General features: G+C 38.3%; 2 protein-coding genes and 1 non-coding gene across 3 annotated transcripts; 1 reads left to right on the top strand and 2 right to left on the bottom strand.

The window, feature by feature from the left end:
- Positions 1 to 6,302: 6,302 nt before the first annotated feature.
- On the bottom strand, positions 6,303 to 6,423 carry LOC131814224 (small nucleolar RNA SNORA1). Its single transcript, XR_009347215.1, has one exon. It is a non-coding gene; the product is annotated as a small nucleolar RNA SNORA1 (small nucleolar RNA).
- Positions 6,424 to 7,691: 1,268 nt separating this feature from the next.
- On the bottom strand, positions 7,692 to 34,872 carry PROSER1 (proline and serine rich 1). Its single transcript, XM_059144267.1, has 14 exons — positions 34,551 to 34,872; positions 34,005 to 34,429; positions 31,253 to 31,318; positions 29,059 to 29,127; positions 26,963 to 27,057; positions 25,732 to 25,825; positions 23,978 to 24,088; positions 22,396 to 22,479; positions 20,949 to 21,027; positions 20,261 to 20,356; positions 16,202 to 16,246; positions 10,469 to 12,254; positions 9,852 to 10,002; positions 7,692 to 9,058 (listed from the first exon to the last, which is right to left on the bottom strand). The coding sequence occupies exons 2-14, from the start codon at positions 34,047 to 34,049 to the stop codon at positions 8,936 to 8,938; spliced, it is 2,844 nt and encodes a 947-aa protein (XP_059000250.1). The 5' UTR covers positions 34,050 to 34,429; positions 34,551 to 34,872; the 3' UTR covers positions 7,692 to 8,935.
- Positions 34,873 to 35,176: 304 nt separating this feature from the next.
- NHLRC3 (NHL repeat containing 3) lies at positions 35,177 to 47,984 on the top strand. The gene is made up of 7 exons (XM_059144244.1): positions 35,177 to 35,492; positions 35,937 to 36,089; positions 36,397 to 36,544; positions 38,841 to 39,041; positions 41,236 to 41,327; positions 44,793 to 44,905; positions 45,641 to 47,984. The coding sequence occupies exons 1-7, from the start codon at positions 35,409 to 35,411 to the stop codon at positions 45,891 to 45,893; spliced, it is 1,044 nt and encodes a 347-aa protein (XP_059000227.1). The 5' UTR covers positions 35,177 to 35,408; the 3' UTR covers positions 45,894 to 47,984.
- Positions 47,985 to 63,483: the final 15,499 nt, after the last annotated feature.

Below are 63,483 nucleotides of genomic sequence, written 5' to 3'. Positions count from 1 at the left end.
AGTTCTTCCATTCTGTTCTGTTTCTTCCTACACAATCTCTGCTTGAGCACCAGGTCATCATAACTTTGGGACTAACCTCGCATGGAAAAGAGCAACAGGAAAACTTCCTATGTCCATCATTTCTTGGGACAAGGTCATAGACAATCCTTGCCTGGAACAGGAAGCCCCTTTGTCCTCTGAATCGGATGACCCTCCACAGTCATCCAGCAAAATGTTTGGAAGTACTGCTTTAGCTCATTTCTAGATACAAGTCCCCTTAATATTAGCTGGATACCACTTAGGCGCAAGGTTCAAAACAACAGAACAATAATTGTTCCCTGGTGGTGGCTGGCAAGAGCCTTCGGGGCACTTGCCACAAATGCCTCCCTGTGGAAGATGACTAAGCAACTGTTTTTCTTCTTCCTGCAAAATGTCCCGAGCATCTCAGCCTAGAAAGCAAGAATGCTTTCAACGAGGACAGAATGCCTGGGACAGCTGGGGGGTTCGGGAGATGAATGAAACACGGGATCATTCACAACCTTTCCTCCTCCTTAGTGTAAAATAGAAATCACTGTGAGCCACGTTAGTGGAAATTTCTCCCCTCTGTCATGGGGGAAATAAAGCAGATCACCAATTGTGGGAATGAGCTCCCAAGGAAGGTTTTTCTGTGTTTCTATAGTTTCATTTTATCAATGACTGAACTAGGGCAAGGTCCGGAAATGAGCACAGCTTGTTTGTTTGTTTTAGGACAATTGCGATTTTAGAAGTCCTAATTCTATTCCCACTCCTGACCTACAGGATGTTGTCCCCAAAGATGTATATTTGATTTGCCCTGAATGTTCATCTTAGGGCACCAGTGCCTTCCTGAAACAATTTGTTCTAGCCTCAGACCTTTCTCCTTCTCTAAGCTTCTGGTTTAAGGAAACCTCTCCCACCACATGTCATCCGCCATCATTTCATTTCTTGCTAAGACGCACACATACGTTCTAGGACATTTGCTGCTACCTTAGGAAAACGTTCCCTTCTCTTTAAATGATGATTTCATTAACTTTTCACCTATGTGTACCATCCATTCTATTCTATTCCTTCTCATTTATCCAATTCTTGAATTTCCACCTCCTTAAAAAACAATTTAAGTCCACAGATCTGTATGGATATTTATAGTGATAACTCCCTAAACTGCCAGTTCGACCTAGACTCCACTCCAGAATAATAAATATTTTCAACTATCAGCTGATGAAATCTCTCTACCTAAGTATATCCCCCATTAATGAAATAATCAGTCCATTAGAAAACATTCTATTAAACGGACATTTTTATTATGGAAATTTTGATGATGCATGTGAAATAATACATACAATGCATATAAGTATATAATGTGTATGCATTTATTGAATGAAATGAACAATGTATATACCATCCAACCTCAGAACTAGAATACAACCAACACCATTAAAGCTGTTCGAGTATCCTTCACAAGACTTATCGTACCTCCCCATAACCACAATCCATAATTGTGCCGATTATTCTCTGGTGTTTAAAACAGTTTTTTAATCTAAATGTATGTATCTCTTAAAATTTAGTTAATTATTTTAAAAGATTTTATATGTTTATTTGAGACAGAGACAGAGCATGAACAAGGGGGAAGAGGCAGGGGGAGAGGGAGAAGCAGACTCCCCACTGAACTGACAGCCCCACACAGGATTCCATCCCAGGACTCTGGGATCATGACCTGAGCCGAAGGCAGACACTTAACCAACTGAGCCACCCAGGCGCCCCTACAATGTATGTATAGATCTTGAAACAGTGTATCACTTAGCTTTATCTGCTTTGACCATGTAAAAATACACATGTATTCTCCTGTGATTACCTTTGTGGCTCCATATTGTTTTTAAGGTTTGTCTACCTTGCTGCTTGAGGCAACTGTTTGGTCATTTTGAGTGTACCTCACACATGACAAACAGGCCCCCATGCATTGACTTATCTAGGATATTTAAAAGTTTTTGCTATTATAAATCATGCTACTATGAATCTTTTTGTACATATGTCCTGGTGCATATATATATGCAAGAGTTCTTCAGTACCTAAAATCAACGTGTGCACATTCAGAAATGGAATTGTCAGAATTTATGTACAATTTTACAAGACTGTTGTAAACAGGATTTTGATTGTTTTCAAGTGGTTTGTTATCGACGGAATCTTCCACTAGCCCTGTACTGCTCTCAAGTATTGCCTGTGTTCCACATCCTTGAAGCGCTCGATAGTGTTGGAGCTTTTAATATTTGACAACTGAGTGGGTGTAAAATAGTATTTCATTATAATCTGAATTTATATTTTCCTGAAAAAAAATTTTTTTTAGATTTCTTATTTATTTGACAGAGAATATAAGTAGGCAGAGAGGCAGGCAGAGAGAGAGAGGGGAGGAAGCAGGCTCTCTGCTGAGCAGAGAGCCTGATGCCGGGCTCCATCCAGGACCCTGGGATCATGACCCGAGCTGAAGGCAGAGGCTTTAACCCACTGAGCCACCCAGGGACCCCAGATTTTCCTGAATTTTAATAAAGCTGAGCAATTTTCACAGGGCTGTTTACAATTCACGTTTTCTCCCTGTATTGCACTTAGTGTTTTGTGCTTTTTATTTTTTATACTGATCGTATATAGTCCTTATATACACACTTGCATCTATTTTTAAGATGTATATAATGTATACATATTAAATATATATTTATTTAATATACATAATAAATATATATATAATGTGTATATATATATGTGCTTGACAGTTACATGAAAAGCAAATATAATTCTCCCCATTGTAGCTTATCTTTTCACCTTTTCAATGATGCCTTTGATATCAAATATGGGAAGCTTCAATATACTTAGTGTCTGGTATGTCTTGTGTAAAAAGCTATTCTTTTCTATGGAAGACAGGATATCCTTAAGACAGGATATTCTGTATTTTCTTTGAAAGCTTTTAGAGTTCTTTTCTCTTTTAAGTGTTTAATCCACCTAGAGTGGCTTTTTGTGCATTGTGTAGTGCAGGGGTCCATTTTCATTTTCTTTCATATAAATAACCAGTTATCAGAGCACTTTGTAACAAACTGTCCAATACCTTAACTGATCTGCCATGCCAGCTGTTATAAACTGGTCCCATCGGAGTGAGTGCTCATGGTTTCCTTATTATACTCCACTATCAGTTTGCTTATCTCCAGTGAATACTACATTGTCTTCGTTTCTGTGCCTTCATTAGTCTTGGTATTTGGTAGAGCAGGTTCTTCATTTCTTTAGAAGAGTATCTATTCTTTGTAACCATGATAGTCCATGATAGTTGTGTATCCTCCATTTAAATAAGTTTTCTTTAATGATTGTCATAAAGTTAAAAAAAATTCTCCATGATGTTGTTACTCGTCTTTTGATGGATTTACTCAAAGTACTATGTCACTGTTTTCTTTTTATAGACTTAAATTTTTTTAGAGCACTTATATGTTCACAGCCAAATTGAGAGGAAGATAAAGACTTCCCATACACCTCTTGCTCCCACACATGCATAGTCTCCCCCATTATCAAAATCCTCTGCCAGCGAGGTACACTTGTTGCAGTGGATGAACCTACATCGACACATCATTATCACCCAGAGTCCATGGTTTGCATTAGGATTCACTCTTGGATTAATGTATTCCATGGGCTTGCACAAATACGTAATGTCATGATAATGTTTATGATGATGTCATCCATCCCTATAGTAGCACAGAAATACTCTACACTCCTGCTCTGAAAACCCTGTTCCCCACCTATTCATCCTTCTCTGCCCCTCCCCCCTCCAAGCCAGCAACCACCGATCGTCTGTGTCCAAGGTTCTACCTTTTCCAGAATGTCATTTAGTTGGAATCCTATGTAAACTCGTCCAGATTGGCTTCTTTCACTTAGTAATATGCATTTAGGGTTCCACCATGTCTTTTTATAGCTTCGTTGCTCCTCTTTTTAGTTCCGGATAGTATTCCATTGCCTGGTATTCCTTTTGTTGAATGAAGTTTTTTCCTGTTGCTCATATTTGAAAATGCAACTGACTTTTGAATATATTTGTAAATCTCACTAAGCTTTATATCTTCCTTTGTACCTTTTTGCCATTTACTTTTTTATACTTTGTCATATTAGCAAGTCTGTAGTACAATGCTGAACTACATTTCACTTGACCAGCCCTTTTTTTTTTTTTTTTTAGAGATTTTATTTATTCATTTGACAGAGAGAGATCACAAGTAGGCAGAGAGGCAGGCTGAGAGAGAGGAGGAAGCAGGCTCCCTGCTGAGCAGAGAGCCCGATGCGGGGCTCAATCCCAGAACCCTGGGATCACGACCTGGGCCGAAGGCAGAGGCTTTAACCCACTGAGCCACCCGATGCGGGGCTCAATCCCAGAACCCTGGGATCACGACCTGGGCCGAAGGCAGAGGCTTTAACCCACTGAGCCACCCAGGTGCCCTACTGACCAGCCCACTTTTAAAGGGCTATTTCTAAAATTCCATAATTAAGAATAATGTGTGCTATACTTTTATAGATTTCCTTTACCTACTAAAGCTTCATTCTTTTCATAGTTTGATAAATGTGTTTTTTAACCATTATGGTGATTTTTATCAACCATTTTTTATAGACTAAAAAAATGGGTTTTTCTCCATCTGATGATTGCAATTTTAGATTTAATTTTATCCTTGCTTTACTATTAATAAATCTATCCTTTACTCCTGACAGAAACCCAGCTTGGTTATGGTGTACCATTTCCTAAGAATAATTTTGTCTTGCTGATAATTTATGTTTCTCTATTTTCTTGGGTAAGGTTGACTTGGATTTTTTTCTCCTACTATGCTTGTCTGAGTTTTGGTATCAAGGTTAAATAGGTCTATAAGAATAAGTTGGTCTATTCTCTTGGAAGAGTGTGTGCAGTAGAATGAACCTGAAAAGCCTTCTGAGCCTACTGCTTCCTTTCCATTTACAAGTGCCGTGATAGCAACATACAGGCAAGTATGACATCTTACTGTGTGCTTATTTCTTCCACTTTTCTGGGCCTTCTCTGTTTTTTCTTACTCTATTTGCCCTCTCCACCATTTAGGAGTTCAAAAAGCTAATGACTTTGAAGATTTGTTCATCTGAGAGAGAGAGACAGAGTGCTTGTGAGAGTGGAGTGGGGAAAGGAACGAGGAAGAGAGAGAGAAAGAATCCTCAAGAAGACGTCCCACTGAGTATGGAGCGGGAGGCAAGGCTCGATCTCATGATCCTGAGATCATGACCTGAGCCAAGATCATGATTTGAGTGGAAATAAAGAGTTGGATGCTTAACTGACTGAGTCACCCAGGAGCCCTGAACACGAATGACTTTGAACTTAAGACTTCTACCAGAAATTAATTAAATTAAGAATTTAAAAATTTGGTCAGAATCAAAATGCCCCTCTTGAATACAAGGACCTGGATACTTTAATTTTGATCTCCCTTTCCAACTGACTTGCCAATGTTGCCCAATCTTTTATCACTTAACTGACCCAAATTATTTACTAGTGTTGTGTCACCTTTAGAACCAATAAAGGTTCACTAAATTTAATTTGGAATAAAGCCTTTTTTTGAAGTCAAGAAATTTATATTTAAGGAATTTCACATGTGATTTCTCCTACTACCAATCACCTTAGTTTCTCCCAGTCTGTCATAATGTTCCAGGTTTTTTAAAAAGAACTTTTGCTCAATCCACAGTTGTCACTGTCAGTTCCCAATGCTTCTTCTTCCTTCTTTTTGAATTCTTAAGCAGGATCCAAACCTATTGTGGAGCCCGACACATGGCTCCATCTCATGACCCTAAGATCACAATCAGCCGAAATCAAGAGTCTGAAGCTTAATCGACTGAGCCACCCAGGTGCCCCCCAGTTGGACTTTTTTAAATCACTTGGATATGGACATACTTCAAAAAAGTTCCCACTTGGGGCGCCTGGGTGGCTCAGTGGGTTTGGCCACTGCCTTCGGCTCGGGTCATGATCTCAGGGTCCTGGGATCGAGTCCCGCATCCAGCTCTCTGCTCAGCAGGGAGCCTGCTTCCCTCTCTCTCTCTCTGCCTGACTCTCTGCCTACTTGTGATCTCTGTCTGTCAAATAAATAAATAAAATCCTTAAAAAAAAAAGTTCCCACCTGTAATCTTTGGAATCCAATTTCTTCAAGCAATTGATTTAAGGGCCCTAGAAGTTAAAATTATAGAAAGTTAATCGATTACTATTTTGTCAAGTGATTTAAAAATATATTATTCCTTAATTGTTCCTAATTCTTGAAAGTCTTGTTCCATCCACTTTTAACAAGAAATGTTACAGGTCTCATTGTCACCCCGGCAATGTTGGAAGCATAACCTGTTTCTCAATATAGCCACATTAACTGTCTGTGGACAACACAAACCGTGCTCAGTTTCATCTAGAATGAGGCTTGGAGTAAATGAAGTCCTTTCTAAAATTGTGACACTAAGTATATTTTATAAATGCAGACAAAACTCTCCTAGCAAATCAAGTGGTAAAATTAAAGTGGCTTAAAATTAAGGATCATCAATTATATGATTAAGTGTTTGCAAATCCTGTGTGACTATGGGGCTTTATGGAAAGAGAATGCAAAGGTACATTCTAATCCTTTTCCATAATGTAGATCCTCACCATCTCCACTTTTGGATTTCTGCAAAAACCACCCAGTGTACTACCTCTAACTCAACTTCCATGCTGTAGCTTGCGTGACTTTTGCAAAGTGCTTTCTATTTCAAATTGCTGACTCAAAACAAATGCCCAAGTCCTCAGCATGGCTGTTACAAGGTCTTTTGCAGTATGTCCCTTGCTTTTGAGAATCCCCAAAACTACACCCTTCATTCAAACCCCACCCAGTTATGGGATTATTTTGCTGTGCTGGTCTGTCACACTTTGTGCCTCTATAAAGGATGTTATTTCTTATTCATCCCAAGACTTTAATGTCACTGAGGCTTTCTGGACTCCCTCAGGCAGAAAGGTACTCATGTTCTCTCTTGAGTATTTTCAAAGCACTTGGTAGTACAAGTAGTTTGGTTTTGGTATTGGTATTAAATGCTTAGTTCAAATTTACCACTTACTTTATTGTGGGACTTACTTTTTGAGTTATTTATCTGGTTAATTAAGTTGCTAGCTAGTACTTATCTCATAGGGTTATGAGATACATAAAACCAGTCCGCAGTAATTATTGCAAGTGCTCCAAAAATGTCCTCTTCATTTTTTTTAATAAACCGTTAAGTGCCTGATACACACAAGATGCCAGAAATACATCTAAAAGATGAACAGGACATAGTTCCTTTGCTATGATGACAGTGACTCACAGGACAGTAAAACTAAACCTTGTAGCAGCATCACTACAGAAAGATTACTTACTAATTTTTCTTGAGTGAATGGTCAACATATATATACACAATATAATCTTGAAAAGGTTTTATAAGTGTAGACTTTGAATAAATGACAACTTTCAGCAACTGGCATCTGATTAACTATGCAGTTACATTCTGTGTTTGCAGTTAATTAAAGGCATCAATCATCTGTTTCAAGTGTTGGCTATAACTTTCACATAAGATATTATGTAAAGGAATGATCAACTGAGTTTTGACTGAATTTGGACAAAAACGTTCTATGTATTAGCATATGTGAAAAATTAAAAAGCCTATGGAAGCACTTAATAAAACACAAGATATTTGTCATATCCATAAAGTTTATTTTAAAAAACTGTTAAAAACTAACCATACAGGAATATTTATTAATATACTTAAAAAGTTTGTTCCCCGTGTTGAAGGAAAATACATTAGCAACATCTTCCAGACACCATCTTTATAAAAGTAAAACTTCTAGATGCTGAAATGTACTACAGTAGATTCTATAGCTTACACTTTTAATCACAGGATTGAAAGTCATTCTCCCTACTCCCCATTCCCCCGAATGTGGCAGTTCTTAGACTTAATTAATGACATTCAATCATGTTATATATTACCACAGATCCTTAAATAGAGTACACACTGCATGGTTACTAACGGAGTGAGTCTTCTCTATTTGTTGTCACGTCATTCTTTCAGAGAAGCGTTGGACTTTAAGTACAAATAGAAATACTACATCCCATGATTGTAAACATTCACCAAGAGCTTCCAGAGTAGAATGAGTAATAGAGGTGGCCCAAGGGTCAGTCAAATGTTCCTCACTCATTTGGATACTGCTGAGATTAAGAAAGGAGTTTTGAAGGCAAATTATCACAAGCCTTACTTGCATTTCTGTAAGAAAGTAGTTCTGGGTATATTTTTAGTCGAAAACACCTGAAAGTCATTCTAAAGATTATATATTAAGCACCATTTTCACTTACCTGAAATATATTAAGTTAAATTCAGCAGTATATGTATGAGCATAAATGTGAGAAATTAGAAATAACCGTGGGTCTCAAGTTCCCTTCTGTGGATACATATGGACTATTGAGTTCCAAAGATGCTAACAGGAACCACTCGTGCATACCAAGGGCAGTCATGCCCCTAGGGCCAAATGCAACCCAGAAGTCTGAGGCACGACTATTACTTCTGTCAGTGGATGCTATACAAGCAGATTTAAGGCTGTATTCGGCTATAAAGAGTTCAACCTCCTCTTTAGTATTCTTCCTACACAGATCACATACATGACTCAAAATTTCATAGGGTGGGAGGTGAAAAGTCCCCAAACACCTTTTTAATACTATCCTCCGTACAATTCATTATCAGTTATTTACATAGGGGAGTGTTCATACTTAAAACCACTAAAAAAATGCAATCGTCATGTTTTAAACTCTTATCCTAATTTCCCCAGGATTATCCTTATTCTCATTCTCTGACTTTTCGCCAACTTGACATTAGTCAGATTGTTCACTGCAGTCCTTAGGCATTTCTGATGTTGCTCCAAAGGAGAATACAAATTAAAATTTATTCACTGCCACCCACTTTGGGACAAGCCTGGTTGCAAAGAAAACGGTGTTCCTGGTGTTGAAGGATAACTAGGAAACCCATCTGGCTGAGCTGAATAGCTTTCCAGAGCCGAAGCTGAGTGCACCTGATAAAAAGAAGAACATGCAGGTTAGCGGAGTACCAAATTTAATCGAGTTGGTACCTGCTTTTGCCTATATCACATTACAGATATTCAGAGTAGGAAAGAAAGAGAGAACATTGGGGCAAGATAACTCCTCTTAGTCTCCTGAAAAAAAAATTTTTTTTTAAGATTTTATTTATTTATTTTACAGACAGATCACAAGTAGGCAGAGAGGCAGGCAGAGAGAGAGGAGGAAGCAGGCTCCCTTCGGAGCAGAGAGCCCGACGTGGGGCTCGATCCCAGGACCAAGGGATCATGACCTGAGCCAAAGGCTTTAACCTACTGAGCCACCCAGGCGCCCCTCCTGAAATTTTTAAGGAACATTTAAAATTCTTCAGATGGTGGAGATCAAGAGAAATGCCATTAAAATACTTAATTATTCTTTAAAAAAGATTAATAAGTTTTCTAGAGAAAACATGTTTTAATGTCCATTATTTTAGCTTAAATTATTTTTAAAAAAGCTCAAATATAAATGTCTCATATAAAGATTCTATTTGTAAAATCTTCAAACTAAGATTTGAAAGTCTATTAAGTAGGAAAAACAATTCATATAGACAAATATATTCCATTACCTCTGTTTCCCTTCTGAAGATAACAATAATTTGCAGATTTGGGAAGATCAATCATAACATCTCCAGACATTCTTCTAAGAATTTTTGCCAATGTTGGGATATCATCATTGGCATTAAAGGGTTATCAGGAAAGAAGCTATGCACACATGCTACCATTTACTTTCTGCCCTACCGTTCTCACTTACCTGCTGTAACAAGGCCGACTGTGCAGCGGCATTATGCTGTAATTCTTGCAAGGAGGACTGTGAAGGGTTCTGGGAGAACCCTGGGATACCTGGGAGGGACAGAAGACCAGGAAACACAGAACTGCCTGCAGCTTGAAGTCCAGAGGATAAGCTAAAACAACAGACAGAACAGGTCAAAACGCAGATAAGACAAAACCTATTGCTTCTGTATTTGTCAAAAACTATCTTGAGATGTAAAACAAACTTTAAACTCCCTGGCTGGAAGGAACCATAAAAGTCAGCCACTCACTGAAGCAAAATTTACTTTCTATTCCGAAGTATACTGCTCTGCATTTAGTAAGTCTGTTGTGCCTGTAATACTTTCTGCTGTTCTATACAAAGATAAATTACTGAATACTGACATAATCTAAGCAGATATTAACATTATATATACTTAACATGGCTAAAGAGCTGTATGTGTTTTTTGAGTGTTTAAGTTTCAGCCCAGAAAAACTGCAAATTAGCACCGCCCGACAATCAGATTAGGCTCATTCAAACGACTTAAAAATAAGACTACGAACTACAGGGTAGATCAAAACGACCACAGCCCATACCCTCTCCCCAAAGCATCCACATACCCGGCTTGCGCAACGAGAGCAGAGTTGAAATTGGAGCTGAAAGCCGAAGCGAATCCCGGGAGCACGGGAGCCGGCGACGGGGTGGTGGCCGCGACGGGCAGCGGTGTGACGGCCGCCACCGTGGACGGCGCCTGCAGCCCCGGGAACGAGGGCAGGGCGGGGGCGACGCTGGGGGTGTTGGAGACAGAAAAGCCGGGGTAGGAGGGGTTGGAAGACGGCAGGGGTCCCTGCGTGACGGAGAAGAGGGAGGGGACGCCGGTGGACAGGTTGAGGGGGAAAGGCGCCGCCGACACCGGCGCCGAGGCGGAGAGCCCTGAGAGAACGGCCGCGCTGGAACTCGGCGGAGGGCCGGGTGCGGACGTGACAGCGGCGGACGAGGTGGCTATCAAGGAGCCTGGGAGAGACACCGACACGGACGGGTTGAGAGGCGGGTTGCCCGTTAAAGGGAAATTGTTGGTCAGAGAAGTAAACGGAGGGAGCGCAGTGAACACCGGCGTGATGGGAGCGGAGGAAGCGTGCGGCGGCAGGGAGATGGACAGGGGGTTGGACACGTTCAAGGGGGTCGTCAAGCCGGAGAGGCCCGACAGCGCAGGATTAAGGCAGGTGGACAAACTGATGGGCACCGATGCTGACGTGTAGGCGCGGCCCAGCGTCCCTGACAGACCTAGGGTGCCGGGGGCGGGGTTCCCAGAGTGGGCGGGGCCTTTGAAGGCCGAGGGGGTGGGGCTGGTGGGCTCCGTTTTGATCATGACCGGCAGGGTTGTGACAGCTGGGGCAGACGCCGCGTGCAGCTCTGAGTTACTCGCGTGGGGGCCCTGCAAGAGCGCCGCGGAGGAGCCACAGCTGGCCGGCGCCGAAGCCGAGCACGACGTGGGCGTCACCAGCGGAGAGGGTGCGGGCAAAGTCGACGGGGTGGGAGCGGAGTTGGCCGCGGTCGAGGGCAGGCTGGGGAACATGGCCAGCCCGGGCGTGGAGGACCTCGGCAGGGCGGGAACGGCCGAGGGGGCATAGCACTTGGAGCCTGAAGCCGGTGAATCGGAGTTCTGGTTAGTGAGAGAGGACAGGGAAGCCAGTCCGCTTGTAACAGCAGAGGACAGAGCGGAGGAGTTGATTAAGTTGGTATCATTCGACGTCAGAAAGCCTTTCAAAGCAGACAGAAGGGGATTATTTACACCAAGCGGACAGGCCACACTGGGAGCAGAGCCCCCGGCAATGACAGAGGGAGCAGGGTTGGACACCCCTTGGGATGTCGGCGTTAAGGGCAAGGGCAGACCTGCAAACACTGACGACAGTGAAGCAGAACTGGCATTGTTGGTAGAAGCAGCAGTAGAGGTGGCAGGAAAAGGGAGGCCAGTGAAAGCGGCAGAAGTCGAAGCAAATGTTTCATTGGAAGCAGGAGTGGCCCGAGGTGTGGACGTAGCCTGAGGGGCTGGGACAGGAGGAGCGGAAGGACCTGGCAGGGGCACCAGGCCAGAAAAAACCGACGGGACAGGAGCTGATGTTGTACTGTGGACAGAGGTAACAGGTGCCGCAGTCAGGGAAGGGGTTCTGATAACCGTTGGATTTGGCGTTGATGGCTGAGGCGTATGAATGGCCGAGGAGACCTGCCCTGGGAACACGGGAAGGACGGTATTCGCCATGTTCAGTCCGGACACGGTGGCAGTTACTGATGCTGATGGATGGTTTACTGCCTTCACTGGGGACGCTGTAGGGACGGGAGTCGCAGCAGGTGTTGAAGGATTGGAACCATGAGGAGAGAAGAGCTGACTTGCTGGGGTAGAAAACGCTATAGGGGGTGGGGAGCAGAAAGAGGCAAGAATATCACCATGCTGAAATATTACATTCTAACCCAAAAGAAATACGTCAACATTCTTGTAACATTTGACAAACATGAAGAAAATCAGCAACAGGTATGGTAGGCTACTGCAGTGGCCACCTTGCTAGATTCCATGATCTAGATTTTCCCTATATAGTCTCAGGTAAAGCCAGCTGTCTTCTAGACTGCCAGAAGAGCACTCCTATGCACAGTGAGGAAGTCTTGAAAAGTTCGCAAATAAACTTTCCTTTCGTATTTTGCCAATTTTTAAAAATTAAAAATTTAATTGTGATTAGCACTGGTGTACTGACTTTAGATTTCACTCTCTCAAACCACTTCTCCAGAGTAATAAAACAAGTCATTTCCCCCTCTGAAGAGCTTCCAGGACATCACTTTCCCTTTAGGTCTCAGCAGGCATCCCAGGATTCATGCCAACTTCTGCACTGGCCACTCTTATAAGTTGAACTTGATATTCCAGTTTATAATTTATATAGCTTTCTTCCCCAAGCATTTTCCCCATACTACCTCGTCTATACGATCTCAACCTTTAAGGCTATTTGCCTTGTCGGAGGAGCTCCCTTAGGGGCAAAAGCCATATCTAATCCTCTTTAGAGCCTCAGCACCTAGCACTGTGCATGGCACCTGTGTATTTAGTGTTTGCCACACTTGATATATTATCACCATGACCTTAACTATCGTTACCAAACCCATGCAAAAACCTACTCTCAAGAATTCCACTAGAGTTTGCTATAATATTTTTATTCTCATAAGCCCTATAAATAATTACTGTAATTACCAAATACTGTAAGTATTTGGGGGAATGATTTGTGTTTCCTCTCTGAATCAATTTAAGAACAGTGTTAGCCTTGTCGATGTCAAATGGAAAGCATGACTGAGGTAGCTAAAGTCATAATGACAACGGTCACCTGCTGCCATACTCATATCACAGTGCGTTTCACTTGTAAACAGAGAATATTCCCTTCCCAGTGATAGTCAACTGAAAATTATTTTCATGAGCTAAGACTTAAGTTTCTAAACTTATGCATAATAAAGACTTTTGCATAAGAAAGCTGACACAATCAATGAAGTAATGTACAATGTTAATCATGGTGGGGAAGGGACCACAGGAATAAAATGGAAGAAAACAGCAATATACATAATCCATTTGGACTAAGAGATGCCCAAAAGGTGCCACACTGGACTGAACAAATTTTATGGTAGTTTTGAAAAAAAAGATGGCAGAACTGACAAACAGTAATATAGAAATACATGAACTTCAAACCCAAAGGACCTAAAGTCTGATAATATTCATGTCATTAGCAATAATTTGGTTTCAAGAAAATAAGACTATAGATTTTAAATTTAGAGGACATATGAAAGTGGATTTGTACTTTTGTTTGCATTTGTTTAACAAAAAATAGAAACACAAGGACTATATACCTAGTTTTGTGTTTGTAAATAATGTACTAAAATTTTATTTAGGTCAACAGTGGTTGGGAAATAGTTGAGAAGTCACTATCTTATGTAACTACACACTGAAGACCATGCAGTAGAATGACAAATCACAAGGTCAGACCAAACTGTCCCAAAGCATTCTTTATAAGCAGTCTCTGTTGAAGATCTTATATAATAAAGCAAAAGCCATACACTGTTAACCATACACAGTGCCTGCAGTTAAAATGCAACAAAACAACAAATTGAAGAAACCCCAAAACATACCATGATAACTACGACTTTCCTGTCATGTAATTTGGTTGTTAACTGTAAAACATCTGTCAGATGCTGCACTGAGTACTTTATGCCTATCATTTCATTTGTCCCCACACAACCCTGAGATAGGTACAAACAACGCCGTTTTATAGATGGGCAGTGTGCCTCGGTGTGGTTAAAGCAAGTTGTTAGAAGATCATGCAACTACTCGGTGATGTTCAAAGGGAATCAAGTTTCAGTTACGAAAGGTAAGTAAGTTCCAGAGATCTGCTGTATGACACTGTATCTATGGTTAACAATTCTATATTGTGTACTTAAAAATTTAAGAGGGTGGATCTCATTAAGATCTTACCACAATAATGATTTTTACAAAGGTCATGCAATTATTAAGTAATAGAACCAAAATTTGAACCCTGTTCTGATGGACCCATATCCTTAACCAGTGTACTAGTTTATCTTTTTGTTTCTTGACATGGTTCAAAAGGAAAATAAAATCTTAATCATGCTAACATAACACAGCATAGGAAAACAAAGTATGCTATTCCTAACGATGGTTCTCAGGGCACTTAACCTGTTACTCCCTTCAGAAACAGATTAACGAAGCTGAGCATAAAGGCTCAAGCTTCCTCAACCTCCTTTTCATGGAAGTTAAATTACATGGTCACAAAATGATGTCCTGCCATTTCAGTTTTCTTTCCAGCCCATTATATTGCCTCCTTTAGAAACCACCAGCAAAAAAGCACTGTTCAGGCACCCTGCTCAGGGAATAGAATTCCCACTGAGACTCCTAACCGAGCACTCTAATGATGTGCTACTTTGCTACACAAGAACTGATCTCAGGTTTGTCTCCTATCCAAAAGCTGGACCACAGAGAGCCTCAACTAGAAGAAAAATAAAATGTTGCAGTACTGCTGCCATCTGCAGGCATTACGGACACCACCTCTCATCTTCCTTTTTTTCTTTCTTTTTTGTTTTTAAAGTAGGTTTTTTTAAAGGAGTGTTTTGACAGGTTCCTCTGTTAGAGTAGATTTGAAGAGAACACTGTCACCTGCTTAGACTCAACTTCATTTTTCTTGAAAAAGGAAAAGCACATTTTTCCTAAGGATTTTTGCTTTTATTCAGTTTTACAACAAAGTTCAAAATTGCCAAACTAGACATTGTGCAGTAAAACAGAATCTGATATTGAAGTGAGCTGACTTCCAAAATAAAATTTGATAACATGTATGACACTAGTATGATGATGTGGTTAAAGAATTTTGCTGTCTTTGTCCTTATATACAATGTTAATGATAATCTCACATGTCGGTGTTTTCTTTTGTCTGTTTTGAATATAGCTGATGCAGTGTTATGTTAGTTTCAGGTTACACATTAACCTGAAAGCACACACATTAATGTGTAGTGCTTAAAAACAATTTTGTGACACTGTCTTTCCAAAGTTTGTTAAATGTGCTACTGAATGTGAAGACCTTAATGAAAAATCAGTTATTATGCTATTAAAGTATATATTAATTTATTTTATAATTCCAATGATAGTAACTATGGGAAATTTTGTTTCTCTGTCCTAATAAATACTTTCAATTCTTTTATGCCAAAAATAAATAAATAAATAAATAAAATAAACAAAAGAAAATAAAGTAGGCTCCACGCCCAGAATGGAGCCCAGCATGGGGCTTGAACACAAGATCCTAATATCAAGCCCGGAGCTGAAATCAAGAGTCAGGTGCCTCTCATCTTCCTTTTTCAATTTTACTTTTGCTTTGACACCCTTTGTATTTTTTTTTCCTACATTAAGCTATGCTACCCCCAACACTTATGAAAATAATTAAATCTAAATCTAGTATTTGAAATAGCATTTAGGAAAAAGGATTTAATATGTTTATATTAAAAAAGAGATGAGGCTGATAATATCACATAATGTAAAGTGAAAGTGGCTGTAATGCCACAGACCACTCAGATTATATTGCAAGTTTTTCATACAAGACACAAAGGCATATCATTAATTTTAAATCCAGTTAATATGTGCATTTCATGCTGTGTGTATATAATGTACCATTATCAAGTCACTTCTAGCAAGTATTGATTAAATTCTTTAGGAACTTTCTTCAAAGCATAGATTCCAAATACATTCAATTCAGACTGTTCTCAGTGAATAACAGAGCAGACAACCAGGGTACTTCAGCTATATCTGGAGCAAAGCTGATACTTACTTTGATTCTGTGTAGATTTTGACTGATTGGAAAGGTCTTCATTTTCTATATGAAAATAAATAAAAGTTTGATTTCAAGTTTTATTCAAATTAATCACCACCATAATAATCAAAAGATTGGCATAAAAAAAAAAACTCAGGATACATATGCATGCTATGTCAGGAAAAATACAGTGTATGCTTATGGAAAGAGGAAGGAAATAAAAGTAGTAACTATACAAAGATTACAGCATTATGAGCAACTGATCCCCACCCTGCCTTTTCTTTAACTTATCAGGTTTAATTTTATTTATTTATTTATTATTTTATTTATTATTATTTATTTTTAATTTTACTTTTAAAAGGTTTTATTTATTTTAGAGAGAAAGCATGCAATGAGGGGGAAGAGGCAGAGGAAAAGGAGGAAAAAGAAGACAGACACTAGCCCTACATGGGGTTCAATCTCATGAGCCATGAGATTATGACCTGAGCCAAAACCCAGAGGTGGAAGCTCAATCAACTAAGCCACAACTTACTAGGTTTTAAATGAGCATTGTTATTTTACAGATATATTTAGAAACAGTTTCTGGAAAGGACAGCCTGAGTGTGCCGCCTAGGACGAAGTATAGTCTATAGCTGGAATGCAGAGGATCACCATTACTGGCTAACCTGACAGTCACTTCAACAGCAGGGAGACTTGAAGGTGGGAGGCAGATGCTGAGTGGAGAACCCACTACCACCTACAGGACCCACTTCGCAGTCCACGCAATGAACCAAGCAAAAAGAAAGGGGCCCAGCCTTCCTGTCGCAGTTGTTTCTGGAAAAGACCCTATGCTAGGAGCTGCTGAGAACCACCCCAGGTGAGTCTGATTTGAAGTTTGTGACACTGACACCAAAAGCACACTCCTCCCCACCCTCCACAGAAGGCACCTAACTAGACCATTAGGCAAAGATACAATGGGAAAAAAATTACCTCTCATGGCTTGACAGTAACTGCCCAAGAAACCAACAAGGGTAGGTATAAGGTACAGAAAGAACCTAGAAGCCCTGACATAGCGAGAGATCATAGCTTGTCTAAGGAACTTGGTGCAAATAAACAAGAAGAACATATGTTGTCTATCAACAAAGATTCAATGAAAAAAAAAGTTTCAAAACCTGTAATGCAAATTAATAACATATAAACACATAACACACAAGAAAATACAAGCAAAGAAGATGAAGACTTTAGATATAAAAACCTGACTCCAAATTAATAAATGCAAAGAATGGTAAAGATTAGTGGTAACATTAAGAAAGCTAAGTTACTTAGCTAGAAATAAGAAACAACAAAATCACAATGAAAATGGCAAAAATGCATAGGTAAGAGACTTAGAAGGCAAATGTAGAGCAAAATAGGAGTACAAGAAGTAGAAAAAAGACCACATAAAAAGCAATAACTGAGGGAATAATAAAAAAATTTTCCTGAGCTTTAAAGACTTAAGTTTTCATATCCAAAGGGCTTACAGAGTTTCGTGAAAGATTAATGCTAATATCCACAACTGGACATCCTGGTAAAATAGCCAAACTCCAGGATTAAAGACATTTCTAAATTCTAGAGAGATATTTTCTTTGTAAGCTTATAGGAAGAGACCAAGGTTCTAATAAAAGAAAATTAAGTGGAATTGGGTTTCTCATCTATAACTCTGCATATGTGCTCGTCTAAAAAACTACTTATAGAAATTTTTTTCTCAAAGAAAAGGAGAATGAGCATATCAGAACAGGGTATCAAAGAACAGAGGAAAATGTAAGAAGCTGGAAGTTGAAAGGCACAGAATAAAACATGAATGGTATTCCAACAAAACACACAAATCGACAAAAAGATGAGTGAGAATGGAAGTCACTGGAGGACAGAGCAGTACTTTTTAGTTTTTGTGTAACAACAACCATTAAGAATATGATGGTTTAAAAAAAAAAAGAATATGAAGGCAATCCTTAGCAATATTAAAGATAACATTTCTAAGTTGGGATGGGACAAGGAGAGAAGAGTTGTTAAAAATAAAATAGCGATTTGACTAATACAAATAAAAGTAAGGGAAATGAAAAACTGGGATGAGAGAATAGTGATGAATACAAAAATAAAACGGAAGCACTAAGAACAAATATGCAATTTTTATGATGACTCAAAATTCCTATTAAGTCTCTCCCCCAGTACTCCCCATCCCATTTAAAACTCAAAATCCAGCTATATATTATCTATAAATCCAACTAACCTACCAAATAAATAAAACTCTAAAATAAAAACTGAAAGTAAAGATAAAAGCAATATACTTACAAAAAGGTTAGGACAATATTAATACCCAATAAGGCCAGGCAAAAAAGAAATAAAGTATAATTCAGCTGACTTTTTTTATACTTAGAAAACTTGAGACTTTCAAGAAAAAGAAAGTAGAATAACTACCTAGGAACGAGCACCTAGAAATGAAATGTTCCATTTATAATTTTGATGAAAAATACCTCTAAAGTCTTAGAGACAATCCGAAGGCAAAGAACCTACATAAAGAAAACTATAAAATCTTCTTAAAAGAGATAAAACAAGCCCTGGAGGAAAAACACTACCGCCTGACATAATATAAAGCAGACGTAGGACTGAAGAGTTAAGACTTAGTATCATAAGAACATCACATCTCCCCAAATTAATATACGTAACTACATAAAATTATTATATGTTGTTATAATTATAAAATATTAGAGTAATAATGTTATATAATTATATAACATGTATATATTTTGTATGTTATATACATGCACACATAAATTCAACTGTTTTAACTACATAAAATAATCTTGAAGTTCAGATAGAAAAAAAAAATTCTCCAAATATAGTAAGAAAAATAAAAACCATAGTAAGAGGAAAAAGCTAACCTTACTAGGTATCAGAACATAGAATAAATCTGCTAGTCAAATCAATATATCATCATAACATGAAATAAGTAGACTGCATAGAATAAAGAACCCAGAATTATAACCATGTGTATATATGAAAACTTAAATGCGGCCTTTCAGATCAGTGGGAAAAGTAGATGAGTTAATAAGTGGTGCTGGCATGACAGGCTACCATCTGGAAAAAAATGAGGATGAACCTCTATTTCACCCTGTATGAAAATAAATTCCAGACGCAGTAAGGTCTTTTAAGACCCAAGTCACCAGGACTCCCTAGGGTTAAGGGCTAATACCTGAAACAAGACAAAATAGTTCCAGCTTTTCTTTCATAGCTTCTCTTTCTCTATGAAAAATGTAAAACTCTAAGGGCTAAAGATACCATAAACAAGGGTCAAGAAATAAAACGATAATTTTGGGGCAAACTGTTTAGCAGTGCTCATCGGAGTACCCAGCTGCAAACAACAGAACCACTCTGGCTAGTAAAAAAGAATTTGTGAATAATGCTATCAAGTAACTCCGAGTCTGTGGGAAGGGCAGAAAAAAAAAATTAAGTTCTATCCTTACCCTGCACATATCTGGAAATAGATAAAAGTTACACATTAGAAAAGAAATCCTATAAAAGTAATTAGAGGATACAGATGACATTTTCGTCCTGCCAGGATGGGTGGGGAAGGGTTTCCTAGGGAAAACTTAAACTCAGAAGGGTCAAACAAACAATACCTAACTGAAATAAAAATTAAATTTTTGTAAGACACACAAATGAAAATGTAAGCTAATCCCATGTTCCCAATAGACTCAAAGGAAAATGCTGAACTGAAAAGTGCAGGGGAAAGGGTAAGCCCCTTTGAGCACCTTCTTACAGGCCTTTCCTCCCCACAGGAGTAATGCCCCCTAATGGTAATACTCATCAAGTCAGCCATACTCTTCCATAGCCTGCCAGAGTTTCTAGCTCATGAGAAATGGTTCTTTTGTCTACAGCCTGCTCATGTTCACACAGGTGCGCCAAGGCCGTTCCAGTGGAGCCTGTATATCCCACTCAAATCCATTATCACGCTTGTGAGCTCCTTCCCCCGCCAGCACACACCATGTCAAACAACTGGCCCCTCCACGTATAGTCTGTGTTTAAGTGTGTATTTAGCACCCCATAACAACATGATTTTACCTGTTCCTACTGGATTAGGAGTATATGGAGGTGGAGGGGGTACACCCGGAGCTATGACGTTGGCTAACGGGACGAGACCTGCATTGTTATAAGCACCTAAAATGAAATCATAGTAAAAAAAAATTTAGTATCGTTCTGTGGCCAAGAGGTCAAAGCATATCTAATTTTTAAAACTGCTCTTATAATGTGAGTTGCATTTCACACAGAGGTTTGGGTCTGGGGTAAGGACAATGCTGAGATCAAACGAGACAGCTGGAGATTCTGACTTTCCACTGCTGCTCATGCCAGACATAAGCTCGCTGAATGGCCGGGCAGGAAGATCCTGCCATACTTCAATTACCTGACTTTTCTGTCAAGCACATACAGTTGACCTTTTTAAAGTCAGATGTACTGAGGATACCTCCGAACACAACTACTGAAAAGGGATTCATGATGATTTACCAAAGTGAAAATCCATAATAATGATTAAAAAGAATCTATAATGAACTTAACAAAAGGCAAATGTCCTGAACTCTGTCTGCTGCACTGCTGTAGACCAAGAATCTGTGTAGCCCACCATGGACAGAATTAAATTCAGCATAGCATATTTCACAAATGTTCCAATTTTCCCAAGTAGATATACCAACATTAACCTTCACTTAATAAAAGGCAAAAAGAAACAAAGTAAAGCACAAATGGAACTGCTTACTTGGTGCAATGGTTGCGTGCGGCCGGCATGGAGGTATTGGATAAGGAACAGGCTTATGTGGATTGTACGTTGAAGGAGGCTAGATGAGGGGCAAGTAGAGCGGTTAGAAGAAAACTAAATCAGCGGGCTTCCTGCAAACAAAATACAATTGTCTTTCAAATATTTAGTTGTAAGAGACTAATAAAGCTCCAGCATATGAAATGCTACTGGCCTAATACACAGCACAAGTGACGGAAATTTCTTTGCTTTGCCAAATGTAGTTCTTATAAATTTCAAAGGCAGAGCCTGCCAAAGACTGCTGTGGATGGGTTTATTTATTTATTTTTTTTTCAGGATTAAATCATCTCCATTGAAGGGTCAGACCTTATCCTAAACAGCAAATTCCTCTGACCGAGCCGAACTTAATCCAAGAATGTTTATCTCTTCCTCTGTAACACAAGAAATCCACTAGGTTTAGGAACCTTGGCTACCCAAGAATTTCCAACATCCTCCGAAATTCATCAGAGATTCCTCTTACCATTCTTACCCTCTTTTCTCCTTGGAAGAACAAAGTCCTATACTCTTCAGCATTCTGCACTTTGACAACTTGAGTAGAAAGTAAACTGGGATTATGAATTCAGTATTTTAGTCTTTTTGCCTTTGAAATCCATGGATCTTTTATTTTGTAGTTGATAGAACTATGTAACAAAAGCATCCCAGGAATTGGTCTCTAGAGAACCAGAGGTATCCAGAGCTAAGCTTGCTATACTTCTAACACCGAGAGAGAGAGAGAGAGAGAGAGAGAGACCCTGCTCTGGGGAGCTGGCCCTCCTGCATAGGGGATCCAGTGGCAGTAAAGGACCTAGGTTCTCCGTAGGTCTCATACATGGTGGCCTGGGAGATGCACTAGCCTTGTGCAAGGGCTAGGATCTGTGGCTGTTATGCTATGAACAGCTGTCACTGGAGCTCCTGTCAGGCAAACAGGCAGGATGCAAGACAGCTGTAAAAAGGTCTCTCCCACTTCAGCTGGAGCAATCCCTTCAATCTACAGGGCTGTCTTTAGGTTCAGTTGATACCCTAAGCAATCACGATCGCTCCCTTAAAAACACTCTCAACCTCCGGGCTCTTGATTCACTACTATTAATATCAATTTGGACAAACCACAACCTCAAAGCATACTGCACACTCCATTTCCTTCAAGGGAGCAGCTGAATAGGGATGGGGAAAACAAAACAAAACAAAACAACTGGACTGGTTTTACTTTAAAATAAAACAAGAAACTTCAGAAGGGCCCTGAACACTGTTCATTAATTATGCTATAGTTCCCTAGACCACTCACTTTCCTTGCGTTTCTAGTACACTGTGAATTTCATAACACAAAAGCAGAACTGATGCCGTGTGCTGTGAACAGACAGAAAACTACATGTAGGAGTTAAGGCCCGTGTCATCATTTATTCTCTAAACATACCGGTTTGGACGGTCCAAGAATCCGTGCAGCTATTCCTTTGCCTTCATTAGTACATTCTTCACCATCTTTTTTCAAGGAGGTTCCCTATTTAAATAAATAAAAAAAATACAAAGAAAGATAATTGAGACTTAAAAAAAACACCAAAAAACCAAAGGAGAAACAAAACAAAACCCTCATTGTATTACACTAAAGAGAGGGACTTAATTTGGTATGAGTTTAAGGACCTGGATTCCTGCCTTGGCTATAAGACCGTGCTAAGGTCCTCAAACTTCCTCTGCCAGAGAAGCTTCACGACATGTATAGAGACACTCAGAAACAAGCATACCACTCACAAGGGGACGACAGAAGAGCAGGATAATGTAGGTTTTAATTTTTCCCCTGCAGAATAGGAGTGACCACTTCCAATGTGCCAGTATGTATAATGGTCAAAGAATCAAAAAGAGTACCTGTATTACAGTTAAAAATAGATGACAAAAAGTGATGGTCTCTATAAGCATTAAGTGATGAAACCTCATTCAAGACTGCTGTTGTTAACAGATCAGAATAAGCTGACAGACTGCCACAATGTGTCGTCCTAAGAGCATGTGCCTAAATAGCACATACAAGCAGGGAACCTAACTTCCAAGATGGCCCCCAGATGTCCTCGCCTCCTACATGCCCTTGTGAAGTCCCCTTCCAGAGTGAACAGGACTGGCCTACATAATAAAGAGGATATTCCAGAAATGGTGGCATTTGACTTCCAAGACTAAGTCACAAGAGACAACACAGCTTGCACTTGCCTTCCCCTGGACCATTTGCTCCTGTGGAAGTCAGCTGCCATGTCATGAGGTATTCAAGCAGCACTACGGGCAGGGCCTAATGGTGAGGAATGAAGACCCCTTTCCAACCACTGACACCAACTTGCCTGACATGTACCTGAGCCCCTTCAGAGCATAGTCTCAAGCTCTACTCAAGCTCCCAGAAGACTGCAGTCTTGTGAGAAACCCTGAGCCAAAACCAATGTAAGCCACTCCCAAGTTCCAGATTCATAGAAACTGTATAACATAATCTTTAGTTATAAACCACTGAGTTTCAGGGTTACTTGTTACACTGCAATCAAAATATAGCACTCTTTGTAAAGATTATTTTACAAAGACATCTGAAGAACACTGGATGGTATAAAGACAGGTTTCCTTCTTATTGGACTTCTCAGAGCCTTTATCATGCAGTGTGACTGTCCAAGAAGGAAACATTGCAAACAATTTCTCAAACATACTCAACTGTAAAACTGTCTGAGGAACATTGAGAATTTGAGTAATGCTCCTTTACTAAATGCAAAGCAGTGCTTCTAAAATACTTGGAAAAGCAAAACAAAATCATCCTTTTTATGTTTGTCTTATTCTTCTGTACATTTCACATAAATACTTTAATGGAGTAATACATGAACTTTTGATCAGTGGTGAATCCATGAATTGAGCTGCTGACCGAATAAAATTCCTTTCCTTCGTGGAAGGACCATCAACTAGCATTTTCTTTAAATATCATAATTATGCTAAACTTGATAGCTACAACAAGTTTCTCATACCCACAAATATATGCTTACTGGGAAAATTCCATTTATGCGGCTAGGTTTTCCTTTGGGATATGGATTTCCTGGGATGGTTCCACAAGAAGATATCATAGCATGAGGAGCTTTGCAGCCCCCCTTAAAAGCCTGTAACAAAAAACAAGATAGTGGTGATAAATAAGTAAATAAATAACCAAATTTACTCATAGGTTAAGTATTCTGGATATTTGGAGGCCCTGTTAAAAATACGAATTAAGAACAGTATCACATTAATCTGTTCGTGCATTCATCAGCAATTATAGTAGTGAACATGACCAAAATTCACAAGTAAAATCACTTTATTTAAATGGTATTATTATAGAGGTAACATAATATTTTTAATTAGTTTTCTATTAGCCACAACTAACAGACTCCTATACAAAGATATCTCCATAGCAGATGTTGCAAATTGGGTGCAAACAAGTTCATTTACTATTTAGTATGTCCCGTTTCTTCAAACCAAGAAATAACGTCCAACCGTACAAACACCAAACTCACGTTACACCAAGAAAAGGAGAGCAGCAGATGAAAGAGACATGGACTCTGCTCTGAAGAAGTTTAGAACTTAGTGGAGAAAAACACAAACAAATACCATGGGACACTGGGTATCCAAAGAACTGTACTGTTGAAAAAGCAAGAGTTATTTACATAAATTATATTCAACATAGCATTACATAATCATGAAACATGTTAAGGGATGTTCTAGCTTATTTATTATTGTATTCTCAGCTTTTACACTAACAAATACTGAATTCATATTTAACAAATATTAAATGATGAAAAACACTACACTGTGACATATATTTTAATAGATATATATTATGCTATAAGGATTTGAAGCTATATATCATTTTACAAGTATGTAGGATGCCACATATTTTATTGTAGGGATATACTGGTTTTATAAATTCATTCACATTTGTTATAGAGAGATACTGGTTTCATAAATTCATTCAAAACACACATAATTAGCTATATAATCCAGTCACCTATTAAACCCCCAACCCTAAAAATTATCTCAATCTCTGGTTATTATAAATAATACCAAAGTAAATACCCTTACATACAGATTACTTTTTTCTTTCCTTAGAATAAATCCTAGAAATAGAATTTTTTGGGTCAAAAGGCATGAACATTTTAAGGCTCTTCAAGTTTAGCTTCCAGAAAAGTTGTACTAAGTTATACTGACCAGAGAGTCTATTCCACAGAATACTCAGGACTACATTATTTCTGAGAAGGAAAATACTCAGGACCACATTATTTCCGACACGATCAGAACGCTTTATAAGGAAGAAAACAACAGCAGTAAATGCATGGTGCCTTAAAAAATTTAGTCAAGAAAAACTAATGGAGAATTTATTAAAGAAATGCGGCTCAGATCTTGCTTCTGCTACAAAAAAGCTCATGAGTAGGCCAAGTACTCTGCTACCCCTGAGTTTAGCAGAGGGTGCAAGGATTAAAAAGCTTGGAGCCGTGGCAAAGCTACGAAGGGACCAAGAATAAACACCTGCTGAAGCTAAAGCTTAGGAGCCAACTGGCGTCTCACTCTCAAGCCCTTTCCTCATCCCCTTGAACCTCCTTCACCCAGCTCCTGTCCTACACTGACCGAAGGGATGCCATCTTGACCCATTCTAAAGGGCCGTCAGGTTATTCATCACAGTTCATACAGGAATGAGACTGGTACTTTTTTCCTCCATCAAAATTCAGAAAAACCCAGTGTTGTATTTATATAGCAATCTTGAGAAAATTACCTGTTCCAGTACTCTCTTGCATCGTTTCTTCTCAGACATATTTATCCTGAATAAATCTTCGATGGGACGAGAATTCTGTGCATCAACGATGTTTCTACCAAGGAAATGCAATTGAGCTTTTCATTTAAGAACCTGGACATACATATCAACACCAACAACCTTTACCAAACAACTATATCTGAGTAACCTTTCCCCCCAGGACATATGGAGGAAAGTGATTTATTTTTAATTGGTGAATGTAAACCACATTTTTATAAAAATGATAAATATAAATGAACTGAGGTTCATCTGGTTACCTAAAAGCAATGAAGTAATTCTATGAACAAAATCATGGGATTTTTGAAAACATACCCTCTCAATGAGTGGAAATCTACGGCAATAGAAAAAAATCCATGTACCAAATGCATAAAAATATTGGTTGATCTAAAACTGAAGTTTTACCTTCTGCTTTAATTTTGTATTTTTGTGGACATCTATCAACACACAAGGAACTTAAAAATGCAAGTGCTCTAAATGGACAGCAATCTGCAGAGTCTTCCATCATGCAGAAGAGCACGGTGGAGCTCACATTCATTATGATCATTATTAAATGCTATGCTTAGTGTCTGCACAGATCTTCCAGGATTTAAAGTTCGCATATGCTACTAAGTAGGTGAGATCCTTGACTTTACAACTGAGGAAAATAAGGTCCGGAAAGAATAAGTACATGTAATAGAACCTAACTATAAAACCTATGGCCTTCTCAATGAGCCTTTCAAACTACTCAGAGTCGGAAGGCAATGGAAGTCCTGAAATAAAGACAAACCAAATCTTAATCTCAGTATGCCCCCATTATTTTTACGTTGTAACAAGCACGCTAGATATTTAATTATTTATTTTTCCCTTAGAAAGAACATGTGCAAGTGAGGGGAGGGAGAAGGGGAGGGGAAGAGGGAGAGAGAAAATCTTTAAGCAAGCTCTACACTTGGAGTGGCGCTCCAGGCGCGGCTCGATCTCAACCCTAATGTCATGACCTGAGCTGAAATCAAGAGCTGGATGCCCAACCAACTAAGCCGCCCAGGCGCCCCTAGATATTTAGATATAAAAATTCAGTCTACCGTTTCACAGATTTCATTGGAGTCCCATTTACTAATATAATCCTGAGACATTAATACACACTAATGAGTTAAAAGACATTTCAAAAGTCTTCCAAATCCTCTCCAATAAAGTAAAAAGAAAAAGAAATACTCACGAAGCTAACAGCTCAAGAGCAACTAGCTTGTCTTTACTGAAGGTGAAACAATTGAGTATATTGACCACTTCTGCTGGGTGAACAGCCACCATTTTCTGTTAATATAAAAAAATAATTTAATTTTCAACATGAGAAATTTTCATGCCAGACATTGCCATTTTGAGGAAAATATAGTTAAATGTTCTTAATATTTAAGTATTTGAGGTGAAACTACCTATTCAAAAGTAAGCCCTAACAACTATGTGAATTAGACTTTTCAATTTAACTATTTCAGTTGAAGATCTAAGTCCCCCTATGTGCTTTTTCCATTCACATCTCTCAACATATTTATTTATAGAAAAAAAAATTTACAGGTAGTAATTTCCTCAGAAAGGTTCTAAAAAAGGGGGTATTTATAATTTGGGAGATATAATGCTTGAGAAGTTAGGAAAAATTACATTCCTTAGTTAAAGGGCTAAGTATTCTGTAGTCAGGACTTCCTAAAGTGAGGTCCATGGTGCTGAATAGTGTTACTAAAAAAGGATACTACAGTTAACTCAGGTAGGGAAAAGATGGGTTAAACAGGATTCTTTACTGCAGAATTTTCTTAAGAGTCCTATATTAATATTAACTGTGACACTAGAAGATGGTGTGCAATGTTACATAATTTGACTAGGATACTTGTGCTTTTGAAGATAAGGTTCCATCAATTTACAGATTTATGTTAACAGTGGAGGAAATTCAAAAGCAAAGTCAATGCACGAAGATCATTTAGAATCAACACCCAGTTGATTCCTAAAACTTAGGGCAATTCTGTTCAGATAATTTCATTCAGGTAGCACCAAAAGAATTGGTAAAACTATATACCCCTTTGCAAGTTTTTAAAATGACATCTAAAAACTATACCACAAGATTAAATATTTACCAAAAATTGATTTATATTATTTATTATATATTTGTAAAAACTTTGGAACTATTCATTTATCTCACTTATGAAAATGTCTATTGTATAACCTAATTGTAGAGGTTAGTCTTCAGCGTGAAAACAACCAAATCAGACTTAGTTTGTCAGCAAAGGCTACTTGTAAGTTGTGCCCGTGCTAGCCTTCTCACCTCTGAATTTTAATTCTAAAGCAGGTGGAAAAGCAAGCAGGCCTCAGAGATTTGTCGTGAGTTTGTTGTCTAGATAAAGTAAGGAGAGGTCCCCATCAGTCTTATAGAAGCTCTCTGCTTTGCTTCCCTCTTAGGGGATGACATGGTCTCTTTGGTCCTTGGGAAAAGATTTTTACCGTCAGGTGATGGGTGGATGGGTAAGATAACCTTTTTTTTTTTTTTTTTTTTTTTGGAGAGTCGATAAAAATTAATTGCTGAAGAGGAGAAGTACTAACAGATCCGGCCACTTTTTTTCAGCAAATTAATTAGTTTAGGAAGCTAAGGATCTGTAGATTCCCTTAAAACTAGCCATCACTTATAATCCAAAGAAAATCTTCCTACCTAGCCAGATACTGTTTGACTTTAATGCCTCTGTTAATTTAGGCTCTAGAGCTGTGCTGTCTGTACAGTAGCCACTAGGCACTGTTTAAATTAAAATTAAATAAAATTAAAAATACAGTTCCACAGGCAGACTAGACACATTTAAATGCTCAAAAGCCAAGTGTAGCTAGTGGTTACCATACTGGATAGAAGAGATATAAAACATTTTTATCATTGCTAAAAGTCCATTTGGATAGTGCTGGTCTAAAGAATATAAACTCATTTGACTATTGTTCTAAGACTAAATACAAGAGGATAAAGATACCAAAAAATAGAAAAGGAAGTGCATAAAAACATTTAAGAATTCAAATTCTATGCTTTGCTTGCCTATAAATATTTCCTCTTCCAATATGCCAATTAGGATCCTATGGTGTACAATTTAATACATACAATTTAAATTCAGTTTGGGAACTCTTAATTTTTTAGTGATTATTTGATTACTATAAAAATATAATAAAGTTTAATAAAATTTAGGGTCAGTTTTCCTAATGCAAACAAATTACAACTTGAGGTCAATTAGAGAAAACAAGGGGAGAATTCAAAATACTTAAACTCTACATTCTAAAGAAAAATAAGTTACTTACATGCTGTAATGCTTTCATTGCCTTTAACTGAGGCTCAGCCCAGGAGAAGTATCTCAGTAAATCAACCACCTGAAAGCAAAGAATTTCTTTAGCTCTAATGAAATGCGTTTGCAAATATTTCTACAAGATTTGTTTCAGTACTTTGAAATACTACTCAGTTCCTTACTGGCACAAACCACAGTTTAAGTGCTCAACAGCTGTAAGAAGTGGGTAGCTACCACAATGGACAGTGCAGAAAGAGAACACTTCCATCATCACAGAGTCTGGGGCAGCACTGGTAGAGAAATAAACGAAAGTATAAAGGACAGGAAAAAGTACCTAAAGAAAAGGAAGATCGAAAAAGTATTAGACGGAGACAAAATGTCAGGTTAGAAATATAAAGCTATATTACAAATGGAAAACTTTAAAAATATAGCGGGGTGACATTCATGATCAGTCACAAAAGGGTGTTTAGGGGTGTGGTTAGTGTAGGTCCGCCATGTCCTGCTCTTTCCCTGGAGTCGGAGGGGCTCAGTACTTGTATTTACACTACAGATCTCCTCCCTAAAAATGTAAGAATTACCATGACTTACTCTAGCAGCTTCTAAACACTAAGTAGGTCACTTTGAGAGCAGAGTTAGCCAGGCTCTCCCATCACTACCACCAAACTTCACATGAAAGAGGGAGATAATGTTAGATAGCCAGTAGGAGGTGAGGAGGGCCTCAAGGTCACAGCAGTGAAGTCCCTGCGTAGTCACCACCACCCTGTTCACTGATTCCAAGGGAACTCCAAAAGTAAAAAAAAGGAATGATTCAAAGAAGAGAGGGTAATGAAATCTGGGTTAATGAATTCTTTTACCATAACTTCCTGAAAATGTGTTAAGGTTTCAATTATTCTACAAAAATAATTCTGCAAAATTAATGCTAGAGGCTGGAGTAGTATATGAAGAAGAGTAAAAATACTTTTTACTCCTTATAATGTGATGCCTAAATCACAAATGGGTATTATGTATACTTTCCTCGCTTTCACGGGAATAATGGTTTTCCTTACAGTAAATGCTACCTGCCACTTAATCAACCAAAAAAAAGTTGCCAACTATCATATGCCTGATATAGAAGAAAAACCTTCAATACAGTAAGTAGGCTTAGCAGGTCATACTTAGCAAGTAGCTTTTAGTTTTTGAAAGTTTCCAGTGACTTTAGCAAAGTGGAATAACCACTAAGGGAAGTTTTCTACAAAATTTCGCACATACAAACACAGTCAAGAGAAGGAAAGAAAAGTTACCTATGAGACGTTATAAACTTTTCCAAAACATTTAAATACAGCATAAGGTGATTTTTAAAAAATTAATGGGACAGCTGAAAAACACCCATTAAATAGGCAGCAAGACATGCAAATCATAGAACAGTTTTTAAGGATTTAGCAACCAGAAATTCAACAGGCTTAAAGTTATTCAAAGTTCAAGTTTTGAAAGTCTTGAGAAACAGATGAAAAGTTGGAGTATTTACTAACTCCAAAACAGACTGATCCACTGTCTATCCTCTCCACATTCTGACCCTCTCCCAGAACTCTTTTCCAAATGCACATTTCTCTTTCTGTCCTATTTTTGTATCAAATATTTCCTATGTATTCCTCAGCAATCTGGTTTCTCTATGTATGTGTGTACATGTGTACACACATACATATTTTTCTTAAATTATCAAACTCCCCCTGAAGCTGGGTGAGTTTTCAACTAAACTTTAAAAACATTACTCTGCTGGCAGTGACAGAAACTACTTATTAGACCCTGTATTTTCTTTTCTTATGGCTAAAATTTTTATGTAGTGACTTCATATAAGAACTATAATTCACCATTTGTTCTAGTTTTCTTTTTAATGTGTAGTGAATTTTGTTATTACTGATTTATAAATTCTGTACAAATTTGGGTATGCTTACCATTAGTTTATAAATTTATGATATTGTGCCCAGAATGATAAATATGCTTTTCTTGGACACCACATTTTAAAATCAGTGCAAATAGCTATGTTTATAAAATAAACTATAAATTCTGCAAAGTTGCCTATCATTTTGAAAGCTTCTAACGTTTCTAAATAAATACAGCAACAAAGTAAAAGCAATTCGAACCTGACTAGCAGGTAAATAGACTTTAAACAGAATTATCAGAGTAAAGAAAAAAACAAAAAACACTTTTGCTTAAACAAATACAAGAAATACCTGTTCACTAGAGAAATATCCATGCACATATTCAATTGCTTTTAATTTGTACTCTGTCAGAACAGCCTAAAAAAAAAAAAACCACAGAAAAACAGCATTAATATATGTAAGCAAAACAGTAATATGCATATTATCAAAACTACCTAAGCAACTCAAACATGGCAGACCTTCTTCAGCCCCAGCACAAAGAGGCAGCTAAAGTCACTATGGTGACATGACATTCTACCTTTCCAGGTTCCATGCTGTTAAGGGATACACTGAGACAGCAGGAAAACCTCCGGGCCTCCCTACTCACTCCTACAATGAAAAGGAACAGAACTGTAATAGACAAGATCTGACATTACTACAAATAACAAACAGAATTCCTGTAAATGTAATTTACATCCCAATTTCAACCAAATTGTCATTTTTAAGAAGACTATTACATCAGGCATTATTCATTCAACAGTTACTGAGCAGCTGTTACGTGCTAATAGAGAAATGTGAATGACAAATATTTCCTTGGGGATATAAGAACCCAAGGAGCAAAAGAGGGCCTTCAATTCAATCTGTGTGCAAGCAGTGTGGCCTCTGAAAGGCATTTTAAGTACCCTGAGAATCTTTTTACCCACAAAAGGGGAACACCATTCACTACCCACCTTAAGATTAAAATAGTCAAGAAGAGACATATCAATAGTATTGCTATTGCTCAGTAAATTATGTTCCGTATTGCTCAGTAAATGATGGTTCCTTTCCTTTCAAGGCCCCTATCAATGGGAATTTCAGAGAGAAGTACATAGGCCTTGACCCAGCACTATCTAGAACCCGCTGAAATCATATATGCTTTCCTGGCAACTGTCTGCAGAGCTTAGAGATGGAAACAATCATAATTTGGCAACTACTAATCATTAAAAAACCAACTGATCCCTTTGCTTTTACTACAAAACAGTATTTGTACTTGGCATATACCTCAATTTGCTAGGAGAAACTATCATGACCAGTTAACTGAAAGAAACATCCAGGTTGCCCAATAGTTTAATAGTTTAATTTTCACTGAAAAGGGAGGTGAGGGGGAGAGAATAGCATTTCTGATAACGTGCTCTAGAGAATGTACTGTTGAGATGTAACGTCAGGAAGTGATTACTTGGTTTAAATCAACTGATATTTACAAAGTCTGAGAGCAATTTTTTAAAAAAAACCACTACTAATTCTCACTTATATACGTCTATATTTTAATCCCATTTTAATACACTAAGACAATGGTGACGAATCTAATTATTTGGCACAGACAGCAAAGGGTATTTTGCCTGCAGACCAGAAATAAGGACTTAAATAAGAATGTATATTGCTCTCTCATATATGATTTTCATCTCTGGAAAATATCCTACATCCCTCACTAGTATTTACTACGTGATCTTCTCACAAGAAGAAGGGAGAACATACGCAAATTGCATCCTATAGCTTCCAAAAGTAGAAATCTACTGGTCTACTTCCTCATAAACAATAGTTAAGTATCAGCTCATGAACAAATTGTTACAAATTTTAAACATATATTTGGCAAGCTGACATTTTAGTACAAATCTTAATTACACAAACTGGACTTGCAAAAGCAGTTTTGTTCAAAAACAACATTCAACATCGTCAAATGTGTAAATTTAACATGAATTTGAAAAAAAATCTTATGAAGGATAAGAAAAACATTTTGCTTTATAGACAATGAAGAAAAACAGCAAGTACAAATGCAATTATTTTGAAGTTGGTTTTTTAAAAGATTTTATTTGAAAGAAAGAGTGAGAGAGCTCACAAGCAGGGGGGAAGCTTATAGGGAGAAGCAGGCTTCCTGTGGAGCAGGGAGCCGGATGTGGGACCCAATCCCAGGAACATGGAGATGAAGACAGACGCTGAAGCTGAAACGACTGAGCCAAGGAGGGGACCCCACAGGCAATTTTATTAATAATTTCATAAGCTGAAGCATAAAGTAACAAATCCTTCCCAGTCAGTCAAGGGTCTTAAAGGTACGGAAACAGAAAGATATTCACTCTGAAATTCTAAGCAACATACCCTGTATTAGCATAAGAATGGTATAGAAAGTCCTTTCACTTTTAATTAGGCAAACTTCTTACTTTTGTGCTTTAGGTATTTTTAGGCTAAAGGCTACATTCCAATTTTTTTTTTTTTCCTAATCTGGCTCGTTCTGGAAGGTAGGTTACATACAACAGTCCCGAAACAAAGCAAAAACTTGGAAAGCAGGAAGAAAAAGTTTCGAAATTCAAGTTAGTGAAGCCCACTCCTAAAGATGACTTTAAACCCAAGGCCTTTTGGACATCAATTTTGTCCGTCCAGGCAACGCATAGTCTGCCTATCTTCAGATCTGAAAAACTTGCCATAATAACTACCATTAGAGAAATTTTATACGTATTAACTCCAGTTTTCAGTCTTTAGGTCACTGAAAGATGAGGTGATCAGGTCAGAAATAATAAACCACTCCACAAGCACAGAGCTTGTAATGATTGGCCGTCTTGGTATGCGAACTTTTGATATAATTTCCACAACACCGCACTTGACTGGAGAGTCAAGTTTACCATTCACATAATTTAATCTCTATTTGCATAGTGAAATGGATCAAGCTACAAGCTCCCATACTGTACGTTAAAATTCCATCTATTTCGCAGTCCTAAGCCGTATCTTGCAAAAACTGCCCGCCGTCCCTCAAAAAGGATGAACTAGAGAATTCGTAGCTCACAGACTGGTTTAAGAAATTAAGTGAAATTACCTTTCTAATTTCATCCAACACCGTTTCAAAGGACTTTTTGTCCATCTTGACTACAGTCTCGACGTGGTTTTAAGTTACACTTTCAATTACAAAATGTTCATCCCTGGTCTGCTCCAATAGTAGAAATGTTTACAGCTGAGGAGGAAAGACTCCAGGAGCAAGAAAAAGGGTGCGAAGAGGTAGCGAGTACTTCAAACTCTGCAAAATTCTCTAAAAATGCACACTTATAAAAAGTTTTTATTAAAAGCAAAAACCGTCGGGTTTCCTCAGCTTCTTCACACAAAGCTTCAGGACACCTCGGGTAAGAACCCGGTGCTCTCCGAGTCCTGCAGAGAAATCCAGGGTTTGGCAGCCGGGGCCGAGCTTCGATCTCCTGCAGTTGAAGGCCAGGCGCCGCTCCAGGGAAAGGTCGTGAAGCCGCTCTCCTGTGTGGGAGATGAGAGGCACCTGCAGCCCGGCTCCCGCGGGCGGCGAGTAAGGAGGCACCCGCCTCTCGGCCCGCACCAGCGCCTCGGCCGCCGGCCGCCGCCCCTCACCGCCGCGAACCTGGACTCATGGCCCGACTTGCGCTCAACCCCAGCAGTTGCGCCGGCTCCTGGGTCCCGCAGCCCGGGCAGCGGCGGCCTGGCGGGCTCTTTGTTACCAGCTGCACGGCTTCCGGGAGCGGGCCGGCAGCCGGAGAAAACCAGGAGCCGGGCGAAAGGGGGCACGCTCTCCGGCAGGGGGACTCCTGAGTGCCGCGGCGCCCACAGCGTCTAGAGTCTTGCCTGGTTACCCCTACAGCTCCCACCGGCTCCTGGGGGCCTTTAACGAAACCCGTCGCGCCCCAGTAAACTCAACTCTGCGCCGACAGCTTAGGCCTCTCTTTCCCGAAAGCCAACGGAGGGGGTCCTGGTGTGGGAACGTAGGTGTTCATGGCGAATGCCTAGATGGCTCTGTATCTGATGCAGCTGAAATCTTTCTCAGAGCTTAAAAGTCACTTTTTCAGCATCACATCTCTATGTCTTGGGTTTGATTATGCTTGACTCTGTTTTCTCAATCTGAATTTTTTTAAAAAAACGAACTCCGAGTGGCTAAGGCATATCTACGGATGCCCTTATTTTTGGCGGACCGGAGAAGTCCGCCGCATGGACCGCCCCAAGGGGAGAAAAGGGGTGGTCAGTGGGGCAGCGCGAGCCACGTGACCCGGGGGCGTAGACCGCGGAACGCTCCCGGAAACCGCTATGCGAGTTCTGACTTTCTTTCGCCCGGGTCTGGTTCTCAAGCCCCGCACATCCAGGGAGGCGGAGTTGGAGCTAGGCCCCTTCGGCTCGGAGGTGGGCGGACGCCGTGTACAGCGAAGAGCCGAGTGGATCTGAGGCAATCTGGTAGCCCCCGGCCGCCTGCGGACCCTGCAGTGCCGTCATGGCGAGATTCTGGGTCTGCCTGGCCGGCGCGGGCTTCTTTCTTGGATTTCTGGTTTTGCATTCGCGTTTGTGTGGCTCCCCGGTGAGTTGAGCAGTGAAGAAATAGCTGTCGGGTGTGTGGATAGCACCATTGAGAGGCGACGCCGCTGTCGTGGGACGGAGGTGGCGGGCCCTGGCTCCCGCACTAGCTTGTCTTTTCCGAAAGCTGCCCCGGAGGCGGAACTGCCGATGTCTTGTTTTGTCTCTTAGTCTTAAAAAGTTTGTATATGCGATCTCGCCATTTCCCCGTTTTCTTTCTTTCCCTAGATCCCACTACATCTTCCAGTAACTTGCGGATTTGTATTGTGATCGCTTTGGTCTTTAGACTTATAAACCCATTTCTTCCGAATCATTTCTGTCCAGCAGTGTCAACGGCTCTGTGCCAGCTGTCAAGGCATGCTTAAAAATAAGACTTTTTTTTTTTTCCTTTCTTTTCTTAACGTAGGGGGTAAACTGAATCTTAATGTTCTGAATTTTTTTTTTTAAGGTGTTAAGGAAATTTGCTTTTCAAATTTCCTGGAGAACCAAGGAAATTCCTTACCGGCTGGATGTGGGTTGGCCTAAGCATTCAGAGTATTTTACTGGAGCAACATTTTGTGTTGCAATTGACTCCCTCAGCGGATTGGTTTACATAGCTCAGGTTAGTAAAATTGGAATTTAGAAGAAAAAAATATGAACACAAACGAAGCAGTTTTTTCTTGTTTTGCTGTACTAAGTAGCCATATGTTTTTATATTATGTTAATTGTGAAGTTTGTTTTTTTGAGTTGGTTTTAAGTAAATACTTAGATTTTGAATGTAGTAGATATTAATATTGTTAGGTTTTGAAGCTCTTTTTTTAAGCATTAAATTTCTTGATTAACCTTCAATTTTTGTTTCTGTCTACCAAAATAAAGATTACTTTCTAAAAACTGATCCTATCTAAGCAGTTATTTTTATATGCCTTCAGAGAGGGGATAACATCCCAAAGGTATTAGTGTTCACAGAGGATGGATATTTCCTACGATCCTGGAATTACACAGTTGACACACCTCATGGTATATTTGCAGCCAGTACACTACATGAACAGTCTGTCTGGATCACGGATGTAGGAAGTGGTATGTGTAGTAATATCTATTAAATTCTCTTGCTAGAAATCATATTTTTGCCCATGTTCTTGCTTGTACGCTTTAAAATCAAGAGTTGCTACATCTAATTGTAATCTCTTTAATGATTTATCAAATCACTTGTTTCTAAAAACCTCTATGTTACACTTCTGTAGAGTCAAGATATTTAACAGGGAGGTTATAATTATTACGGTTTTTACTTTTACTTGTCAAGGGACTTTTCCTCTTTAAATCATCAGTTGTGACACCATACTGGCAGGGATCATTTTTATAATTTGTTAAAGCATCAGTTGCTTTTCCCAGGTTAAAATTCTCAATCTCTTCTCTGAAGTCCCCAAATAGCAATCTCTGAAGGTTAATGAATGGAGTCCTTGTCTTATTTTCCTTTACCCTTTATCTTTCAAAAGAAATTCTGCTAAGAAACCAGAACTACTTTGTTGCCCAAAATGCAAGATTTGCAGAAACTGCGGATGTTAATGTTTCTGAAATCCTACCTACTGCAGCATGTCTGCAATCTTCTTCCACCGAATACTTTTTATTTATTTATTTATTTATTTATTTGACAGAGAGAGCAAGAGAGCACAAGCAGGCAGAGCAGCAGAGGGAGAGAGAGAAGCAGGCTCCCCATGGAGCAGGGAACCCGATGCGGGGCTCAATCCCAGGACCCTGGGATCATGACCTGAGCCGAAGGCAGTTGCTTAACCAACTGAGCCACCCAGGCACCCCCCACCGAATACTTTTAATAGAATGTGTTGCAAATCAAAGTAGGGACAGCTGGGTTTATAGCTCTGGGTATTTTCAGAGATAGCTGTTTGCATATTCTTGTGGCTTAAGACAGTATCAGAGATAACCTGGCATTATTATCACAGGATCTCAGGAATGATTGGGATCATAAAGACAGTCTTCCTAGTATTCTTTGGCCCACTTACATTCAGGGCTTGAAGGACATTCTGTTTCTTCATTTCTGGCTAATTCAGATAACATTTTGGAGTTAATGAACTCTCAGTTTTTGTTAGAAGTGCCATTACCAGTTCTTCTCAGAACCCAAGAGCCTCACCCGATTCATTACTTTCCAGATGTATTTTGGATGATAAAATTCCAGTTAAACAAAAAATTGAGATTACCTCCGAGATCCTTGTAATGTTATAATGAAATGTGACTATTTTGACTTCTTTTTTCCCCAGGACTCACTGTTAAAGGCCTTTACTTTTTAATTTATTCCGTTCATGTGATCGTTTTTTTCATGACTTATTCATTCTTTCCGTTAAAGGGTTTCTCATGAACAGATCTATATTTATATTCCTTCCCAGTTTTTGAAGAAATACATTCCCTTTACTAAAAATATGGCTGTAAATGAGCCTTGAAAACATAACAGAGCAATGTTACATACTGGTCTTCCGGTTTTTGCCAACTCTTTAGAAATTTTGAAGGTTGCTTTCGTTAACAATATTTTGTTCTCTTATTGCTACAAATTATCTCAAGCATTCAAATCAGGTATAACTATAAATCTTTTTTAAGATGGAGCTGTAATTCGGGTTGATTCACTTTATTTCCAGTGAGTTCAGTGTATCCAGTATATCTTCTGCATGCCTATTTGTTAGTTTGGTCTTGGTATGACTTCAGGTTGATTTCTGTTAACCACATTATGGTTTTTTCTTAATTATTAATATTGTACTTTATATTTTTGCTTGTGAGATAATTTTAATTCAAGTCTTGATATAAGTGAGAAAATACATTAGTGATTTGGAAAGATTTCATCTCTTAGGAAAAAAAGTTAATGGGTCGAGTTTTGAATTTGTTTCTACTATGAGAAAGTATAGTTTTAAAAAACATGTGTTGTAGTGAACTTTTTTGTTGACCTACTAAAATTTGAGATCTGCACATGATTGACTAAAATAATGATTTCCAAACATAAATTCCTTTTCTAGTTCCTTCTTCCTTTCTTTTTATAAGGTCATACTGTTGTTATGATTACAAAAGAAAATTTGCAAAAGAATACAAAAGAATAATTTAACATCATGAGCTTTCTGTATAAGGAGTCAGGTGTTTTGGTTTTATTTGAATTTAGAATGTACTTATTTTGGAGTACTTGAATTTTAATCATGACAGATTTGGTTGTAACTAATGAAGACGCTTTATTGCTTGTGAAATACAGCATTTAATTATATGAGCCTATTAACTTTTTATTATTGTCTAATTCACTAAATTCTTGCTCTGTGCTTACTTGAAAAATGTGAATAGTTGGACAGTGGTTATATTTGTGACATGTGCATGTTTTTCTTTAAAGGATCTTACGGTCATACTATTAAAAAATACAATTCCTTTGGTGATCTTGTTCAAGTCTTGGGTACCCCAGGCAAAAAAGGCACCAGTTTGAATCCCCTGCAATTTGATAATCCTGCAGAATTATATGTAGACGACACAGGAGATATTTACATTGTGGATGGAGATGGAGGATTGAATAACAGATTGATCAAATTGTCCCAAGGTACATGGCTTCCATGGTATCATAAGAATGTTATTTAATAAGTTGGATGTGTTTAATTTGTTCAGTACTTGGTATAATATTGTAACATATCTGTGTGTGTATTTTTTAAGAGAGAGAGAGTATAATCGGGGAATTGGGGAGGGCAGGGGGAGAGGGAGAGAGAGAATCTTCAGTAGGCTCCATGCCCAGCAAGGAGCCTGACACAGGTCTCCATCTCACGACCCTTGAGATAATGACCTGAGCCAAAATGTAGCTGGACATTTAACTGACTGAGCCCACTCAGATGCCCCTACAACTATTCTGTATTGTATTGTATATGAAGCTGTGTGTAACGGGCTTGAGTTGGATGTGTGGGATGGCTAATAATAAATGATTCTGATAATAAGCTTGCTTATTTTTCAAAAGCTAGGTGTTTCCTTTGAATTAAACTGGAGGCAGTTTGGGAATTTATAGTGGGCTGAAGAAGTAAGTGTTTATTCTATCCAGTTAAGAAAGACAAGTTTAGGAACCCGGCATCCCAGAGCTGAGATACCCTTCGTTTGATTGATCAGCTAAAGTTTCATTGTATTTATTGCTCTGTGTTCTCAGTAGTATTCTAGGTGCAGGTCTATTTCAGTTGAAACCACTAAATGCTAACCTATGGTATTGATTGTTAAAGTAAAATAAGATTAGGAGAAGGAGGAAAGTGTTCATAAAGCAAGTGGTTCTTGAACTAAACTGGTTTTGGTGGGAAAAGAAGAGGTGGGGGAGAGGCATTTACAAGGCTCTATCACACAAGGTCTCCAGGTAATTAACAAGTCGTCTAGGAGGGGAGATTAGGATGTAATTTTGGAAGAGTAAAAAATAAGATTTGGAATGTTCTTGGAGGTTTACCTAAGAATTTTAAAGCCATAATTTTGCTTTTAAAATGTCTTGAGGTTTTTTTAGGAAAGTGATATTATAGAAGCAGGGTTTTTATAAGACTCCGTACTGTATCAGGATATATTTGCAGTAAGCTTTGTCATTTGGAAAGAGCATAGATTCATACATGGAGGTTATGTAGTCAACTTATTACCCAGTAACTAAGTTTGGTTGGTGATAGTTAAAGGAAGGTGAAGTGCAGATAAAGCAAGAATCAGAAAAATGATTAAAGAAACAACCAAACTCAGGAGACAGATTGAACACAGGTATATTGGTTTCTTATGGCTGCTATAAAAAATTGCCACAAACTGGATAGCTTAAATATAAATTTATTCTCTCACATTTTTGGAATTCAGAAGTCTGAAATCTTTTTTTTTTTTTTTAAGATTTTATTTATTTATTTGACACAGAGAGATCATAAGCAGGCAGAGCAGCAGGCAGAGAGGGGTGGGAGAAAGCAGGCACCCTGCTGAGCAGAGAGCCCAATGTGGGGCTCAATCCCAGGACCCTGAGATCATGACCTGAGCTGAAGGCAGAGGCTTAACCCACTGAGCCACCAGGCACCTCTAGAAATCTGATTTCTATAGGCCTGGCCCTACTCCCTCTAATGGCACTAGGGGAGAATCCCTCTTTGCCTCTTGCAGCTTCTCATGGTTCTAGACATTGCTTGGTTTGTGGCAGCATATCTAGTCTCTGCCCCAACTTCAGATGGCAGCCTTCTGTGCGTCTCTGTGTCTCAAAACTCCCTCTCCCTTCTCTTACAAGAACACTAGACATTGGACTGAGGGTCCATCTAAATTTAGGATTTGTCTCATCACAAGATCCATAACTTAATACATCTGCAAAAGTCAGTGACCAATAAAGTCAAATTCACAGGTACAGGAGTATCTATGAGTTGGATATATCTTTTGGGGTAGACATACAATTCAGCCTACAACAGGGATAAATGAGGGAGACAGACTATAAAAATGTAATGAGGATTTTTAAGCTCACAGGAATTGTAATACGAAGTAACAGAATAGTTGGGAAGGGAGACACTGACGTGAATCACACACAGTGGTTTTGAGTGATGAAACACTCAAGTGAAGATAGTAAAGAAGTCGATTGAAATGGAATTTTGGCAGGGGGCATAAAGCATAAGAATTAGGCAAACTGCTCAATACACAGCCAAAAAAGCATAATCATTTGGGGGTATGATTGAATAATTATTTGCAACTTGAGACATAAGCTATATCACGCAAATGTACAAGGTAGTGTATATGTTACTCTGACCAACTGTATTTGCCATTGTCAGATTTTATGATGCTTTGGCTACATGGAGAACGTGGGACGGGGCCTGCTAAGTTCAACATCCCTCACAGTGTTACTCTTGATTCATCTGGTCGGGTAAAAATACACTGTCATTGTGTATGGAACTGTGTGTCTGAGAGTGTGAGAGTGTGTGTGTGTGTATGTGTGTGTGTGTACACACCTCTCTGTTTATGGATCTTGGTGCACATGTGTGTCTGGTCATCTGACTATGAATGTTTGTGGTTTTCTATACCTGGGTGGGTCTGGGCGTTTCTTCTGGGGCTGGGTATACCCACATACTCTTAAAAAATGTCTAGTCCTATAATAAAGAGAGTTCCCAAATTATTTAGAAATGAACAAAATAGGGGCGCCTGGGTGGCTCAGTGGGTTAAGCCGCTGCCTTCGGCTCAGGTCATGATCTCAGGGTCCTGGGATCGAGTCCCGCGTGGGGCTCTCTGCTCAGCAGGGAGCCTGCTTTCTTCTCTCTCTCTCTCTCTGCCTGCCTCTCAGTGTACTTGTAATTTCTCTCTGTCAAATAAATAAATAAAATCTTTAAAAAAAATAAAAAAAGAAATGAACAAAATAGATTTCCTGAGTCACTTTAAGGTAGAAGGAACAAATAATGGAGTAGAACATAAGTTACCTGAAAAAGGAAAGAGTTGCCTTTCTACTAAAAAACTACTAGGATGGGCACCTGGGTGGCTCAGTGGGTTAAGCCTCTGCCTTCGGCTGAGGTCATGGTCTCAGGGTCCTGGGATCAAGCCCCACATCGGGCTCTCTACTCAGCAGGGAGCCCACTTTCCCCTCTCCCTCTGTCTGCCTCTCTGCCTGCTTCTTGTGATCTCTCTCTCTGTTAAATAAATAAATAAAATCTTCAAAAAAAAAGAAAACTAGGAGTGTTTGAATGTGTTTTTAATTTTAGAATTAAAATAATTCTAGAATATGTTGATCAAAAGGGAGATGGGAGAGATTAATCTTGGAGGCTTGAAAATGAGAGCTACCCAGGTAACTTTGACTGGCTCCACTCTGGGGAACAGAAAGCTGTAACTGACACATTTCAACCCATTTATTTTTTCCCCCTCCTATCCACTACTACCTCCTTTGCTTTTATACACCTTTAAGCATATATACCACTTCTTTGGGGTTACTTTCCTATGACCAAACCCCTACCCCAAATGTTTTATATTAATTTCTCCTTCTGTTTTCCTATAGTATCCTATACTTCCCCATTACAGTAATAATCACACTATAATATAATCAATCATTGTCTCCCTTAACAGAATGTAGGCTGTAGGAGGGCGTATAATGAATCTCTTTTGCTTTATATCTCGGTGCCTGGCACATAGTAGTCTTCTTATGAGTAACTGTTAGGTGACTAAATGTCTTGTTGTAGGATGGATGCATCAGACTATCTTGGCTTCATACCATTAGAAATTTAATCCATTTCTACTTCTGATTCTGTGTTGAGCACACAACCTTTTTTTTTTTTTTTTTAAGATTTTATTTATTTGACAAACAGAGATCACAAGTAGGCAGAGAGAGAGGGGGAAGCAGACTCCTCGCTGAGTAGAGAGTGTGTGGGGCTTGATCCCAGGACGCTGGGATCATGACCTGAGCCGAACGCAGAGGCTTTAATCCACTGAGCCACCCAGGGGCCCCGAGCACACAACCTTTTGATTGTGATTGGCTTACATGTAAACAAAGTGAGATTGTTTTGATCATAAAATCTTCAGGTATTTCCCATTGTAGATAGGAAGATAGCTGAACCTGTGAATTTTGTCTCTGAATGGGGAGGTAAAAAGTTGGAATTCTGGTTTAAACACATTACCCTCCTGTGCCTGGTTAAATACTTCCTTCTTAAAGTAAGAATATGATCAAGTTTCTGAGCAGACAGGACCTAGACCCAGGTGAATTCTCCACGGTAGTAAGTGCCCTTTGAGAAAGCTTGGAGAACATTTGATGGGGCTACTCTGGCATTACTGAATGATGGATAACGATGGTGTTCACTTCTGCACACTGTGTTTTAACAACAGTCATTGCCATTCAGAGCATTTTACATGATCAACTCATTTAATCATCACCCCAGTCCTATATGAAATGTTAATTAGCTCCAGAGCTGAACTTGCTGCTGGTTTTTGTTTTCTTTTGTTTTTTAAAGATTTATTTATTTATTTATTTGAGCAACCAAAAGTGTGTGCATGTGCCAGTTGGGGTAGGGACAGAGGGAGAGGGAGAAAGAAAATCTCAAGCAGACTCCCTGCTGAGTGTGGAGCCCAGTACAGGGTTTGATCTCACAGTCCTGTGGATCATGACCTGACCTTGGGGGCTTAACTACGTGAGCCACCCAGGTGTTCCTGCTATTGTTTCTTAAACAAGATTTCTCATAATCAAAATCTGTTCAGTAGGAAAGATAATGCTAACCGTCTAAAATATTCAATCCTAGGGTCGAAACTGTATTTCTTTGGTTACCCGTCTAAGGCATAATCCCAAAATCTTTAAGAAAATCCATCCTTATTAAAGAATCTTGAATCAGGGAATGATCTTGAAAATTACCTTACTTAGGGATCAACACTCTTTCTGAAGTAATACAGTGAGTCTTTATTTGTTTCTTGTTGTAGATGAATTTAGTGGCTACTAAAACTCATAGGCATTGACAGATAGTCAGGGTTACCCTGAAGAAATAGTCCCTGAATCCATGAACCCTAGAAATCCAAAAATCCTCAAAGGAGGACTTGGAGTTAAGCAGGGCTGGCCCACCCTTCCAGTCCATTCTTACATACCCTTCTACAATCCTAGCCTCATGTCAGAAAATCATTTTGCTGTATGTATGCTGTAGGTTGCATATGTCAAATATGGTGCATGAAATGTCATTTAGGGTGTATCTACTTTCCTGTCTCATAACAACAGTTTGCTTAATAACTTGTTCCAGCCTACAGCAAAACGAAATTAAACCTGTTGTTAGCTTCCTGGCATTCTTGGATACTACTAAAATCTTCTAAGCACCCTCTTTCGGTGGGTGGTTTGGCACTTCGGACATTCCTTGGTAGATAGCAGGTAGACATTCAGTGATACTGCTGTAGGAATGAATACCTACCACCCCCCCCCCCCCCCCCCCAGGAACTAGGCTGCGTTGCTTTGTCTTTGTCTTCTAATGAATGGGATGGCAGAACTCAGTGGGACAGAGAATTCCTGTTGGAGTAATGAGTAAATTCTCTTGCTTCTCAATACTGTGCTAATCCTCTGCATCACAAGAGAAGACTCCAGTTTTTTTTAGTTATTCAGATGTTTGGTAGAGCAAACAGAGCATTAAGTGTGGGCTTTGGGTTAAGACAGGTGGCTGAAAGTGGCTCTCCTACTTACTATAAACTCACTTCCAACTACAATTTCCTGTCTAAAGACAGGGCTTTCAGTACCTTCTCTTTTAGGTTCTCTGACAACTAAATGAGATGATGTATGTGAAACTAATGGAAATAAACATCCTTCCCATACCTCTCCCCTTCTGTTTTCTTTCTCATTTATGATATGGATCTTTTCCAAGAAATACTTTTTTTGGGTTCTCAGGTGTGGGTTGCTGACCGAGGAAATAAAAGAATTCAAGTATTTGATAAAGACACCGGGGAGTGGTTAGGAGCATGGGATAATTGTTTCACAGAAGAGGGACCTTCTTCAGTCAGGTAAATTTTTTTTTCCTTTAAAGACGCTCCTTTTATTAGGTGGGTGGGGGATGGGCGGAATGAGGGATGGGCCTGAAGGAGGACACTTGTGATGAGCACTGGGTGTTCTATGCAAGTGATGGATCACTAAATTCTCCCCCAGAAACTAATACTACACTTTATGTTAACTAACTACAATTTAAATAAAATGTTGAAAGGAAAAAAAAAAGCTTGTTTTATTTGGTGTATGTTCATTTCTTTGAAGAGCTAGCTGAAAGGTCAAAATACTATTAATTTTCGACAGGTGAAAAGGGGGCAGAACCAAGTATGCAGAGAACATGTAATGGTATTTTAAATCCCAAGCAGAGTGAAAGAGGTTCAGCTCCCCATGCACTGCAGGACCCAGGTCTCAGAGATAACATATGCTGGACCTCCTACAGCCTTCACCCTTGAGATACGTGTGATGATTTTTTTAAACGTAGAATGAAAATAGAAATCTTGAGTCTGTAGTGTCAGCCCAGCACAGACTCTCCGTTGATTTCATTTTGTGTGGTTCTCATGTATTGTTTTTGTTTGTTGAAACTGCTCTTTGGCTGTGTTTACTATCACAAATCTGTAAGTTCTCCTTGAAAGCATCTTTCAGCAAGTAGAGGAGTCTAGTGTTGTTTAGCGCCACAGGGGATAAAAATGTTTGAGAAAGTCAACATTTTAATTGATTCTGCATACATTTATTCTGTAAAATGTCTTTTTCCTTAGATTTACTCCTGATGGAAAGTACGTGATTGTAGCCCAGCTGAACCTTAGCAGGCTCTTACTGGCAGCGGCGCCTCCAGTGGGAAGCATTGGCAACTGTTCTGTGATCAGCACAATCCAACTAGCAGATCAGGTTCTACCGCATCTCTTAGATGTCAGTGGAAAGACAGGAGCAATCTATGTAGCAGAAATTGGAGCAAAGCAAGTACAAAAATACGTCCCTATGAACAGCTACTTTCCTTCATTCGGTTCATAATGTTTCCTTTCGTGGAGAGTTCAGATTCTCAAATTCATTGTGAAATTCTTACAAATAATGTTCAAGCATAAGAATGTGTTTCTTTATTTTTCTGTGATCTGGCGAGAAAAATTTGTTTTTATATCATGTTGCTCTTTTTGTGACTTGGTTTTACTTGTAAGTGCATAAGGATGTTTTAACGAAGGAAACGTAACACTAAAAAAATGAGGTAGAAAAGAAGGACTAAGATTGTAACCTGGGTATTTGCCCTGGGAGACTTATTTTCCCTGAGGGGAAGAGGGAAAGGAATAAAAATGGGTTTTGTAGGATACATTGAATTTCATGTGAAGAACTGCAGACCTCAAATTTGTTCACCTTATACAAAATGTACATTTTGAGAGATCGAGTCAGATGGGTTCTTGATTAACGAGGACCCACAGGATGCTAGCTCCTACAGATTCAGAGATGAAGCTGCAGGGTTAGCTTTGTGTGCCTTTTCTGGAGCTTGTAGTCCGGTGGGGAGACAAGTGTGCAAACTGCTGTAACAGTGACAGCAAGGCTTAAGTGTAGCAGGACTTTTGGGAGTAGGAACATTACTTCTGACTGAGGAAATCCTGGAGATTTTGCCAGGAAAGTCCATTTGAGCTCCAACTTCAAAAACTGAAGAGGGGAAAACAACCTGGGCCAAGTGGAGGAGTTGTAAAAAGTTACAGACTTGCTGGGAGCTTTGATAAGCTTGCTTTTAAAAGCCCATCTTGGCTTGGGTCCTTTAGCTGTGAGATACGTAATCTCAACCTCTTAATGTCGGAATAAAACAACAGGCGTTTAAGCACTTTACTGAAAGGGATCTTTACAAGTATTTACTGCAATTTTTTTTTTTTTAATTAAAGGTAGCAGTAAAAATAGGGTCTGTCTTCAGTGCCTCTTCCTATTTCTCTTTTTCTTTCTCTTTTTTTCCCTTCTTTTCTTTCTTCTTTTTGTTAAACATGTACTCAGTTCATTCCTGACATCTGTCTACCTCAAAGAAGTTTTGGAATTATTTATATGGGGATGTGCACTGAATACTTCGCACTATTAAGGTGAATAATATCTTACCTTTCTGCCCCTTTGGTTTTAATATTTGCTTCCCAGTGAAGACCATCTTTTCAGTTTTTTTTCTCGTTTGTTCTCAGTTTTGGTTGAACCTAGCCATATGATATTCTTTTGGGTCATTCCTCCCTGTGTCTTATATCCATCTCCCTTTTTATCCTGTTCTTGCACTGCAAGCCATAAAGCATGTGAGAAATCCTGAGCTGCCTTTCCCATCACTCATTATGGCTGCTGTCTGTTTTGCAGACTGCAGGAAATTCACTGTTTAGATGCTTGGATCATATCTTGATGCAATTAGGAAGGTAAATCAGCCAACAGGAAACTTTTCCATGTTCCAAGGCCTTTGATAAGTATGTTTGTGCCACTGATCAAGCTGTACGATCTTAAATGAGTCATCTTAGTTTTTCTCTTTAGTAAAAATTCCTCCTCCAATAATGCTGTTAGGATCAGATGTACAACAGACACAAATGTGCCCTCTGAAATATATAGCTTTGAGTACTTCAGAGTACTTTGAGTTCTCTGAAATACAGATTATATATATACTCCAAAATATAGCTTCAAAATTCTTAACAAAGTTCCTTCTAAATGTGCCATTTACCTGATACCAACTATCAAGTCTGCCTGAATTTTGAGTTTATTGGTTTTTTCCAGAATTTATTCTCCTGAACTTTATGCAGCTTAACCAATATAGTAAATTTATTTGTATAAAAGAAAGTGATTTGAGGGTTTTGTTTTGTTTTGTCTTTAAGCGAGGACGAGAAATCCAAATGTCTCTTAGGAATGCAGGTTAGGTAAGCTGATCTTATCCTTTTAAAAATGTTATATTTAACCATGTTTTATACTGGTGTCCTATAAAACTTGCTGAAAATTTTGTTGCCATATGTCTTGCTAGAACTGTCTATCAGTATTCCTGTAATCATAGTATTTCACTTTTTTCCTTTGGATTAATTGACTAAATGAGAAAATGTCTTCTCTTGTCGTTTAAAAGATAACAAATTAAATTTTTGGAAAGAAAAGACAATATTCTCTGGCTCTCTATTTAATGTTGAATTTTATTGTTATAAAAGCAGTTTATAACTTCTTACCCCGCTGAAGAGTTTCAGCAACCCTGAGTCACAGGCTGGCGCTGAGAGAATATCCTCCTTCATTCGTATGTAAAGTGTAGGCTGATGCGCATTTTGTTAGAGGTCCCTCGGAAGTCTTAGCAAAAACAGCCTGGCTGACGTGGGGGTGGGTGCAAATGATAGTGTTGCTAGCTAACTCCACGTATTTTTGCACTGGAAGTGGAACCGCTTTGTGCCTCCACTTTCAAAATCTATTGAGGGGTGTGTGTGGTGGGCTGGGGTGGGTGGGGGTGGGGCAGCTTCTAAATTGGAAAACCGAAAGGAAGGCTGGAGGTATCTTCCCAGCCTCCACTGTGACATCGGGTCTCTACAGTGGAATGTTTGTGTCCTCGGAGAAAACCTATGTGCAGTCTGATGTCAGCTTAGAAAACCCATATAATTTGTGCTTAGGTCACTTAACAGATTCAAAGACTGCTTCAAGCAATGTGGCTGTCGGGCTAAATAAAGGCACTCAAGTCCCAACTTATGTTCCAGTTTTGTTGGTTTTTAAACACTGGATTTGAAAGCAGGATAGATTGGGAGACCCCACAGGACAACTAGAAACTGTCAGATTTTTTGCTCCTATGACTCAACAAATCCATTAAAATTATTAAAAAAAAAAATCTTGAATGTATGTATGACTTTATTTTACTCTTGAGTCTAAAATTTCAGCAATAATCACACAAAAAACTTTTTAGAAAAGTCAGAACAACTCACACTCATTTAGTCAGCAAAAACATGAAACAACAATCGTGTGAAGGCACTTAGGGAAATGGCCTCTGCCCTGGTAGTTGACCATCCATCTGGAAAAACAAGCCCACAGAACACTTCATCCTGGGAGGTACCCTATTAGGCACTTGCATTGTGTTATATTCTTGATACAAAAGAGGGCAGTAGAGTCCTGCTTATGAGCATTTCTTGAAACCAGCTATGGCCTTCTTTATACTTTGATTTTTCAAAAAAATTGAGGTTAACCATACTTTTAATTTTTCTTTTTTCTTTAGCTTGTATATCTTAAGGAAGTTAGCTTATAGGTGACATATTTTCCAAGGGTTATTGGAAACTTACTGTTTAATTGGACATTTCCATGTTTTAAAAAAAAAATTTTTTTTCAATAAAAGCCTAACATTAAGCCAGAAGTGAATAACTCATCTTGAGCTATAACTTGAATATGAGTTTCGTACAATAGAAAATGCATTCACATTAACAGAAAATTATTCCTTTTATCCTTACTAGATTTTTTTGGTTTGTTTTAAACAATTTTTCCTTGTGGTTGCTGACTCTTTTATAAATAAGAAAAATTGATTATTTGCAGAGAGGCCCAGTAATTTCTCCACCAGACACTTCACCCATAGAATCCATAAGTACATAGGGTAAATTAATCCTTTAGACATTTAATGACATATAGATACTCCCTTTGTATGTAAGAACTGGGTGGAATTTGAGCAGTGGCAAATAGCACTTTTTGAAACTTTCATTTCTTCCATTGTAAACAATGAAAGGATATTGTTAAGATATATTCATTCATTCATTGATTTATTTTAAAGATTTTACTTCTGTATTAGATGGAGAGAGAGCACAAGTAGGCAGACGCCAGGCAGAGGGAGCGGGAGAAGCAGGCTCTCTGCTGAGGAGGGAGCCTGATGCAGGGCTCCATCCAAGGCCCCTGGGATCAGTAGCTGAGCCAAAGGCAGCTGCTTAACCAACTGAGCCACCCAGCCTCCCCACAGTATTGTTATGGTTTAATTCTGCTTGTATGTAATTTAGGCCAAAGTGGCCCATCTTGGAGCAGCTTGTTTTTAGCCCCTACAATAGTCTATGACTTTGGTAAACAGATTTGTGGTGTTGAGTGTCCTTTTGGACACTACATTTAAGAGAGAATCCTACAAATAGACTCTAATCCAAAAAAAACACAATTGACCAAAATAACATGGTGCTTGAAATGAATTCTGAGACCTTCAAAGGGTGGTCATATAGTAGCATGAACAGACTTACTGAGTTTTCCTCCAGAATGAAGATAAAATAACAGTGTGGCCAGTTGATCCAGCTTAGTGAAAGAACATTCTAGCAAAGAGCTGTGTAACAGTGGAAAAGACTGTGTTCATATTGAAAGTGGTAAAGTTCAGTGAGGCAGAACTTGAAATCTAGAGTTAGGTTGGTCGGGGTTCTGATCCAGGCCCTGCCACTTAACTGTGTGTTGTTTTGAGACTGCCTCATTTTTCTCTTTTGTGAAATGGAAATTATATTAGGCTCCTCATGGGATTATTGTGAATAGAAATGAAATCATGTATGTAGAACATTACACGTAGGTCCTGACATAGTAGACACTCACCATGCCTTTTTTGTGGTATGTAAGCCAGACATGGGCAGTGGTGACACCTTTGGGCTCAAATTCTTAACTCCGGGAAGATGGTGAGACCAGATTGACCTTCCCTGTTGTATGATTCTGTGTTTAGTCCCACTAAAACTAAGATATTGTTGTGATACACTAAGTCATCTATGATTTAGAAATGGCTACTTTTAAAAAACAAATTTTCAGTTAGCACTAAAGCTATTTAGTCATCCAACAGATACGTTAGATACCAGGAATACAGTGGTGAGCAAGGCAGACTCCTCTTCTGTAGTATACATGCTACTTCGGAAAATAATGGCTTGAAAGAAAAAAGTAAGATTCTGACTAGAATTTGTGGTAAATATTAACACTTGGTTGGCTAAATCAACACCCATTCCCAACCTGCTTACCTTACACCACCTTGAATACTGGAAGAGTGAGGTGCTTGCTTTCTCAGCTTAGCTAGCATTAGGGGTAGTCCCATGATGTGGTTCTGGCCAATGCAAGAACCATAAATAGAAGTCTACTGAGAGATTTCTGGAGAAGCATTTGCTTTATTTTTTTTTTTTTTTTTAAAAAAAGGCAGGTATACTTAGCACCATTGTCTTCTCCTTTCTTGCCTGACTTGACTTGAGTGTGATGCCTGGAGTTGCAGCAGCCATTGTGGTACTACAAAGCAACAAACCTAACATTCTTAAAGAAGGCAGGCAGAGGAGGCTGGATTTTTAAGATTGGGGAACCACTGTACTGGCTTGGTAATTACTTTTCTCCAGATACTTTATGTGAGATAGTTGAATGTTTTAGTTACTTAAGCAACTGTTTTAGTTAGGTGTCTTCTTACAGATAAAAAACATTCGTAAGAAATTCAATATTAAATTAACCTACATTAGTTTGGGATGGATTTTTTTTTATAGTTTTAAGATTCTATAACCAGGAAAATAAGTTACTCTGCTTTTATGTCTTATTTTCTGGCCTCCGATAAGATTTCATTTATTTATTTTTTCAATTTAGATTCAGTACCTTTCTTTTGAGACGCATTTAGGTTCCTATGTCAGATGTATCCTTTGCGTTTATTCATTGTAGCTATTAGGGTAGGATTCCCCTGCCCCCTTTTTGTGAGAGAGAGAGAGCATGGAATGGGGTGGGGGTTGGGGAGAGGGAGAGACATTGTACATTCAGCTCAGAGCGTAACTTGGGGGTCTCATGACCCTGGGATCATGGTCTGAGCCGAAATCAAGAGTTGGATGCTTAACCAACTGAGCCACCCAGGTTCCCCTTTTTCCCCACTTCAAATTAGTTATTGGTGGCATAGAGAAAAGGTTATCAGTCCTTTTATGTATACCATTTCTATTCACCTTAATAAAACTCTTTACTAATTTTATTTTACTTTTATTTATTTTTTTAAAGGATTTTATTTATTTATTTGACAGAGAGAGAGAGATCACAGAGAGGCAGGAAGAGAGGTGGGGGTGGGGAGCAGGCTCCCTGCTGAGCAGAGAGCCTGATGCCTGCCCCCTTGATCTCAGGCCCCTGAGATCATGACTTAAGCCACAGGCAGAGGCTTTAACACACTGAGCCACCCAGGTGCCCAAACTCTTACTAATTTTTTAAAAAATTTTTATTAGCTGTTATAGATTTCAGATTTTCTAGGTATACCATCGTAAAAATAAAGGTAACTATACATCTTTCAATTATTTACTGCTTGTTTGCTTTTTAAAATTTTAATCCATTAGCTACATTGTTCAAAACAATGTTTAATGATAGTATATCAAGTATCTTTATCTTACTTCTGATTTTAGTGGAAATAGTGGTAATTTACCAATTAGTAAGATGTTTGCTACTGAATTTTGGTAATTTTCATATTTAAGTAGTTTTTTTAATCTCAGAATTTTATTAATAATTACTACTTAATTTTATAATGGCTTTTAGCATCGATGTGTACAATGTGTTGATTAATTAAAGGTTTTTTCCTTATGGTTATTGTTGGAAAAACTTGACTTGCTAATAATTTCTTGCTTGGAACTTTTATTCTTGAAAGAAAGAGGGCAGTAGAGTGCCATTATGTAGAATTTATTGAATATGTTCTACCCATCTCCAAAAGGAATTTGAGCCTCTTTACAATGAAATGTTTTAAATACATTAAAATAGAGTAATGTCAAAAGTTGCATAGAGGGGTGTGAAAATACATTTATTCAAAACCTGGATTAATAGTTATGGCAATTAAGTATTAACTTACTTCTGAGTTTTCTGGAAGCCATGGCAAAGAAGGAAATGTGCATATTTAATTTTCATTTGATAAAAGAGATCCCTTCTACATTGCATGGATCTTTATAGGTGAAATGAAACAATATATTTTCAACCAAAAAAGTATCACGAAGAAACTTTTCAAAATGTAATCAAGGAAGGTGTGAGAAAGGGATAGGGTCTTTATCCAGGAGCTCAATTAAATGTTAAGAATACTTAACATTGGGGCGCCTGGGTGGCTCAGTGGTTGGGCCGCTGCCTTCGGCCCAGGTCATGATCTCAGGGACCTGGGATCGAGCCCCACATCGGGCTCTCTGCTCAGCAGGGAGCCTGCTTCCTCCTCTCTCTCTGCCTGCCTCTCTGCCTGCTTGTGATCTCTGTCAAATAAATAAATAAAATCTTAAAAAAAAAAAAAAAAAAGAGTACTTAACATTTGGTGTATACACCACTGATTGAATGCACAATCTTTGTCAGGGTTTGATAGAAATGATGGTGGTAATGTTCTGAATTTCTGCTGTCCAACATGATAGCCCCGAGCACCTGGGCCACTGAGCACTTGAAATCTAGGTTGTATTTTCAGGTTTTTTTTTTTTTTTTTTTAAGATTATTTATTTATCTATTTGACAGAGAGACACACAGTGAGAGAGGGAACGCAAACAGGGGGAGTAGGAGAGGGAGAAGCAGGCCTCCTGCCAAGCAGGGAGCCCAATGCAGGGCTCAATCCCAGGATTCTGGGATCATGACCTGAGTTAAATGCAGGCATTTAATGATTTAGTCACCCAGGCGCCCCCTTCAGCTTTATTTTTAATTAATTAAATTTAAATTGTTACAGGTAGCTATTGGCTGCTGTATTAGACAACATAGCAGGTGACTAGGTTTTCATAAGGATGACCAACAATTTGTTTTTACTCCATTTCATTGTTCACTTATATAATTTGATTTCTCTGTAGTGTGACCTTTTGGCAGTGTTTCTAATAATTCCACCTAACTCAGAGATTAAACATTTTCATACACATCAAAATATTAAATTGTTGAATCTTCTGTTAAATATTTTCCAAATGATAGCAAAGTTAGTCTGTGAAGAACGAAGGAAAATGGTTGTTACAAAGCTATTAAGTATTTATGTGTGTGTGTATTTATTTATTTTATCAGTTCATCTCTGGCAACATACCTGTTTTTCTATCATTTTTTTTTAACTTGAAAATATTTTCACATGCTGCAGCTAATGTTTCAATGGAAACTTCTCATGTAGATTTTTTATGTGTCTCACAGAGGTGTTCACCCGTAATTGTTTCAGACATCCTAAAAATCAAGTTGAAAGGTAATAAAATGCAATCATAGCTTCATTATTGGCTAAGTTGAATTATTACATCTTTACTAATGACTGCATTAGTTTCCATCTTTATTTGTATTTTAAAGCTTAGATAATAAAATTCTAAATAATTCTGTTACCATTGTTTTAACTTTAGTGAAATATTTCAACAGTTATCAATTTGTAGACAATGTCATCTTATTGATATCGTTGTATATTTACCCTGTCACCTTTGAATATTTTGTATTATCTCCAACATCATATTATTTCTTTGACTAACTCAGCATGTTTCTTGTAATGATAATTTTTTGAACATAACGCTACCACCTTTATCATTAGTAGTCCCTTAATACCATTAAATATTGTCCTTGTTCTGATTTTACTTTAGTATCTCACATATTTTTTTAAATTTCCAGGGTTGAAATAAATTCTGTTTTTTTATTTGTTTCTTAAATTTAATCTGGAGTTTCTTTCTCTTCCTCTTTTTCTCGCTCTCTGGCTCCAGCTCTGAGTCTCGCTTTCTCTTCCCTTATAAGGTATTTTTTGAAGAAAGCAGTCATCAGTTCCAGTTTCCCAGAGTTTGGATTTTGTTGATTTCATCCTTATAGATTCATTAAACATGTGACTCTGTCTTCTGTAGTTCCTGTAAATTGGTAGTTAGTTCCAGAGGCTTCATCAGATAAAAATGTGGTTATTTTGTGGCCACATTTCCCTAGGTAGTGGTATGTACCTTTGTCATGCCCAAATTAACACCTCTGGTTCAAAGTACTCTTCTGTGCTAGAGACTTGCATTCCCAGCTGCTTCCTTGACTTTTCTACTTGGACATGTAGCAGCTATTTCAGACTTAACAGATCAAAAATGAATACTTGTTCTCTTTCTCCCACTCTCAGATGAACTAATACCATCATTTATTTATGGAGCTACTCCAGATCTTTATTTGGCTCAATAAATTCTCTGAGGTTCTACTCAAATACCACATCTTTAAAGAGGTGTATCCTGATTGTTTGTTCTAAATAAGTATCTACTCCTGTCATTCTCTATTCTCTTACACTGTTTATTTTCTTTATAGCTTTTGTAATTCTCTGATACTGCTTATTTAATTTTTCACTGTTTCCCTCACTGGAATATAAGCTTTAATACAAGGCTGGGATGACTTTGCTGTGTTCTATGTGCCTGGCACATAGTAGGTGGTCAAATATATGTCAAGTGTTGACTAAATGAATGGCTCTCATTACCTTATAACCATAAACTATTATTACCATCTTTATTAGTTATTTTTCTCTGCAAAGGTATGACTGTTATGCTATCTCCCTCTTCTTCATCATCCAGTTACATACAAGAAGTTTTTGTCTTTTCCTAGGTATTGAAATACTATATTTTAACACTGTGACTTTTCAAAGAAACTTCAGAAATATTCTGTATTCTATATTACATTTTACACAGATATCTCTAACCTGCTCTTCTATTATTTCTCCCCATAAATCTTCTTTTGAAAGTTATTTCATCACAACTGCTAAATTTTATATATCCAACTGACATTCAGTGAAGCTGGGATGACATTTCCTGTGAAAAAGCAGGTGGTTTGAAAAATGCCCCCAACCCCACATTATCCCCAGTATATCCAGGTTCCGATCTCTAGAACTTGCGAATGTTATCTTATATGCAAAACAAAGACATTGCAGATGTAACTACACTAGGATTTTGAGATGTGGTTATCGTAGATTATCTGGGTAGACCCTCATATAATCATATGTTTCCTTGTAAGAGGGAGGTAAAGGGAGATTTGACATATAGAAGTGAAGTCAGTGTGACCATGAAGGCAGAACTTGGTGATGCAGCCACAAGTCAAGGATTGCCAGCAGCCACCGAGAGCTGGAAGAGGCAGGGAGTAGATTTTTCTCTACTACTTCCAGAGGGGACATGGCCCTGCCTGGATCTTGATTTTAGCCTAGTGATACTGATTTTATCCTTCAATATTGTGAAAAATGTGATTTCTGTTGTTTAAAGCTACTAAGTTGGTGATAATTTTTTATAGCAGTTACAGGATACTAATACAGATTTGCTATCTGGCAGGGGGTCATGCTGTAAAGTATACTTTAAAAATGTAGAAGTATAACATAGAAATGGATAATAGGTAGAGGCTGGAAAATTTTGGGAGAATATGATTTAAAAAAAAGATTAGATTGTTTTAGACTGCTGGTAGAAGTATGATGAAGTTAACTGCTGAGGGCTCAGAAGAAACTGAGTGAAAGTCTATATCATCTTAGAGAATGAGTATATTGTAAACATATTGTTAGTAGAAATTTGAATTTTAAAGCCTCAGAAGAAAATGAGGAATGTGTTTTTAGAAACTAGAGGAGAAGGGATATGTATTATGTAGTGGGAACAAATGTAAGAATGGCTACAAATCATAAAACAATGGAATATCTTTACATTGCTGGGGGGGAAAAAAAGGTCAATCTAGAATTCTGTATCCAACAAGTGTTTCTTTGAAAATTGAAGAAATATAAAGATATTTCAGGCAAACAAAAGCTGGAATATTCATTGCCATCAAATCTATACTATAAGAAATATTAAATGAAGATCTTTAGTCTGAAAGAAAATGATATCATTTGAAAACTTGTATCAACAAAGGAAGAAAAAGAACCTGAATTGGAGAATTTGTGGCTAAATATAAAGGACATTTTTTTTTCTTAAAAAAAATTATTTTAAAGAAAACTGTTTAAAGCAAAACTAATAATGTGCATTGATGAATTTGTATGACATGTAGAAGTAAAAAGATGATAAAAATATAAAGGATGAGATGAGGAAATGAAAACATACTATTGTAAGAATATGAGAAATGATGCAATGTCATTTGAAAGTAGAGTCTGACAATGTAGAGAGTAGTATTGTAACTTCTCGTGTAACCAAAAATGAAACAAATGCATATGTAATAGCCAATAAAAGGCTATACAAATAGTCAATTCTAAAAGAAGCCTGAAAAAGAAGGAAATGGAACAAAACAAATGGGACAAATTAGAAAGCAGCATGATAGTAGATTTGTCATAATTAGATACTACATTAAGTGTAAATGGCTTAAATACTCCAGTTAATATTCATTGATTGTCAGACTAAATAAAAATATACAAGAGATAAGCTTTATATATGAAGACAAGATAATTAAAAGTGAAATGATGATTCCATTATAAACAGTATTATAAGAAAGCTGAAGTAGCTATATTACTGCCAAAGTAGTCTTCAGAATAAGAAATATCAACACAGATAAGAAAGCTTATAATGACAAAAGGATCTGTTTTTGTCAGGATGAGCTAAAAGTCAAAATGTATATATGATTAATAGTATCATTTTGGAAATAGATTAAAGGGAAAATTAACAATAAAACAGAAATAGAGAACTCCACCATCAAAGTTGAAAATTTTTTTTTCAAAGTTGAAAATTTTAAAAACTATCAGCGACTGATAGAAAAACTAGACACAAAAAACCCAAAAACACACAAAGCACACACACAAAAAACCAATGATATAGATGATCTGAATAATACTATCAAGTTTACCAAATGGATATTTATAGAATACTATGTACAACAATTGCAGGATACACATTCCTTTTAAATGCACAGGGGACAGACACTAAGATAAACCACATGCTAGGCAATAAACCAAGTCTTAATATATTTAATCAGTTTGGAATCATAACATATTTTCTCCTTATTAGAATTTAATTAGAAATAAAAAATAATCCGAAAAATCATCAAATATTTGAAAATTAAATGTTATTTTTATAAGTAACATCACAGAAAAAAAATCACAAAGAATAAAAAAATACTAAGTAAAAATACAGGTCAGAATATATGAAATGTATTTAAAGCAGTGCTTAGAAATACACTTGAAATTCTAAATATGTATGTGAGAAAAGAAGAAAATCTAAAATTACAGGTCTGTGATTCCACCTTGAAAAGAAATAGAAAAGCAAATTAAACCAAAGATTAGTGAAGAAAACAAATAGAAATCAATTGAGCAGAAAACAATAAAATAAAAGTATACACTAGAAATGATCAATGAAATTTATGAACTTCTAGCTATACTGATCAAGAAAAAACCCAAGTCACCAATATCAGGAATGAAAGTAGTTTTATTACTACAGATCCTTTAGACATTAAAAGAATAATAAAGAAATTCAAAAAACTCCATACCATGAAATTTTACCACGTAGATCAAGAGTTGGCAAACTTTTCCTATGAAAGACCAGACAATAAATATTTTAGGCTTCATGGTCCATGTGGTCTTTTCACATACTCATGGACAATGTGTGAATAAATGGGTGTTGATGTATTTAAACAAAACTTTATTTATAAAAATTACACAATCATGGATGTGGATGAATTTGAAAAAGATCATGTTGAGCACAAAAAGCAAGAAATAAAAGAATACATACTGTATGGTTTCATTTATCTGAAATCCTAGAAAAGGCAAAAGTAATCTATAGTGACAGAAAACAGATCAGTGTTTGTCTGAAGCCATGATGGGTGTTGGTGATTAACTATGAGTGGTATGAGGCAACTGTTTTCTTATAATGGAAAAACTATATCTGCATTTTGGCGGTAGTTTCATAGGTATTATATATCTGTCAATAATTCTTCAAACTGTATGCTTAAATGGGTGTGTTGTATGAATGTAAATTAAACCTCGATAGATTTGATTTAAAAAAACAAAACAGAAGATTAGAGAATGCAAAGAAATGCAAAACAGAAGATGGGAAAGTGGAGAATGAAAGCAACAGGAAAGAGACTTTCAGATGGAAAAATGGTATGTGAGAGAATACCTATTCGATAACCTTGACGCCCCAGTACATTTGGTGAGTGAGGGAAAGTGATTAAGTGTAAGAGGAGGTTAAAAAGAATGTGAACAGCTGTTGAATAGCAGATGCCAGGAAACACAAAATGAGCGACTTCATCGCCAGCTGAAACCAGAGAGCAAGAATATTGAATGTCAGGTATTCTCATTTCCTTTAGTTTCTTTAGGCATGATTTGCAGCCTCCAGAGAGCAGTGAGTAGGCATTACTGAGGATTAGGAATTGCAGAGCACATATGGCCAATAAGCACACAGTGTTAGGAAAAGCAGCGTAGATAGGGCTACATAGTTTAAGGAGTAGGAGGAGTAAGTTAGTGAAGAAGAGGTTGAGCACGTATGAAAGATAAGAAAGGTGAAAGGTAAGAATGATTTGGACTAAGAAAAATTACTTTCTATGATTAGTTGATACATAATGCAGCATGAACTTTCCAAATTGTATAAGCTGAGGCTTTTGAAAATATAAAAACACTCCTACCAGACTGACTTATGAAAAGTCCCTCTCCTTTCTATAGAGAATAATTTTAGTGGACATCAAATTTACCAACTTGTAGCTTTGACAGTAAAGTATTTCACATTTTCCTTAATGTATGGCTCTCCAGGACATATTTTTTTCAAGAATTACTCTAAGCCCAGTCTCTCAGTGTGTTGTGGACTTTACAGTCTGTAATGTAGGGCGTGCTCTAAGTTACAACTCCTAAAAGCAGAAGACAAATTCACTGTAGACAAAAAAATGGACTAAAATGTCTTTAGCCTCCTAGGGCCTTAATAGGGCTGATGATGGATGATTTCTACCAAGAAAAAGAGGAAAAAGAGATTTCAGCTCATCAATAAAGCATCTGACTCCTCAAGAAATGGCTAGAGATTAAATTTAAAGTCAATCGTAAATTAATTTGAAAAATGCACACAAAGATTATTACCTGCACCAATTGGGTATGTCAGACCTCTAAGTATCTATGTAGAAACAACAACTTATAATTAATAATAATAATAATAATAATAATAATAATAACCACTACTTTTCCTGGCTAAGAGCGTAGAAAAGGCACGTTTGAAACAAAAGAGTTGTCAAAAGAAACATTTTTTTTTTTTTAGATTTTATTCATTTATTTGACAGACAGAAATCACAAGTAGGCAGAGAGGCAGGCAGAGAGAGAGAGGAGGAAGCAGGCTCCCTGCTGAGCAGAGAGCCCAATGCGGGGCTTGATCCCAGAACCCTGGGATCATGACCTGAGCCGAAGGCAGTGGCTTTAACCCACTGAGCCACCCAGGCGCCCCTCAAAAGGAACATTTGACATGACATCAGCTATCAAGATCATGACCGTAATTTTTTAATAGCTTTTGAAATCTTTCTTAAAGACTCCCCTCTTGGACTGGCCTCTCCCTTTCAATTCTTAAATTATTTATTGTTTATTTAGCAGTTTTATACTTAAATATGTCTTATTTTCAGTTGCTTCTATATGTCTTGACCTCCATCAAGCTTGCAAAATAATGAAGAATAGAATTTTGATATCTTCTGTAATGCCTCCCCCATAATGCACACAATAAATGCTCAATACAGTCACACCTGTATTCCAAGATTCTTCAATGCGGAAAATAGGTGGCTGTAGGGCAGGATTTCTAGTATCAGAGCCGAGTCAAGAACAGCAATGGCATATCAATGGAGAGTCTCTCACAGTGGCTGGTGCAAGCACAGGAAGGAGGAAGGTCTCTTCCTCCAAAACCTAAGGAGCCACTTGTTAGGCCTAAAGGAGCCCTCTGTTGTCAAGTCAGAAACAAAGCCTTAAACAGGTTAACATTTTTTCCCCTATGTAAATATACAAGGGTAAAAAAATCTCAACCTTTCTCATCAGGAGAAAATTGAAAATTGACAATCGCATGAGCTGCTCACCTATATTCTCTTGTCTATCAGTGGACCTCCAGAATCTGGAATGCTGCCATCTAATACAGTGACTTATGGGGATGCAGTGGTGAAGTGAGGAATTCCCAGATGTAATGTCCTACTGGCTATGTCATCTGCCTTCTTCCAAGTCGCTCCTCTATACCTTTGAATTGCATAATGTCTGTGCATATTGAATAAATTTCCAGTCACACAGATATATTCCAGGCACACAGATATATTCCAGGCACACAGATATAGAGCAGGAAATGCCCAAAGTGGGGGGGGGGGGTGCCTGGGTGGTTCGGTTGGCTAAGTGACTGACTCTTGGTTTCAGCTCAGATCATGGTCTCAGGATCATGGGATTGAGCCCTATGATGGGCTCTACACTCGGCAGGGAGTCTGCAGGAGATTCTCTCCCAATTCTCCCTCTTCTCCTCCTCCTGCTCATGCACAGGTATGTGCACTCTCTCTCTTAAATAAATAAATCTTTTAAAAAAAAAAATAAAGGAAAGAAAAGGAAATGCCCCAAAGGCACTTCTCCAAAATGAGAAGAATCTTTTGAAAATGGATATCTCCGTATTTGGGGATACACGGAAGTAAACATTTTCGTTTTAACAATGTGCATCCAATAGTCAAATTACCTCTGCGTAGGAATCAGCAACATGGTCTCAGAGTCCTTCACATTAAAACGAAGGAATTTGCAAAAGCAGTGAATGGTGGCCCTCTTTCCACCCTCCTCTTGCAGTGTGATCTCAGGCAAGTCACTCAAGCGCTCTGCATCTCCTCCTCTAAATGTGATCATTACAATGGTTCCTGCTTCACAGGATTCATTGAAATACTGCACTTGAAGAACCTGAAACAAACTTTGTAACTTCCTCGAATTCAAGTCAGTTGTAGGACCTTGAAAGAACTACATGCCTCTTATTTGGAAGACCCCCAACACATACCATCTTTTTTTTTTTTAAGATATTATTTATTTGAGAGAGAGCAAGAGTTTGAGAGAGAGAGAGAGAGAGAGAGGGAGAACAAGCTGGGGTGGGGCAGAAGGAGAGGGAGAAACAGAGTCCTTATTGAGCAGGGAGCCTGCTGGGGGCTTGATCCCAGGACCCCCAAGATCATGACCTGAGCCGAAAATAGATGCTTAACCAAATGAGCCACCCAGGTGCCCCAAGACACAACATCTTAAACAATTCTCAAGTAAATGGAATTGTTATTAACATGATACCAAAAATCTATTTCCTTGCCTTTGGGAGTCAAGAGAAGGGGAGCATTGAGAAGCCTGCCTCCCACTGAACCACCAGTCTAGAATTAAGGAGTCCTCAGGCTAGAATGTTGGCATTTGAGAAGAATGGGAAGGCGCTGGGACCTGAGGCTGGAGAGAAAGAAGAGCTGGGTTTAGGATTTGGAGGAGGCAAGAGAGCCATTTGGATGGGATATACAATTGAAGGTTCACCAAAATACTCAGTAATCAAAATAAATAATATTTTAATAAAATACTTTTGAAAATTAAAAAAAAAAAAGCAGAGAAAGAAACCCATGAAGAAGAAAATATCAAACTTTTAAGTAAAGACAGGATCTGACAAGGATGGTATCAGGGGAAGCAATTGAGGCCCAGTCATGCAAGATGAGTGTTAGAAATACTGCATTTATGTATTTCTTTATCTTCATTACCGCACTTTTGGAAACCCCTTAAATTTTATGCTTGAGCTGAGTGCCTCATTTACCTCATCCTACTCCCAATTTTGGGAGGAAGGGAAGGGCTGGGGGAACCAATTGGAGCCTGAGAAATAATCCTGGGGTCACATACGAAAAAGGACACTAAGCCTCACTAAAAACATCCCATACCAATTTCCTTTTCTTACGTTCTTTACTCCTGACAACTACCTTTCAAGGCAGCTGGTAGCATTAGCACTTACAGAGCAAAGCCAAATGCCGAGGTTATAAGGATAGAAAGCGACCAAGCCAGGTTTCACATCTAACTGCCTCTATAGCCTGGCTATTCCCACTACTGGCCAGTATGTGCCTAATAAGCAGAATTCTTGACATGTTTTTCATCTTTTAGGTCATAAGCTCTACCACATGAAGACAGAAATCAGAATGAGAAATTTCACTGACTTGATTCCTCTTGAAGCTGCCTGAAATTTTAAACCCTAACTTTCGTCCCCTGGTACTCTTGAAAAAATTACAGTTTCTCCTGAGTTACTCATGTATTACATCTAATAAGAGGCTTCAGACATAAGAGTGTTGATGGAATGCACCGTTTTCATATTTGGTGCACCGTTTTCTGGGCCACAGAATATTTGGAACAGAAACGATCAGTTAAGTGAATTCAGGGACAATTTACACTTGTGTTGTAAATCCAGCCCATTATTTATGATAATCCAATTTTGGGTGCAGTGGAAAGAGAGTGGGCTTGGAGTCTAGTCTAAAATGAAATCAGCTGCCAGTATGTTCCTTTGAATCATTTATTGAAATCTCTCTGGGGTTTCAGTTTCCTTTTGTATAATATAATAGGTTTTCTTTTTTCCAAGAAAATAAGATTATATGAAATCCTGCCTTCCTTAAAGTAGACATGACCCAGTGATGAAGAGCCTACATTGTGATTTCTACTTACACAACTGGAATGCAGGGTCAGTCAATAGTTTTACCCGTTGCCAAACATAATTAAAGCATAGGGCTCTCCTTGATCTAAAAAATAATTAAGACTATTAATAAACAACTACATATAGGTATGTCTCCACTGGATAATTCACCATTACAGTCTGCTGTAGCCACTTTGGGTATCTAACACAGCTTG

The sequence above is a fragment of the Mustela lutreola genome, chromosome 13 (genome assembly GCF_030435805.1).
Source record: "Mustela lutreola isolate mMusLut2 chromosome 13, mMusLut2.pri, whole genome shotgun sequence".
Classification (NCBI taxonomy): Eukaryota; Metazoa; Chordata; class Mammalia; order Carnivora; family Mustelidae; genus Mustela; species Mustela lutreola.
This window is presented reverse-complemented; position numbering and strand designations above follow the sequence as displayed.

Excerpts from the sequence above, each read along its gene's own strand:
- NHLRC3 (XM_059144244.1), top strand. The coding sequence starts at position 35,409 with ATGGCGAGATTCTGGGTCTGCCTGGCCGGCGCGGGCTTCTTTCTTGGA. Across the intron at positions 36,090-36,396 it reads GATTGGTTTACATAGCTCAG|AGAGGGGATAACATCCCAAA; the intron begins GTTAGTAAAATT and ends ATATGCCTTCAG. Across the intron at positions 41,328-44,792 it reads CTCTTGATTCATCTGGTCGG|GTGTGGGTTGCTGACCGAGG; the intron begins GTAAAAATACAC and ends TTGGGTTCTCAG.
- PROSER1 (XM_059144267.1), bottom strand. The coding sequence starts at position 34,049 with ATGGACAAAAAGTCCTTTGAAACGGTGTTGGATGAAATTAGAAAG. Across the intron at positions 27,058-29,058 it reads CAATGAAAGCATTACAGCAT|AAAATGGTGGCTGTTCACCC; the intron begins GTAAGTAACTTA and ends TTATATTAACAG. Across the intron at positions 9,059-9,851 it reads AGTCGGCCTTGTTACAGCAG|GTGCACTCAGCTTCGGCTCT; the intron begins GTAAGTGAGAAC and ends TCTTTTTATCAG.